We start from the raw sequence: 72,089 nt of genomic DNA on the forward strand, positions 1-72,089 counted from the left end.
TTCCACAAAAACAAATCGAATCCAGCTAGAGTCATCATGCTTCCAGAAAAATCCGACTGAAATAATGCCCTTGTTTGATTTATCACTGTTGTATGTTTACAGTTGGAGTTCTAGGCTTGAATCGTCTACTATAACAAGAGCGTATACTGATCTTGCAAATAGTTTTTCAAATAGCGAATATTTTACTCGTATTATTATTATTATTAGTATTAGTAGTAGTAGTAGTAGTAGTAGTAGTAGTAGTAGTAGTAGTAGTAATAGTAGTAGTGGTAGTAAGAATGTTACAATATCATTAACCAATTGCGGACATATTCCCATTGACTCCATGTGCAAACTGGTAGACAGGCTAAACCTGGAGAAATATATAAAAGAACATTTTTTATAATATGAAAGAGGACCAGTTTCATTTTGGGGTAGAACGTCAGCATAATGTTGATTTAAAGATTCAAAAATATACCTAAATACTATTGGAGGATTCGTGATAGTCTTTTTTATTAATTTTCTTTCAAGTAAATAATAAAATACAATCCACAATTTAGTCATTTTTTTCGTTCATTTTAACTTCATTGCACAAGTTGCTTTTAATATGTCTCATTATTTCCACTTCTTTTTAAATATAACTGTTTGATGTTTCCTTGTCCCCCTCCTCCTTTTTCTTATTCAGTTTGTTTGTTAGTTCTTTTGTAGCAGTTAACATAGATTAAAATATCATAACGGTTAAGATTTGGACATATACGTTTAAAGTTTCGATTTTGATTCATTCTATATCGAATTTTGAATTACATCTCTGTTACATACTATTTTACATGTGTCTGTCATTAATTCTTGTTGGTAATGATTAATTTTCTATTTAAAAAAATTGTTTGCAGAAGTTCAACAGGCTAATATGCCCAGATATTCTGTTAATTATATTTAACAAATTTTCATTCTTATGTCTTACCCTCGTGACTCAGGCAATCATCGCACAATAAGACCTACATTTCAACAATGTTGACTTATTATACGCATAGTAACTCTAGCTAACTGTCTTAAACCTGTTCACGGTACGTGTGTCACAATACCTCCATGCATGTATGCTAAGACCTGCAAATGAATACATTATATGTAACTTTAATTTATTAAGGGGTTCTGGTTCACAATTTTCATTCGACCCCTCTGGGTGGATAAATAACATCAACAAAAGTGATTTATTATTAACTGGGTCGATAAAAGTTCCATACGTGTACATGTCAAGAACAATCACATTTCTGCATTGAAAATGTTATCGCGATGTCACGGGCAATTTCATTCTGTCAATAACTAGACTAAAAGCAGGACATGATTTCGCAAAATAACACACTCTTTGTGAAACGGGAAGAAAGGTTATTGCCAGTTCAGTGCAAAATACATCACTCCTTATGCAAGGAAAAGAAAGGTTATTGCGAAGTTCAGCTCAAAATACCTCACTCCTTGTGGAAAGGGATGAAAGTTTATTGCAAAGTCCATTCAAATTACTAAATAAAATCTCAAGTAACGCACACAATCATACTAATAGTTCTCCATTCTATATTTTCTGCAATGTCACATTTAATCAAGTAAGCACATATGGTGCTTTTATATGCAACATGTGTATCACCTGTGAGGTCTTTCCATAAATAATTTTTTTTATGTTCTGTTCTGTTTATGACTTCCAATCTGAAGTTTGCATTATATCACAGACTGAGCTTTGTTGTCGTCATATTATTTCTTTTTTTATGTGGAATCGAATATACTAATACTCAAGACCTCACATAATTTATGCTATCACAAAGTCTGCATAGCTGAGAGTTCCACTTGTGTAGGATTCACTACATAGGCGCCATGTTATTATTTCCAAAATTTTCAAATCAGCCGTTCATTCTTTATCGTTGAAAGTTTCTTCCGTTGATTCATCTTGATTTTTAAAATTATTTTCCGGTGTTTCTTCTGGGTTCGTTGTCTCCCGAGTGGGATCATGCTCCTGATTACCTGCTTCCATAGCCATTAACATCTTTCGCTTCCTCACTTCCTCTGCCCGTCTTTCCCGCTCTCTTTGCTTTTCTTTCATTTCACGCAGACGTTTTTCACGGTTGTCGGCAACAGTGTTTTGTTTCTGTTGAGACTGCTCCTCCTTTTTCTTCTGGTATTCGGCGAAAGTCTCGAGCGATGTCGTCTGATCAACCCTTTCCATTTCCTTTATTCTTTCCAGTCGATCCTTTTCTTTTCTCTGAAAGTTACACTGATTGTTTTCATTAACCAGTTTGGTGATTCGTAAGCATTTAAAAAGATCAAAATCAATCACGCATATTATTATTACTTTTAATAACACATAATCTGACAAAAGCAGAAGAAACTGTGAGGCATATATTTCTAATAAAAACAAAAGATAACGTACAAAAAAATGTTACGGCAATCTACAAGAAATGGGATACATAGCTTATTAATTTTTCAGTGAAAAATGAAAATTATAAGAAAAACATGGTAGGCAGCTTTAAGATCCGAATTCTTGAAGAAGAGTTTACCCATTTATCAATATTTAAAATCTATTATAACTTAGATTACTGGACAATTTCAGATTTATTGAGAAATTGATAATATATTGTTTAAATTTTTTCATTAAACTTTCCAGGATTCCGCTATATAATGAATATAAATATTTTCTACCTTTCGCCTTCTTTCGGCTCTCTCCAATTTTTCTTGGATTTCTTCTTCTGTTAGTTGTTTCTTCTTTTTCCTCCGTTTCTCTAGTTTGGCAAGCCGTAGTGGGGGTCTGAGTACGGCAGGAATGGGGCGCCGTTCCTCCACAATCTCAAAGGACAGCCCCCCGGAGGCTTGAGCGCTAGGTCGGGATATGAGACCCTCCTCCCTTAATTTCTGAATAATCATAGCCTCTTCAAGTCGGGCCTTGTCTTTGGCGCTGGACCTAGTCTGGCAAGCGCTTCCGGCGATGAACAAGTCTACGAAACAAACACACAGAGAAATACATAACTACTGATAAAGATACAGGCTAGGACAGGCTGTTACATATTTATAATTAACAAAATGTGAAGGTTGGTGAAGAAACTAAACCAACAGGAGTGTGTGTGTGTGTGCGTGCGTGCGTGCGTGCGTGCGTGCGTGTGTGCGTGCGTGCGTGCGTGCGTGTGTGTGTGTGATTTGGATTTTTAACGTAGCTTTTTAAAAAAAATTCAGTCATATCGCTACGATGTCTGCAGACATGTAGCATGATCTCCGACACAGTCACATTATCCTGACACCAGGCCGACCAGTCCTAATACTAACCTCTTCATGCTGAGCGCCAAGCGAGGCAACTTTTAATACCATTTTTGTAAGTCTTTGGTATGACTCGGCCGGGGTTCGAACCCACGATCTCCCGCATGCGAGGCGGATAACAGGAAATGTTTGGGTAGAATGTTATCTCGGGACATGATCCCAAAATCTTAGCATAGCTATTTTAGCAAGAAAAGTAGATCAGTGTAACTACAATTTACATTTTATATGTGCTGAGATAAATGATGGAGAGGAATGCAAACATCCAATTCCATGACTCTACTTGCAACAGTGTCTACGAAACTGAGCCACATGGACATGGAAGGAATGATAATATTCCATGGCGTATGACGCTGAATAATTTCCGGACCAACGAACCGTTTAAAAATAATATTCTTCCTCTTTTTTTAAGAAAAATTTCAACAATATTTATTACATTTATTATTACCCCCACCCCGCCCACCCCTCGCGAAAAAAACTCACCTAAATGTAAAAGAAAAAAATAAGTATCCTGGATCGAAAGACACACGCCACCCCATCCCATTTTGATTGGTTTGTCCCTAATAATTGTATATTTTGTGGGTCAAGCAGTAAATTCTTTGTTGTACACGAGTCCGTTTTGGCATTTGCGGTAACAGAGGTACAGATCTAACACGGATTTGTTTAGCAGACGATGCATATGAGATCGTTTCAATTTTGAATAAATATCTTCTCAAAGTCTATTTTAAGTGCAACCGTGACTAAAAGCCAGGCCCGGCCCTAGGGCAAGGCGAGTAAGGCAACCCTTTGGGAGCCGCGCTTTCAGGAAATCAACTCTGCAATGCAATTTTTTTTGCTTGGGGACCTGCGCTCATCGCTTGCTGCCTTGGGCCCCTCGCATCCTAGGGCCGGGCCTGTTAAAAGCTGCTATGTTTTGTTTATTCTACCCACATGTGTGTCCATAACATTATCCAGCGTATGTTCCATTGAGATAGATTTCTCTCTACAACCCCTAACCCTACCCAACACCACAACTGGCTACAATCCCAAACCCTACCCCACACCACTGGCTACAACACCTCAACCCAACCAAACAAAACACTTTGGATTGTAAATATTTGATCACATATAATTCTAAAGGCGGTCTATAATGACTTCCCAATCCACTCAATGTCACCCACACCCACACCCGCCCACACAGTCACGCCCCCCCCCCCCACATACATATGTATCTATATATAGGTAATTGACTCTAAAATGCAAATGGATGAATAGGAAAGAATGGATTTCCTCAGGCCAATATTAACAATGATTCAGGAGTATCTGTATGTATCTTCAACTTGTTGTCTGAAATGAAAACATTTGGCCAGATATCAATTGTTCTCATTGCAGAAGTTTTAACAACGTATTGTAATAAACCCAGAGTATGTCGTATTTGACAAACGTATTGTAATAAACCCAGGGTATGTCGTATTTGACAAACGTATTGTAATAAACCCAGTTTATGTCGTATTTGAGAAACCTATTGTAATAAACCCAGTTTATGTCGTATTTGAGAAGCTTATTGTAATAAACCCAGTTTATGTCGTATTTGACAAACGTATTGTAATAAACCCAGGGTATGTCGTATTTGAGAAACTTATTGTAATAAACCCAGTTTATGTCGTATTTGAGAAGCTTATTGTAATAAACCCAGGGTATGTCGTATTTGACAAACGTATTGTAATAAACCCAGTTTATGTCGTATTTGAGAAACCTATTGTAATAAACCCAGTTTATGTCGTATTTGAGAAGCTTATTGTAATAAACCCAGGGTATGTCGTATTTGAGAAACGTATTGTAATAAACCCAGGGTATGTCGTATTTGAGAAACGTATTGTAATAAACCCAGTTTATGTCGTATTTGAGAAACCTATTGTAATAAACCCAGGGTATGTCGTATTTGAGAAACTTATTGTAATAAACCCAGGGTATGTCGTATTTGAGAAACTTATTGTAATAAACCCAGTTTATGTCGTATTTGAGAAACCTATTGTAATAAACCCAGTTTATGTCGTATTTGAGAAGCTTATTGTAATAAACCCAGGGTATGTCGTATTTGAGAAACGTATTGTAATAAACCCAGTTTATGTCGTATTTGAGAAACCTATTGTAATAAACCCAGGGTATGTCGTATTTGAGAAGCTTATTGTAATAAACCCAGTTTATGTCGTATTTGAGAAACTTATTGCAATAAACCCAGGGTATGTCGTATTTGAGAAATTTATTGTAATAAACCCAGGGTATGTCGTATTTGAGAAACTTATTGTAATAAACCCAGTTTATGTCGCATTTGAGAAGCTTATTGTAATAAACCCAGTTTATGTCGTATTTGACAAACGTATTGTAATAAAACCCAGGGTATGTCCTATTTGTATTTACTCCTACTTTTAAAGCTTTCTCGGATTTAGATAAATAAATAAAGGCTAAACTATTTATCATTTTTCTTATAAAACATTTCGGATTTAAATATTCACGGACTATACGCACGGACATTGGAAATGGAGTCTGTCCTAATTTGGTGATGTTGTTCTAACAGTGATTTTTTTTTCCAGATTACTTTGGAACTACCGCCCTTACTTTACTATCCATGCTACCATGCTTGACGGATGATTAAACTCATTCTTCTAGGCAAGGTAGGATTTTGTTTAAAAATTGAGTGGCATGGTAACAAATTACGAATTTGTGTTATGCACCCACCCACACACATAGAAAATCCGTTGCCTACCTTAACTTTATATATATACATATCAGGATTCTTTCCTTTTCCTCATATTTTCTCGGATTTTCTGACGTTGCTACCATAGCAATATAATTTCAAAGGCCTATGGAAAAAGGGACTGAACAGCTGTGTCGAACGCAGATCCATCATGTAAAATTCAATGGGTGTGTAATAAAACTGCATATGTCATTTTCACTTTCTTGAAACTGTATGATTTTATCTAATCTGGTTGTTAAAATATATTACACTGGTCAGAATCTTTCTTCGGCTGATTTGTATGTATGCCCAGTCGAAGCAGTTTAATGGGCACTGCACTGTAAAAGCATCATTACCACATACAAGACACATGCAGAAGGCTTGTTTTAGTTCTAAATCTGTTTTTGTTCGTTCCTTAGCACTACCGTCAAAATGTGACTTCTGCGTGTCTTGTGATTTCATTTTTGTCAGAGGGAATGAATGCAGCGTCGAAATCTGCCTTTCTTAATTTGACTCTACATAAAAATTCCTGACATAACTGGCCCATTTTAAAAAAATAAAAAAAAAATTTAAAAAAATCTTTTTTTTTTTCTAACAATCTGTTGGAGGGTGGGGTAGGTTATCAAGATCCGCACTTCCAATATCTTCAATGTGGTCAACGCAAGGTGCTACCGCATTGTTATACTTATCGTATTTCAAATGCCGTTAAAAACTCGTAAATAGGTCCAGTAAGATACTTGTCTAATGTAATGCACTGAATACGCTGAAAGCTTCAAACCTGATATAAGCGTCAGAAATTCAAGCCCTTACGGGACTGTGCAGTACATAAAATACAGATAATGTTCAATGACGCTAATCATGCGTTTAACAATTATGAATGAAGGTCCTAATCATATTTGTTGTTACCGTTAGGCAAGTGTTTGAATTTAGATTAACTACATGTATAATAATGCTACAGGGTAATAGTTTTTTGTTTTAACTGTTTTGTGTTAGTTTATATGTATAGGCACACTCTACACAGTGTTACAGTCTGCATTGAGTGAGACATTGCTACATCAAAGCAACTGAGGTCAAGAACATTTTCATTTTAATTCATTTTATGTTAAACAGATCAGTTACGGGTACAAGACAGACTCGAGTGTTTCGCACAAGCTTCAATTTGTATTCCTTTGTTGTAGAAAAAAGGATTTAAGCAAAGTAAACGTTACATCAATGTTGTATCTTAAAAGAACCATACTCCAATTATAGAGAAAATTAATGGACAGTTTAAAGTTTACAATCAGTTCTTACATGCATTAAAATGGTTGCAATAAATTATAATTGATACTGAAACCTTTTAGAGTTTTAGATTACTTTTTCTAAATTATTTTAGTTTTTGATTTTTATGTAAAACAATGCAAAATATATCACAGAGAGAGACAGAGAGAGAGACAGAGAGAGAGGATTTCTTTTATGGGAACTTTTGAATGGTTGAATAAATTGGGCTAAAGTCTTACGTCTTTATGAATGTGTGTGTGCGGGCGTGGGAGGTGTCCTTAAAGTGAATTGTTAACATCAAAATCACTATGGCGTCTTTCGAAGCTCGTAACGTCATATCTGGTGCCATGAGGATGTAAACCTCATATTCCAGGGTGAATATATTTTAGTCAGGTTTATGCAGACACGCAAAAGGCAGATACATTATGCAATAGAACCACCCAATCCTGCCACAAGAAGCCCTGGCCCAGCTCCAGGGAGCAGCGTATCTCTAGACACATTGTGCACAATTTGATATAAAATAATAACACAATAAATAAAGATATAGAATAAAAATAAAATAAAAAAATAAATTAATTAATTAATAAACGAGACTCACCGTCTATTTCCCTCTCTTCGAATCCCTCCTCTATCTTCTTGACCTTGTCTGCTTCTGAGTACTCCGTGATAACGTGTTTGTAGTCATCCCCGAGACCGGAGTCGTTGCTGTGCTTGGATGTCTTGGACCCTGCAGATCCACCCCGATCAGACTCCTGCGATTGGTCATCATCCACCAGGCTGCCACATGAACCTAAGGTTCTGTTGCTCTTATTGGACTTGCTTCTCTTTCCTTTCCTCCTTGTCTGGTCTTCGATGTCCTGTTCGATAGGGTCATGTTCACTCTCAGTCTTCCTCAGTTTCTTTCCTGATAAGTCAGGGTGAAGTTCAGTTTTTCCAGCCGGTTGGACTTTAACTTGTCTCGACTGCTTACAACCCATCCTAAAACCAACTATTTCTTGCTGTGTCAGATAACAATTAATCCTAAATAAAACTAGCGAATTTTCAAACTATACCAGAAGACTTGATGTAAATTACGATCTTGTAGATATCAGTCCACTAATTGTTCACGACCGAATCCTTCTTTAATGCTCTCTAATGTTCCTCAATGTCAGCTGCTGTCCTGTTCTCTTTGGCTACTTTCTTTGCTTGTTCAACGGTACAAGTCTTCGCGCCTACGTAATGAATGGAACCCTATTAGTGAGGTGTACAGTGTTTACTAGTGTTATATGTGAGCTATTCACCATTTCACCTGTATCTAAGGTATACATTGGCCGTAGTCAGGGCGCAGTAAACACGTATCTATAGACGCCGGGCACTGCTAAGACAAGTAATCGATAAACTTCAGGTAAAGCGCGGTTTTTTAAGGGACACCACTCCGGATAGAAAATATTAAGTAGTTGTCTTTTCGGTTCACTGTACCAATTAAATTCCCACAGTAAAAACCATTGGAAACACCATGCTAGAAAAAATGAAGTAACCTTATATTTCTAAATGCTCTCCGTGTGGAGAAAACTATATGAGCAGCTGCATTTTTCCTTCTTTGTTTTTTCTTTCTTACTTTTATACATATGTTTGAAACAAGTGTTTTCAATTCCGCACGTAAAGAAAGAGGTGATAATTTCAGTAATGGTTGTTCCAAAGATCAAGTCTGTAAAATGACTGAAATTGCATGGGTAGAACATTTTCTATAATTTTCTCAGTTACAATCGGGATATGGTTTCATTTTACTGAAACTGTACTTTTCATTATAAAACAATCATGGCGCTCCTAACCTGTATACACAGTACTCTGTTTTATGTACACCCATTTCTAGACTGGTTCCGATCGGTTATTAGTACCATGAGTCCCTTTACAGTCTTATATATACATGCAGGTATTACATATACGCATGGATCAAAGTAAGTCTATGTACATATATGACAGGTAGAAAATTTTAAGAATTAGTCTCAAAATTTCTTTGTGATTAGAAACATAAACAAATTAGCTTCAAACGGAAAAGTTCTACAATTAGAACGTATTTTGTTTCTTTCTCCAATGATTTCACAGCCCGATGCCACCATACACACTTTCGCAAAATTCACCATTAATGTTCAGTTTGTCATTTGATATGAGCCTTATCGTAATGAAGTAATTTAGAAGCCTGAAATAAAGTGCAAGAGTCACTAAGATGGATGATGATTTGCAAACTATTTTAGATCAGGATTACTTCCTGGTTCAATCCCTGGAACATTTAAAGCTTAACTTTCAAACAAAATATACTAACCCTTGCTTGTTTTAGTATCAGCGAAAAGTAGTGAAACAAACAAAGACAGTAGAGAAAATACAGAGAAAATTATTGGTAAAGGCGGGTCGCAGTATATATATATATATATATATATATATATATATATATATATATATATATATATATATATATATATATATATATATATATATATATATATATATATATTCACAAAATGTACCACAACGAAAATGTAACCGGTTACATTTTTAGTTTACCCAATATATTCACAAAATGTACCACAACGAAAATGTAACCGGCTACATTTTTAGTTTACCCAAGTTCCAATGAGATAAAATGGATGTATCCAAAATGTAAAATGTAATTCTTGACTAAAAGAAGTAGCAATTTTCTTCTAACGCTTTTGAAGATAAAGAGTGAATCAGGTCTTGTAAATCAATATTATAATAAAAGTATGTAAATTGTAAATTGTGGGATAGGAAGTTAGAGAGATTAATTCTTTCAAAATTTGTCATTCACGATACCAGTAATATAAAGAATAATGACGTACATTGAATTATTCCGTTTGGTCACGTCCCGGAAGCACATAATTGTGATCTCCGTGATAAGACTGCCCCTTGCACGAATAAACTCGTGATTCCAAGACGAATAAATCTATTTGCCGAACCCACTTGCCTATCCCTCGAAAAATTTATGTCTAAAATTTTGTAAAAATTTCAGTGTTTAATTGTTTCTGTTCTTTGTAAGATTACAGTTTGCGTGAGATTATATTACTTGTCGGTGTTGCAGTTTCAGTGCATCGTTTGAATTAATGCAGAATGTATGGCTATGCATAACGTTAAACTACATTTAGCAGAGGATTTTTTTCTCGATCATAAATGTAATCTGCGTATGTTCACATTATTGCGACCATAGTTGAAATCTGCGTTAACACAACAAAGTATTTACAAAGTGCGATAGGGTTCTATTCCTTTGAATCTCAGTGTGTGTGTGTGTGTGTGTGTGTGTGTGTGTGTGTGTGTGTGTGTGGTTTGAATTTTTAAGTAACTTTAACAATATTTCAGTCACATCTCTACGATGTCTGCAGTGTGGCAGTCGATAGTGATTTCTAGTACTGGGGCACCATGCCGCAGACATGTAGCATCAAGTCCCACGCGGTCACATTATCACATTATCCTGACACCAGGCCTACCAGTCCTAACACTAACCTCTTAATGCTGAGCACCAAGCAAGACCGCTGCTAGTGCCAGTTTTATAAGTCTTTGGTATGGCTCTGCCGGGGTTCGAACCTGCGACCTTCTGCATCCGAAGCGGAAGCTCTAACCACGTAGACCACCGGAGTGGTCCATCTCTGGTTTATAGAACATATTTAGGAAAACTCATACTTACACGTGATTGTCGAGTCATAAGATGAATCGAAATATTTAAGAGAATCTTCATTTGCTACATTGAGGAAGACAATCCTGTTAATTAGGAGGAAATGGAAAGTATTTCACCTAAACAATGGATGACGATAAAACCGACGGAATATTTGTCCTATAAATTAGATTTCGTGAATAACCTGAAATGACCGGAAAACTGGTGATATTATAAACATCCCTCTGCAGCCAACAGGACAATAGCAGCACAAAAAGAATAAAAACTTATTATCCAGCGGTAAAAACTAACGGCAAAAAGATGGCGCAATGGACTGTCATCAGAATTGTAGTTTTATCACTACTTAGAAAGGTTCCAAAAGTCCACTTTTCACAAATAACTTTTGACCAATTTGTTTCTAAACTCAGATTGCAGGACGCAACATATGAGGTAAAATATTGGCATCTCACTTTGCTTTCATGGTTTTCACAACAATTGCAATTTAACTCAGACTGACAGCAGTATTCCAAAGGAATACGGGAACGTTTAAACCTCAAAACAGGTTACGTTATCTTTATTCTGGATTCGGTCGTCTTCCACAGGACATGCCACTATTTTGTACAGTTGAAAATCTGAACTAATCGATATCGATCTTGCATATCCATAAGACATTTTCGGGGATGAATTATGACATGAACTTCGTACAAAAAGGGAATGCAGAGTTGTAAAGAATAGATGATAGCACATTTGGTTACAAGATGTCGGTAAAAAGATGTATATTAGATTGGGCAAAAACTGCTACACTTATTAAAGAAAGAATATAAGTCCATGGTGGTGATAAAATAGTTGCAAGGCTGTTGGTTTTCGCATTGATAAAATGTGAATATTTCTGTCTCTCCTTTATTAAATGTCAGATTTGTTTGTGAAATCTTTCTCGGACATGTATATTCTTGCAAGAATCACGTTAACAAGAAATGTCAGAAATTTCTAGCTAGAGTGAAAGTACCCAACAAGGGGAAAAAACACGCAAATATGAATATGTCATTATAGCGTTTAATATTGTCCACCAACCAAGAAAAGGCGGAGGGTAAAATCGAAATTTGGGGAAAAGGGGTAATACGTTTAGAACAGTCTCTATGAAGAAAGAATACGATGACATATAGTAAGGGCAAATATTTGCTTAAGTTCTTTGTCAGACTCCTTTGGATGAATATCAAACAAACCCTTGACCGGTCGGCAATTTTTAACTTGTTCATCAAGATTCAGACGAACTAATTGAGAAATTCTGAGCCATGGTCTTTTAAGCGGAAGAGGAATATATGGTTGTCTTTATTGATGTATCAAAATAGTAAAATTCCGCAAGACAAACATAAGAATACTTATCAAGCAGGTGTAGATATGATATGTACATTTCCTTCTCCAGCGATTACGATGTGTATCATTCCTATCAGTGCCCGCAGACACGTTTAAGACAAAAGAAATATAATATTGGTACTTTTTAAAAGTACCAAGAGAAGACGCATAGCTTAGCAAGAAATGAAGGTCATTGCAATATAATTTTGTTTTTATGCGTGCTAACGTAAGCAACGAAGGTAAATGAAACGTTAATAGTGCCAAGTAAAGTGTGCTGTATGCAAATGAAAAGTCAATAGTGCCAAGTAAAGTGTGCTGCATGCAAATGAAAAGTCAATAGTGCCAAGCAAAGTGTGCTGTATGCAAATGAAAAGTCAATAGTGCCAAGTAAAGTGTGCTGCATGCAAATGAAAAGTTAATAGTGCCAAGCAAAGTGTGCTGTATGCAAATGAAAAGTCAATGGTGCCAAGCAAAGTGTGCTGTATGCAAATGAAAAGTCAATAGTGCCAAGTAAAGTGTGCTGTATGCAAATGAAAAGTTAATAGTGCCAAGCAAAGTGTGCTGCATGCAAATGAAAAGTCAATGGTGCCAAGCAAAGTGTGCTGTATGCAAATGAAAAGTCAATAGTGCCAAGTAAAGTGTGCTGCATGCAAATGAAAAGTCAATAGTGCCAAGCAAAGTGTGCTGTATGCAAATGAAAAGTCAATAGTGCCAAGCAAAGTGTGCTGTATGCAAATGAAAAGTCAATAGTGCCAAGCAAAGTGTGCTGTATGCAAATGAAAAGTCAATAGTGCCAAGCAAAGTGTGCTACATGCAAATGAAAAGTCAATAGTGCCGAGCAAAGTGTGCAACATGAATGAAAAGTTAAGTGCCAAGCAAAGTGTGCTGCATGCAAATGAAAAGTCAATAGTGCCAAGCAAAGTATGCCGCATGCAAATGAAAAGAAAAATATCCAGGTAAAGTACTGGTCAGAGTTTTTCTTGAACCTCTTCCAAACCCGTTTTAGGTATTTGGACTGTTATGGTGTAAGATGAGAGTGCATACCCGATGGTAAATATGGAATTCGCCGAAATCACATGATAGGGTAGTCGCTTTAAAAAAAATCAGGATAGCAGGATTCAGCGACTTTTTTCTATTACTCTTGCCTTTGGGATATCGATATATTTATCTTCTTATTCGTTAGAATTAAAACACAAAGCACGAGCCCAGTCTGATTAAAAAAATTAAGATCTATTTATCAATAAAACGGTGTCGAAATGGCCAGATAAAACCTGGGCTAAAAGTACCAGATCCGTAAATGTAGGTCACTTCTACCTACCCATCCTTTCTTCCTGTTGTTATTTCATAAGTGGTCGCACCAATCAAATTTCATGACCGTATCTACAAAAGTGTCCGTGATCACTATGACGTACTTTTGCCGATAGTTAGTAGGACAACGTACAGACTACAATTCAGGGATAACTCGATATTATCAGCAGTCATTTGGAATTTCACACATGCGTTATAGGATATAATGCAGTCCGATTTATCTGTGCACACCTATTGCCCATAAATTTAGAAGCTAATATTTTTTAATGTACAAAAGTCAGTATTTGTGCGCTCATTTCCCTAGTCTAGACTAATTTAGACTGCGTTTTGTATTGCGTTTAAAGAATGTGCGCATGCGCCAACAAATCTTTTCATTTTCGACCATGCATTTTGTTTCAAACCTGCTGTTTTGTACAATTCGGTCGATCATACCTATCCCTTTAACCACCCGTGCAGAGAAGTGGCAAGGGAAGAATATATCCTTACTAAAAATGGATCATTGTTGGGTACATGGCCCAATTTACAGTGTTTGATTAATAAATTTTCTATTATAGTGAACCTTTCGCTTTAATAATCTAACGTATACAGTACCATGCAAATTTAACAGTAACGACGTTCTTCAGACATGTTTCGAATAGTTTGCAATTTAAACATTTTTATTTGTGAGATAGTTGCTTGATTACGAGCGATTTTCTGTCTTGATTTTTCAAAACTTCATTAAGTACTGGTGTTATTAAAACCTACGGTGCATTTTACGCATTGTGAAACCTTACTTCTACCAGTAACAAATGCCTCAGTGTATCTATCTATCTCTCTATCCATCCATATACCCACCAGTTCATAAAGTTGTATTTGATAACAGTCTATGCTATTGTACTTGATAACAATATATGATAGGATTTGATAACATTCTATGCTATTACACTTGATAACAGTCTATGATATTTTTTCATAACAGTCTATGATACTGCATTCGATAACAGTCTATGATATTGTACTTGAGAACAGCCAACGATATTGTACTTGAAAGCAGGCTATGTTATTGTATTTGATAACAGTGACGTCTTTGATATTATATTTGATAACAGTTTATGATATTGTAATTGATAACATGAAAAAATGAAATAAAGAATATTTCAAGCTGCCGAGTCCTGAATTATATAAAATCAAATTGTCTGACACAAGTTTCAATCAACCGCATTATGGCGGGTCAAATTTGGAACAATTATGTTTATATGTACATCTTTACCGTAGTAATGTTTTGAATAACAAGACATAATTTAATCTAAAAGTGGCTCCTGGAAAACACACATCATGCACTCGAACTATAAGCACAAGTAATTCGTCCCTAATATCCTGTTTACTTCAAGTCTAGTTTTTCTCCCATGATGTAATTGTCTCTATTCCATATTTTAGTCGTCTGGATGTAAACTATTCCTTATAATCCTTGTAAAATGGAACCGGGATGTTACAGAGTTGTCCTCCTTCTATTGGTAGTACCACCCCGTTCACCATTGAAGCGTGATCACTGAGAAGAAACATGATTGTCTCCACCACTTCCCTTACCTCCGCAAATCTTCCCATAGGGATCTGAACAAGCAACCCTTCGGACTTCTCGGGCTTGCCCCAGTGTTCTCGCCCCATGTCGGTCATTACTACCGTGGGATTGACCGAGTTGGTTCTGATGTTATACGGACCCAGTTCTAGCGCCATCTGTTTTGTTAGCATGTCTATGGCTGCCTTGGAAAGATTGTATCCAACACATCCCGGCATGGCGCGGACCCCATTGATGCTTGAGACGTTGACAATGGCGCCGCCTGTTCCTTTCTCAATCATTTTCTTCCCGAATACTTGACTTAGATTAACGGCTGCCATAACATTGACGTCCAGAACTCCCTGAATGTTTTCTCTCGGCGTATCCACGAAAGGGCACCACTCGGGAGAATATGCCGCATTATTAACCAGGAAATCAATATGGCCTACTGTCTCGACAGCAGTTCTGGTAGCTTTCCAGTCGTTTAGATCAACATGTATTACCTGTATGCTGGGTATTTCTTCCTTTAGGGAGTCAAGGTTAGCTTTAGTGGCGCTGAGGGCATAAACACTGGCCCCTGCCGCTGCTAGAGCCTTCGCTAGATCTCGGCCTATACCCCTTCCTGCTCCTGTAACAAGGGCCCGCTTACCGCTGAAGTCAAACGGCATCTTGATGTAGTTAGAATGAATGACAGATTATGGAAATGTCTGTATTGAGCACCTTGGGTTCTAGTCTGGTTCCCTGGCCTATCAGGATAACGAAGTGGAGAGAGGTCCGCGAACCAGACTACTTGGTTTATCATTGTACAGGCAGAGGTTATCAGGTCACCAGAGTTTCTGATAAAACCCTGTCTGTTCAAAACCGCACTTAAATTAATGGGAAAAGTTGAACCAGGTGTGCCACCCGATCCCTCCATTGTTAAAGCCTTCAAGGCTAAATTTGTTTACACTGTTAAGGCTCTCAGAGGCAGAGAAGATCGATGTGTCATCCGAATATCTCATTATTAGGATGGCCTATAGCAGCCGACAGAATACAACATCAAAGTCACATGTCGGCTGCTATCGGCCATCGTACAATTAAGGGTCTTGTGTTTTAATGAAAAACAGTTGACCGAAAACTGCATTAGATAAAGGAACACTTCAGAAGAGTCTGATAATGTATAATACAAACTAGTACGTTCATCGTTATCTTTGTTACATGTTCATGCTCATCCATGTATCTCTGTATCAAACAAAATTATCTGTATACCTGTCAGTTAATCCGTAGACATTGACTAACAGTAACATTATCTAAACTCCGAATAGTTCAAATAGTGGATAACAACATTTTTTTGTAATTATTTTAAAATATACCGATTTTATATAATAAAAATGTTGATCTTATTGCGATTGCTAGTAGCAGCAGCAGCAGTAATAGTAGTAGCAATATAATATGTCTCAGTCTGTTGCATCGTCAATATAATATGTGAGTAAATGTCAACATCTTCAATATAATATGTGTGTCAGTCTGTTGCATCTTCAATATAATATCTGAGTATCTGTTAGAATCTTCAATCCAATATGTATCTGTCAGCATCTTCAATATTGTCTCAGTCTGTTGCATCTTCAATATAATATGTGAGTATCTGTCAGCATCGTCAATATAATATGTCTCAGTCTGTCAGCATCTTCAATATAATATGTCAGTATCTGTCAGCATCTTCAGTACAATATGTGTCTCAGTCTGTCAGCATCTTCAATATAATATGTGAGTATCTGTCAGCATCTTCAATATAATATGTGAGCATCTGTCAGCATCTTCAATACAATATGTATCTGTCAGCATCTTCAATATAATATGTGAGTATTTGTCAATATCTTCAATATAATATGTCTCAGTCTGTCAGCATCTTCAATATAATATGTATCTGTTAGCAGCTTCAATATAATATGTGAGAATCTGTTACCATCTTCAATATAATATGCGAGTATCTGTCAGCATCTTCAATATAATATGCGAGTATCTGTCAGCATCTTCAATATAATATGTGTCTCAGTCTGTCAGCATCTTCAATATAATATGTGAGTATCTGTTAGCAGCTTCAATATAATATGTGAGCATCTGTTAGCAGCTTCAATATAATATGTGAGTTTATGTCAGCATCTTCAATATAATATGTGTCTCAGTTTGTCAGCATCTTCAATATAATATATGAGTATCTGTTAGCAGCTTCAATATAATATGTGAGCATCTGTCAGCATCTTCAATATAATATGTGAGCATCTGTTAGCAGCTTCAATATAATATGTGAGTTTATATCAGCATCTTCAATATAATATGTGTCTCAGTTTGTCAGCATCTTCAATATAATATATGAGTATCTGTTAGCAGCTTCAATATAATATGTGAGTATCTGTCAGCATCTTCAATATAATATGTGAGTTTATGTCAGGATCTCTAAAATAATATATGAGTATCTATTAGCATCTTCAATACAATATGTATCTGTCAGCATCTTCAATATAATATGTGAGTATCTGTCAGCATCTTCAATATAATATGTGAGTATCTGTCAGCATCTTCAATATAATATGTGAGTATCTGTCAGCATCTTCAATATAATATGTGAGTTTATGTCAGGATCTCCAAAATAATATATGAGTATCTATTAGCATCTTTAATACAATATGTATCTGTCAGCATCTTCAATATAATTTGTCTCAGTCTGTCGGCATCTTCAATATAATATGTGAGTATATGTCAGCATCTTCAATATAATGTGTCTCAGTCTGTCAGCATCTTCAATATAATATGTGAGCATCTGTCAGCATCTTCAATACAATATGTATCTGTCAACATCTTCGATATAATAGGTGAGAATATGTCAGCATCTTCAATATAATATGTGAGAATCTGTCAGCATCTTCAATATAAAATGTGAGTATCTTTCAACAATATATTGGAGGAATTCGACAACCAGTCTACTATGACCATCAGTTCCAGATCCCATGGAAAAATTGACATGTTTGCATTACAGGCAGCGTGTAAACCAAATTTCTTGAGCGAAAACCAAAGATTAAGGATCTTAATTAAAATCTGGTATATATTGACTAAACTCAGTATGTATGGTACATCTTTATTTAATCAGAGAAATTTTATCATTAGCATTGTGTTATCTATGTTTTAAGGTCAATGAGATAAAATTGTTTAAACTTAGGAACACACTACTTTGAAAAAATAGGAATTAATTTTTATTACATCTTTTAAAATTTTGATATTTATCTCAGTATTATCTGATAACCAGACTTCTACTACCTTGGTTCGTGGTCACCTACTACGTTGGGGTCATGGTCAACTAATACATTGAGGCATTGGTCAACTACTACTTTGAGTCATGGTCAACTACTACGTTGGGGTCATGGTCAACTACTGCATTGGGGTTATAGTCAACTACTATGTTGGAGTCATGGTCAACTACTAAATTGGGTCATGGTCAACTATAACCTTGGAGCCATGGTCAACTAATACATTAGGGTCAATGGTAACTATTACATTGGGGTCACGGTCAATAGTCACTATTTAAATTTGTGCACAAAGTTCGTTTGTACAACTAATAAATTTTGAGAAATACCGTTTGATCTTGACCAAACCTGGTACGCGTGTTTATCTCAGTTACAACTGTGATAAAAATTGTAATTAGCAGCGTTTGACTTTGATTTCAAAGTCCTTGACTTAGATTTGAGAACTATGATGGCTTGTAAACACGATAATACCTGAAAACCTGATGAAACAGGAATCTATTCTCATCAGACCTAGATCCTTTCTTTATCTTAGTACTATCTCAGACAAGTTCAACATCCAACCTCATTTGTATCCAACTGATAGCTTCTGGCAACAATTATTTGGATAAATACATATGGATCTTGACAATCTACTAACCAGGAAAATAAGATAAAATATGAATGCACGCAAACTTCTAATGGTCAAGTAAAATTAGAACATAGTAATTACACTTATAATGGGTATAAGGGCTTATGAGTTCTTTTGCAAAATAAAGTCTCGGACGTTTCCTTACAAAAAGAAATATGTTGGTTCCTTGTGTCGTTTAATATGAAAATTAAAGGAGATGCTCGTCATGCAATGGTAAACAATGTCGGCGGCATGCTTGTAAACCACATCGAAGTATCATAAGGGAGCAATAATTTTATCAAGTTGAATGACCACAGAATTTTCACGACTAGCACGAATTAGTGGTAACCTGTTTTTGATTGGGACAAACAAAAATAAACAAGGCATTATGAATGGCAAATTGTGAAAACTACGATCAGGGGTAGGTGATGCAAAAATTACTGATATTGAAATTACACAATTCGCGGAATATGGAAATAAGTTTAAAATATCACTTGACTTCCAAATAATAGCATAGCATTTTCCCTTGTATCCTTCCGCGTGGTTTCAGATTTAAAAAACAAAATACCTCAAAAAGTTCACTCGGATGTGATAAAGGGTGGTAATTGTAATACATTTGTTTACAGTAGGATCGAATCAGTTGTTCAATCAAATAATGCTAAATACAGAAATACAATTGCTTTCTTACAAGGCTATAAGGAATTATCAACATAGTAGAGAGTACAACTTTAACTAACACTATTCTCCTAGACCAGAATAAGTTTGATAGATGTTTTTATATAGTCCGACAAGAGTGGAGAAAATGTTTCATCCCAAGGATTTTCAGTTGAGATATCTGTTTTGCAGAAGCTTCAAAGTGTTTCTTTGGTGAACAATAAACACAAGCATCGCCTGGTTTTAAAAGTACACATAAAAAGAGTCTGGATAATTATTGCCTTAAAGTAGCCAACTTACAATAATGTATTCACTTTTTAATATGCAGAAGGGAAAATGTAGATCCTCACCAACATGTACATTTATTTCATGCTCGTGTAACTTTAGAAGACTCATTTTAAAAAATGTATATGCTATTCACGTAGACATCCGGCTATTTCGATTACAACATCATTATCGCAACAAAATCTGTATTATTTGCCAAGATAATGTAGCTGTAAAAATTATCGATTAACATTTTGTTATTTTATTTATTTACCCTTGCAGGAAGAAACAGCTTCCAAAAGTCTGTATAATTTGTTCCACTCATTCCCTTCTAATGATTTCCTTTCTCCATCTTCACATATCGTTTATAATGATTTTTCAAAAAGAACATTTTTATGCTAAAATAAATCTTATCAAATAACACACACACACACACACACACACACACTCTCACACACAGAGCAATAAATCAAGTCCCTTGATAGGGTCTGGCCAATACATAATCAAAATTGTCAATGTCAATGACCCCTGAGTAATGTCTGAAACAATCTGGATAGCTCGTAACTCGTGTATTAAAGTCACCAAGGATAAATATATTTCCTTAATCATCCAAAACAAAAATAAAATGGTTATCTCACATTTGTAAGGATCAGTGCTAAAATAGTTATAAAATACAACAAAACACCAGAATGAATAGCTAAAAATGCAAACAAAACACAAAAACACATCTTATTCAAAGGAAAATGGTAACCCAAACAAAATCACTAGGGCAGAACAAATTTTATAACATGAATGACATTGAAGAATATAGTCTTTAAGTAAAATGTCACTTAGGGCTCTTTTGTGCAGAAATGCCCATGGAAAATTAAAACTAATATAATTTTCTAATTTCATTTTTTATATTTTATTTGCAAATCCATGTTTGAAACAACATACGTTTCTAATTTCACTTAACGTTATATACTGATTCATGTTTCACGTAAACAAGTGATATTTTATTTTAAAAGTGCTGAAATTTCCTCATCTTGTTTTAGTATTCTCGGTCAGACGATTATAGTTTTCAAAACAAATATATTTAGCCAATCTTCTGCTCCTTCCTTCCCTGTAACAGTTGCTAAGTGGTTTCGCTGATTTCCATTAATATTAAATGTATTGCATACAGTAAAGGCTTAGTATTTCCTTCTTCACGGGCATACTTCCTGTTTGAATCCAGCATGCATCATTTTTTCTTTCACGGACAGACTTCCTGTTTGAATCCAACATGCATCATTTCTATTCACGGACAAATTTTCCTAATTGGATGAAAATGCATCATTCCTCTTAAATTTATTCTTTTGAACTGATCATTTGTGTATAATAAGAAGGAAATGAGTGAGACAGATCATGTTTCGATCAAACAGGAGCCTTTTCATCTGATATCAAAGTGTTGCGCACATGCGTTTAATTAGCTTTCTCATTATGGTCCTTTGTTTCTCTGTTTGATGTATAAAGCAAAAGACTAGTGCCGTACGAAACGTGCATAACATGGAGGGATAAACAAACTATGTATGTTTGTTCTGACGTGTCTGAGAAACGATAAAATAGTTTTAAAGTCCGAATATAAGATTTACAGGGTGTAAATGTACGGCTCTTAAATGAAGTGATACTATTCCTGATGTGGTTAAATATTAATGCATGAGAAATCTAAATACTACAAATGGAATGTTTTAACTTAGAATGTTAAATGTAATAATTTGTAATGGTTTGGCAGTGACTATTTATGCAAGAACAATAAAACCGAAACGTAAACAGAGCAGTATTATGTGAGAATTTTGTTTATAAATCAGTCATTATATTTAGGGGGAGAAAAAAATTTGATAGCGAGAAGATACGACGTAAAAGAACATCTTTTTCAAAAATAAAAACACACGAAATAACTCCGAATCTAAGGAGTTTGGGTAATTATTTTGCGCCAGGTTGGGTCGTCAGTTCAATAGCATAATGATTCGTGGCATTCTTTGAATATTTAAACCTTTGGTAAATAACTAAAAAAAATGGTTGAGGACAATATTGTAGTAAGTAATAATTTATTATTAATGAGAAACAGTTATAACAACAGAAAATATCAAATGCTTAACGAATAAAACATCGTGCAGAAAAGGTAATTTATTAAATAATTTTTCAAGTATTCCTATGACATCTTGGGTGATAGGTTGAATACAATATCTTAATTGCTTAATTTTCAACAGTCATAGGGGATTTTCATTCAGATCTTAAGCGATGGGAATTTAAACAATTAGATAATTAGAGAGGTATTAGTTGTTTATGTAAACTGTCTGGGAGAGCATTATCAAAACATTTGACAATTTGGGATAGTAAATGTAATACAATTTCGGATGCACAATTTCGACAGTTCAATCAGTTGCTGATGCACTTGCATCCACAAATATGGTGCAACAAGAACATATGTTTTTGTTATTTTTAGAAACCGAAATAAAGAAAAGCAAAACATGTATAAGTATACATCAGATAAATCAAGTGTAAAACAGTTCGACTTATTATCAGAATTTTGTTGAATGTACAATAGGCATTAGACAAGGCGAGATTATGACCCGTCCTTATTTCGATTTTCTCCAGGATCTTGAAACTACTTTACAGGAATATATGAACGATGAACTTATATATATATATATATATATATATATATATATATATATATATATATATATATATATATATATATATATATGGTTCAGTTTCTTAGCACGCCGTCTACACACCGTCCTGGTTTCGCATGCCTACAGTAGGGTGGCCACCAAAAAGGTTTTAAAGACTTAAAGTTGTTTTTGCAGACTGAAACCAATGCCCTTCCATATATTTACACACTTCTTTTTAGCAATTCCGACGTTGGTTTCATTATCGACGTGGACTACACGTCATAGTGTATTGTTGAGGTAGATGAACTAGTGGACTGCCTGGAGGGTTTAGACATTCACCTTCATGGTAGACGACACGTAAGGCCTTTAAAGTGCAATTTGGTTGATCACCTCTGTCTTTAGGCTACTGATTTTGAGACCAGATTTGTCAGATGCTGAAGTGATATGGTCTGTTGCGTGTCAGACTCAGATTTAGAAATCGGGAAACCAGTCTGCAGATTGGAGCTCACGAACAGTCACTTCCTGTAACTTCGTTTTCACCCCGTGGTCTCGTCATATTAAAGATCTCTCAGCTAGTCCGGTATCTGATATCGATCCCAATGTCATAGTCACGGAATGCATATGTAAGCATGGCAGAAAACAATTAACTCATGTTGATCATGGCCAACACACGAGGCGCCCCTAAGCATTTATCAGTGAAGTCACAATGAAGCGCTTATTACCCGCAATACACATTCTGGTTCTTTTCCACTTGTTTTTGATTGAATTTCATTTTGTGTATGACATGACGACCCATGGACAAAATTTACTTATGGCAACGATATATTTTTAAGAGTATGAGCTGTGATGAGCGTGACCTAACACAACGTACTTACCCAGAAATTTCCTGCGAGATGGCTTACAAATAATATTGTTTGATAGGCATGCTGCTTCGCGGCACTTCATCGTCAACATCATTGTCGCCCAACAACATAACGATTATATCAGATCAACTTCTTTCTACATATTCATGTGGTACTTCAGAACTTTAGTAATTGTAAGGACTGAATAAAAGCTTACCCGTGTTGCCTACCTTTGTTTAAGAAAATAGAGGCGGTGTTAATTAGCTGCACGTGACAGGGCAAACTGGTCAAATTCCTAGTTGGGTAATTCCGACCACTGATATTGTGTTGCTGATGATAGCTATTGCATTATAAGTACATGCAAAGTGACTTGTCCCCGTGTACAAGCTGCGAAGTTGACGTTATCCCATCATCACTTGTTTCTATGCCTAATATGCCTAATATGACGTATTTGCCTAGTAATAACGTCTTAGTTTGTGAACAATACGTGTAAAATACTGAAAATACACAAAAAGCCAATTATATTTCAAGAATTCAGTTGCGGTTGAATTTATCCTGATAATAATAACCAGTTGGATAATTCCGACTACCCAAGAACACTTAGTAGGAAAGCAGTGCAACCATCGATGAAAATAAGCTGTAGGGGGTTGGGGTTGTTGTACATATATTTAACAGTAGTTCCATAAAGACAAGCTAAATATTTTAACACCAAGCAATATCCAAGCCAGTAAATTGAGCGCTAGACACTAGTCGCACGTCTTTGAAAATTCTCAGAGCTGCATGAGTAGTATTGTGATATACTCACTGTTAAGCAGCAGTTCTAATGAGTCACAGACAACCCTAAGATTCATGTATATTTGACCAGTTATACATTTCAAGTTATAAGTAAACAGAATGTAAAAACTGTAATACTGCTTTACGTCAATTAACATCTCTCCTAATAGCCCTCAGCGCTTGATTAAATTAAAGAAGAAAATATCATTAAGTTCCAAAATGAGTAATGGTAAAGAAATTTTTTTTTTAAAATCTCTTAAGATTGTCAATATTAAACAACGACCAAGTAAACCTAGCATCTACCCAATGTCGGATTACCCATTAAGCATACCAAACAAGTGCTTAGGGCACAAAACCCAACAGTGGAACCAGAAAAAAATTCAAATTAATTGTTGATGATAAAATTGAATAAATTATGTTTGAGCATTTCAATCTGTGTGTACGAGTATTTTGATTAGAAATGATGGCAACACTGGTATTTTCCCACATTTTAAGTTTATTTGTGGGAGTGGGGTGAAATTCACATTTTGTTGGAGGAGAGGGGAGGCACGATAATAATTTCAGTGCTTTTGGCCCTGGAAGGCTATAATCTGGCATTACATCTACCTTTCATCAGACAATTTGTTTTACATTGATTATTTAATAGTTGCATAAATCTAATAATTTCTGTGTCAGTATATGCTGTACTAATATTAATATTTGATTTCGAGTAGCGGCTATCACATCGTAACTAGCATGATGGAGATGGCAAAACTGTAAAGCTCCAAGCACTGGATTGCATAAATAAGTATATCTTGTATTGCCAACCTAATCTTACCCACGCGACTCCTGTATCGGTTCCATTAATGCATTTTAAAACGCCTGTATGCAGTATGACAGGAAAGTCTGTATATTCGAAAATGTTGAAACGTAATGTAAAACAACGATAGGACACAAACACATTCGTGCAGTCTCTCACTATGCCCCTCCCCAACATAATTGCTGAAAATGACAATACTGTATAGTGACACTTTAAACTCAATACTTCTTTAACTGACATAGTTGTGATTCATAAAGCTAACAGCCGATGGGAGCACAGCTGGAAATACCTCATTTAATGTTATTTCCTTATTGCCAACGCATGCTAAGTTTTGTATTACTTTCACCATCTTGAATCTATCCATTGGTATCGGGCATTCAAGGGTGCGTGCCCGCCCACGTGTGAAAAGCATCACGGAAGACCAGGGTACCAAGCTATTATTATGTGTACTGATGTGGTCGAATTGGTGGTCAGAATTAACCAGTGGATAGTTCCTGTGTGAATTTATGGTCTAATTTCATTGCTTAAGATCTCTCTCATCCGCGTTTGTCCAGCATAAATAATAAAGTAGCGTGATTATGCCATTTTTGCCTTTTTACCTATTGAGCTCTGATACACGTAACAGCCTCTATCCCCCATGACTTTGGCAAGAATATAATACAATAATAATGATAATAATATAACACAACCTACGACTGATTAGCATTAATAATCCGTGACCAGTCATGGAGGAAAGAGGCTTATGACGTATATCAGAACCCAATAGATAACAAATACAAAACCCAGCCTGATTAGCAATACTCATGTTATGTACAACTCATGGAATGATTAGAACGCAGAGCAGACTGTGCACGGTATCTGCACACATCGATCAATTTGCTGGGCAGCTAATACTGAATCGATCAGTACTTGCCCAGATTATACAAAGTTTGCTGTGTGATTTACAACTGAAGCAGATTGTATCAAAACGGCTGATCTTCCTCAACTTTTATTATTTGTAAATCCGAAACCGCATGATTTTCTATTCGTTTGCGACTTTATATTACCGCTGCCACTATCTCTAACTCGACCATGCTAATTATTGTATCCTCGATAGCCACCGAATACAGTTTACTGTCAATAAACTGATCGTGCTGAGACTGCTGTGTGCCACTGCAAGCAGCTCTAATGATGTAGATAATACAACTGTGTAATATTTGCAATCGTTTTGGTTTGTGATGCGTGATATTGGTTGTTCAAAACTCAAACCAAGATGCCGCTTATCATTTATCAACATTACCATTCGACTCCTTCAACATTTACTTCCAGTTATGATAAATAAGTTTGATCCAGACTCGCGCGCTGTCTCCGATTCCTCCGACTTCGCTAATTACGGCAAAATTATTCGCGAAAACGCATTTGAGCTTGAAAATAATATCTTGAATGTCCACGTTCGACGTTTTAAGTTTCCCGTTTTAATATTCAAATATCACAAGTTCACCTGAATCAACGCCCACAACAACACGACTAGTAAACTCAAACTAATCCGCTTTGGTGGCAAATCTGCTCAGATATACATCAGCACCGTGTCCTCGAGCTGAATAACATAAGTAAATATTAATAGACACTTGTATAATATTCAACGTACTTTATTGTGAAATCAGTAAGTGACTGCGTGGTTGGTTAACGCTCCAATGCACGCAACACTTCAACGACAAGATGAACGCATATGGGACATCCAAATGTGTTTGTCCCGGTATAGCAGAATAAATCAGTTGTTCTCGTCCGTGCCTGGTTAAATAATTAACACCCTCGACTGGCGGTGCAAGTACATGTGAGACAAAATGCAAACCAAGATGAGGTGTCAACAGGTATGCAACCCAATGAGTGCCTAGTCAAGTTGACTTATTCCTGGTAATCAAAAGCCTCATCTTTTTTCATAGGACCGCCAACCACCTTTTCCAGCGTCATTCCAGATGCAGTTCCGACGGCCCCTAACGCCGCAACTTTTGCAACTGCTGACGCTGCTGCTGCTAGCAACGCATGAATCGCTGCAAGGAATGGAAATATCCCACAGGTCTTTTGTTTTTTTGTAACCTCAGACTTGGATAAATTTAATCTTACGGAGGTAATGTTTTGTTTGGCCGCATAAAGTTGAGCGAGTTGTGTTTGGGTCAACCACACAGGGATATCTCCAGTTTATTTTGCAGAAGAAACTTTTAGTGTGGCCACACAATTGTTCTTATTGCGTTTGTAATTTCCTCAAGTTGATTTTCTCAAACGTTGCTCTTCACTTCGTGATAGGATATTATTTAAATTCGTAATACGTTCAATTATATATTTTACACGGGAAAATCGATGACTCTCATTCGACCACAAGCACCCTCCAATAACAGAATCTTGTCCCAAAAAATTACAGCATAACATCTGTAATTAACATTGTCAGTAGGAAGTGCACTGACACGTGCTTGAAAATACGTATCATAAACGGATTACCTGGACAGCTCTAATGAAAAGTAATAAATCGGATACAATGTACGAAAGTCTTGGAAAATCTGTAGAACAGTGTGAATGTTTTGATGCCGGTCCATGTATTACCACAGACTGTGATATGCACGTGCAGTATGATTGGCATCTGTATAGTTAAGATGAGTTTCTTCAGAGGGTTCCTAATGACCGTTTAATCGCAAAAAACAGTCACTTGTAAGTGTTCAAACAATATTTTGTTATTGCTCTTGATCATTGTTTCGCTTTATACTATGAAACGCTGCGAAGACTTGCATTGGTCAGTAAGACCATGTTGGGTGCTTATTTGCCATTTAAACTTCCTTGTAATACCAGTTGGTGCGTGTGCATATGTGATTTGCATAAGAAACGACAGCGTTGAAGCGGTTCCAGATTGCATAAACGATAACAAACATGAATATGTAGTCAGTGAATGGGGCTACCACAGGCATCCACAAAGTCAGTGTTGACAATTCAACTTTACCAGAAGTAACTCCAGTGCGCCAAGTTGCATCGTTGGCGTTGTTTTTTTACGAAAAATATGGTGTGTTAATTCCAAATGTAACCTTGCGAAAATCTCAGCAAAACGCAAATATGTGACTAAGGGGTATTGCACACGCAAACCTCAATGAGGCTTTAATGGGTTGTGATCGAGAGTTCATGCGAATGTCCTAAACAAATCAACGATCCTAACATGCGTGGAATTGCTAATATTACCCACATAGCCCACGAGTAAAAATGAAGTTCATAGAGATTATCCAACTGTTAGAAGTGGAATAACGGTACAAAATAAAAATAAAAATGTATTTAACGTCGATAGTCTGCATAACGTAAAAGTACTAGCTCTGGAAGAACTATTTACAACATTTTTCAACGATAAAACTGTACATATAAGAAATAATACGATGCCAACAGCAGCAACAGCTTAAAAGACAAAACAGGAATATGCAAAATGCAGATATATATTTAAAAAATACAAAACTCACAAAACATAAGTCAATGATCAAACAAACAAACGTAACTAACACATTACAGAAGGCATACATTTGAAAATGTAGGTATGAAATATGACAAGTGTGTTTTTAAAATGCATGCACGAAGACCATATTTGTATATTAAGATATCAGGAAATGAGGGTGTTAATAGTTGATGCTTATACTAAACTACTCTCTTCATAAATTAAAGGAATTGAACTGTGTTGCAGAACTATGGATATTTGACTACAACATTTTTGCAAAACTCACGAATGGTAGAAAACGCAGAATTAGCGGAAATGACGATTTGTCGAAAACTTTGATCTGAGTTTATAAAACTTATCAATTTTTGGGCCTTTCCTTGTTCAAGATCTTTTGATTTAAACTGTACTGGCTTGTATGTAGTTTTCCTGCTTAACTAATCAAACAGAAATAGTCAATGGAAATGCATTATTTTGTAACTTCTTTACTTTTGCTTAAAACTAAATGCAATTAGAAGAGAATAGCATCTAGATGCAGTCGTCATAAGGGACGTTACAAAGTGGACTATGACCTAATTAACATCAGTCTGAATATTAAATTATTGGTATAAATATATTTGTTAAATACTAGTTAAAAATCAATCTCTCTCTCTCTCTCTTACTATATATATATATATATATATATATATATATATATATATATATATATATATATATATATATATATATATATATATATACATACATACATACATACATACATACATACATACATATAAAACTGTTCCACATGTACAGATTCCATATATATCCAGACTTTCAGAAAGTCCAAATTTGTCCAATGTCTTGTTCAGCAGTAAAAGCAATTTATGAAGACCCACCCCACCCCCCATAAAATAAGCCAAAAATCGATTAAATAATGTTCATGCGAAGTTATAAAGAGTCATCTCAGGTTCGCTATGAACTGATTTGCATTTTTTTCCTTGCCAAATTTTAACCACTAGCATGTTTACATGAATACAATTTATATGTGCAAAAAATAATATGGTTTCATTTATTTTGATGGGTATATATTTTAGTGGTTTTACAAACAAAACATTTATTTCGTGGGTACCTAATTTCGTATATTGATATCTGTGAAAGTTTGCGTATCTGTAGGTCTATAATTTCGTGGATTAATGTCTACAAATACGTAAAATAATGAACTAATATGAACAAAACTATACCGCCAGCAAAAGTCGATCTCTTTAACAGATATAACAGTATCCATACCTGTACAAATGTACAAATAAGACACCCGCCAAGATCATTACTTTGCACCTTGTTTTCCACAGATTGACTATCATCAAATGGACCCGACACAGCCAATGACAAGAAGCCAAGTGTTCAATGAAGCACATCATTTTGATGTTTAACTTAACCTACTTTCCATAAAGTTGTAACATCCGTACATTTCGACAATCGCCATGTTAAGAGTGATCAAACTGAAGTTAGATCCCTGCTGTGAAAATGTCGATAGTCAGTTGCTTTAGTTCTACAATTACTGCATTATGCGTGTGGCAAACTTGTTTAACACAATGTTTATTTAGGAATTTTGCCAGAAAATCAGTGGCGTGTGAGTAACTAGTATTTGTGGCAGTAGCTTCAGTACTGTATAGTCTTACTGCTTCTTTCTTAAACTCGTAAATCATACATAAATGTATCTAATCGACAAAAGACAGCACATCACGAAACTTTAATTTTCACACTTGCATGGGTTTTCTTTGATATTTCTATGATCCATCTGTGAGACTATATAAGAGAAAGATTGATATTGCACGTCATGTATCACGAAAATGGGATCCAAAGCCAAATGGAAAAAATTATTCCTGTCTCAAATTATAATAAATTGCTAAACACCTACATGTGAAATATCTCTAGATTTCTGGTGTTACGTAATTAGTGAGGGTCCATTTTTCAAAACTAATTTGTTACGACTCTATGGTCGTAAATTAAACAACAGAAAGAAGAAAAAAGAAACAAATTTTGTAATACTGAACAAATAATTAAATAATCAAAGTTTAAAATAAAAATATAAGATGAACTTATAGTAATATGAATTGAATTTTTTAAAAATCCTAATAAAGTTCTATTTAAGTCCAAAAGAATCGAATGATCCCAATGATTTTCAAGTCCTCGAATGTAGATATCTGCCATCAGGCCCGATTTATTAAAATGGTACTGTCCATAACTGCTTTGAATAATTCACAATAGTCCAAGAATACATTTAGTCCAATGAGCACTTTGTAAATCCTATGAATAATCCTAACACATATCTTCTCTCAAGTTATCTAAACACAACATCAAACACGTCATGCAGACTGATTTGAACATATGAAAGAAGAATCCGAAATAGGAATGAAGCCAAAACAGAAATAAATCGGATTGCTCAGTTTTCTCCTTATATATACCTTTAAGAGTATATTATGACCGTATGCCGCAATATACCGAGGTGGGAGAACTTACTACTCAGTCTAACATTTCATAACAATACTTATTCATGAGACCAAACCCATCCAATGGGAAATAACTTAATTCTTCTAAGAACCCACCTAACCTAAGCCCTCTAATGGGAAATAATCCCAACCTAGGAAACATGTCTTATTAATACTATTATTATTAATGGTCGTAAACACTTACGTCAACAACTATTTATAGATCCTACGCAATATACACTGTTAATATCTAAGAAAGCTTTTAGGGGCGTTGTTTTGTTTGTTTGTTTCGTCAGACATTTTGCTATTTGTTTACCATGATTTTTCCAGTCAGTTATAAGGTGTTCACAGATTTGTCAGGTAAGAGTCTACTCGGTATCAGGAAGTCGATTGTAAAGCGGCTTCGTAAATAAAATGCAATGGAATAAAAAGCCTTGGAATTTCATGAATGGCCATACTTGATGATAGAACTATCGACGTTTTAAACAGCTTCTTTAAAAACGTGATGTATGAAATTGGAAACTGATTTAAATTGTGATTATAGTATTTTTTGCTGTTGTTTCACTGGACATGTTGCTAGTTTCAATCGTACAAGTTAGACCAATGGAGAGAGATTTAAGATAATTTTAAAGCATTTCTGGTATTGACTTCGACAGACGAACGTTTTATCTTGTTGCAGTGGTTGGATCAATTGTTCATTGTTAATTTAAACATTATTTACCATTGTGTGCTGACGTGTTGAGGTAACTTTACATTTTGTCCAAATGAACAAGATACCTACAGCAGCTACACATCCTAATATAAATATATTGTTAGAGCTCATTTTTGTCATATAGTGATATTGTTATCTCAGCTACTGCTAATGTTTTGTTTCTTCTTTAAACGTTCCGCTTTGGCTCATTTAAATGTCGGCGAACGTTTCCCAAGTTGCTAGCCAAGTTCCTTTATAAGTCGATCCTTCGGCCTTCGCAAAGTAATCCTTGTCAGGTAATGGTTTAACCTTGATGGCATTATGCTTTGTGTGTGGATAATGAATGATTTCGAAGATAACGAAACACTAGTTCAGATGATTTCGAAGATAACGAAACACTAGTTCAGATGTGACTTAAAGGGTTACAATACGTACTAAAATGATCTGACGTGTGATTAAATGAAATTTAAACCAATCTGAATTCCAAAACATGTTTATCATGTGACTAAATGAATGGCATAGCTGTGCTTGTCCTAAAATAGAGTAAATGTAAACATTGCAAAAAACAGATAGGGAAAAGATGATATATGGCGAACAAACGGCGCTAAACAGAGTACATGACACAGATCACATATGACAACAGAGCGCTACAACATACACGAACGTCAAAATAGATGATTGTTTGTTTAAACTCCTCCACTGAAATGACTGACAACTGCGTTCTAAAATACGATTGTGTTCAGTGTGTTACACTGAGTTGCTGGACAACAGTAAGGTACTGATATAGTGATGTTTTGAACCTGAAGTCCATATATCTACCTAAAAGTGTTTAGCAAATGCCATTATAAAGTGAAACTGACAATTTCTGAGCAAACACATTGATCGCATATTTACTGGCTTCCCACACTTCAAGGCAATTTTTAAAAAAAATCCTGACATGTTCATCCCGCACCCCACACAGAATACAATATTAATCTAGTTTGTTTTACAGTCTTTACATCTCTGCTGGATGTTATTTAGTGTTTCCATTTCCTCCACCAGATTTACTTGCGACATTTGTGACTTTTTACAACTGTAGTTAGATCATCTGGGTGCTGTCCCGAAGAGACAAGCTTCATGAACCTTCAGTTCTAACATCTAATTGTGCTGTTAAATCGGTGGATATCTGTGAAAACTGCATCTAGAAAACCAGTCTATCTGCCTACCGTTAAAAGTATACTGGCCTTTACTTTACAAGAAGACAGACACATTCCTCCCAAACCAACTGATCTTGGTTAATTCTGTTGTAATATTTTGTGATCAGAGGGTTTCATGGATGCTTATAAGGTAGTTATTGTAAACATTTTGTTATTGAAAAATAAATTGCTGATTTAGCACTGTGTTAATCGCTGCTAATCTTGTCTGAATTCAGTTTGAGAGAAGTTTTAGTGCAATGATGACCGTTTCAACGTCTTTGCGAATTTCACTACACTATATTTTGTGTACTTTCCCTTCTGGCCTCGTGATGAGCAATAATTCACACGACGTGCATATTTATCTCAGAAATTTTCCAATACACCATTTTATGCATCCGTTCTATTGTCAGAAATTTTCCAATACACCATTTTATGCATCCGTTCTATTGTCAAAACCTGTTATCTTTAAAATAAAAATCAACGTTTTAATGCCGATTGATACTGCTTATCTGTGAATCTTTTATTTTCATGGAATAATATTTTCTGCTGGTTTCCGATTGTTAAAAGAATCATCATCTCTCTTTGTTGTCAATAGTACATATTTATTTTTATTATTTTAGTCTTAAAAATATTTTAAACTTAATATACGTAATGCACTTTTTGTCGTTTTGTGATAGCTCGTGCTCATATGAGATACCCTTTGGATCCTCTCCATTTAAGTCTCTCTAAGTATCCACTCCATTTAATTCTCGAAGTATCCTCTCCATTTAATTCTCGAAGTATCGTCTCCATTTAATTCTCGAAGTATCGTCTCCATTTAATTCTCGAAGTATCCTGTCCATTTAATTCTCGAAGTATCCTCTCCATTTAATTCTCGAAGTATCCTCTCCATTTAAGTCCTGAAGTATGTAATCTACAGGATCGCCTAATAGTTCTTGCCTGATTTTGAATATTTTCTCAGTGAAGTTATGAAGGTAATCCTTTGCAAATTGTGTTTTGCATTTTTAAATTCTAACAGTTTGATTCATTAGGAGTAATGGAGTTCCTTCCATATGTAACAGCTGTCAAAGAGATTGATCCATACTTTGGACCTGTTGTTTTCCTTGATGGCTTCAAATGGAAAGCGTCTTTCGTTAATCTATGTTTTTCACCATCCCTATATATAATTCAAACTAATATATGTAAATTGACCTGGTAAAGTTCATAAGTAGATTTAATTGAAAGCAAATTTTGTGTAATTATCCACATCAACTACCTAATTTAATCCCTCTTAGTGCTTATACAGATTTAACTATATTGCTTTTAAGGTTGATACGACTTATTTCAATATTTTGATCACTAAATGCAAATTGCAAATCGACATTTTTTTTTAAACATTGATATACATATTTTTTATGCTTGGAATAGCCAAATTGAATTTTGTTTTAATTTGAATGTTGTTTTGTATTGCAATTTATTTATTGAACTGTATGTATATATGTCTATAGCTAAAATTGCTGTTGAAAGAAATCATCTCTGTGTATCTTTCTTGCTTTCTAATCCACCTGCAATTAAAACTTCCTATTTATGTAATGCAATACATATATATTATAATCCGCTGTGTAGACAATAGCTTTTACAGTTTGTCTAGCTGTGTAGACAATAGTTTTACACAGTTTGTCTAGCTGTGTAGACAAGTCTTTACACAGTTTGTCTAGCTGTGTAGAAAATAGTTTTTACACAGTTTGTCTAGCTGTGTAGACAGTAGTTTTTATACAGTTTCTCTAGCTGTGTAGAAAATAGTTTTACACAGTTTGTCTAGCTGTGTAGACAATAGTTTTTACACAGTTTGTCTAGCTGTGTAGACAATAGTTTTTATACAGTTTGTCTAGCTTCCTTGAATATATCTAGCAATTTATTTTCCAACTCTGATAAAAGATTTCATATGATACAAGCATGTCCGGATCAAGTGGTTAGTCCTTGAATGGCTGTGTAGATATGCTGGTATCTCCAAAGCCCGTCTAAAAGCTAGTGTCTACAAATGCCCCTCTAAAAGTGCGTATCTCCAATATCCGCTCTAAAAGCAGGTATCTCTAAAAGTACCTCTAAACACTGGTATCTCGAAATGCACCTGTAAAACCTGGCATCTCCAAAAGCACCTCTAAAAGCTGGTATCTCCAAGTACCCGTCTAGAAGGAGGTATTTCCAAAAACCCTCTGAAAACTTATATTTCCAAAAGTCCACCTAAAAACTAGTATCTACAAATACCATTCTAAACGCTGATATCTCCACAAGCACATCTAAAAGCTGGTGTCTCCAAAAGCACATCGAAAACCTGGTATATCCAAAAGCCTCTCTAAATATTGATATCTCCAAAAGCCACTCTAACAAATCTGGCATCTACAAAAGCCAGTACAAAATCTGGTATCTATAAAAGACACTCTACAAAACCTGTATCTCCAAACGTACCTCTAAAAGGAGTCATCTCCAAAGGCCCCTCTAAAAGCTGGTATCTCTAAAAGTACCTGTAAAAGCTTGAGTCACCAAAATCCCCTCTATAATCTGGTATCTTCAAAAGCTCGCCTAAGAACTGGTAACGCTAAATGCACCTCTAAAAGCTGGCATCTCCGAAAACACATCTAAAAGCTTGTACCTCCAACTAGCACCTATACAAGCTGGCATCTCGAAACCCACCGGTAAAATCTGTTGTCTCCTAAAGCGAATCGGAAAGCTGGTATGTCGAAAAGCCACTCTAAAATGATATGGTAAATTCAAAAGCACCTCTAAAAGCTGGTATCTTGAAAAGCGTCTCTAAATGCTGGTATCTGTAAAAGGGCACCTTTACAGCTGCAATCCATCCCCATAAGCACCTCTAAAATCTGGCATCTCCAGAAGCCCCTCTAAAAGCTGGTATCTCAAAAAAATCCCCTTTCAAAGCTAATTTTTTCAAATACAAGCCTAAAGCTGATATTTCCAAAGGCCTCTCTAAAACATGGCATCTCCAAAAAGCCCCTGTAAAAGCTGGTATCTTTAAAAGCACATCGAAAAGAAGGTGTCTATAAAGGCAACGCTTAAATATGGCATCTCCAAAAGCCAATTTAAAAGTTGGTTTCTCCAAAATGCGCCCCTAAAAGCTGGCATCTGTAAAAGTACCTCTTAAGGCTGGTATCTTCAAAAGCCAGTCTAAAAGCTGTTATCTCCAAACGCACCTTCTACAAGCTGGCATCTCCAACAGCCACTCTGAAAAAATCTGGTATCTCCAAAAACACCTCGACGAGCTGGCATCGGAAAAATCGCGTCTAAATGATGTTATCTCCAAAAGGGCATCTCTGCAAGCTTTTATCCTCCAATAGCAATTATAAAAGATGGTGTCTAAGCACCTCTAAAAGCTGGTATCTCGAAAAGCGCCTCTAAATGCTATTATCTCCAACAGTGTACCTATACAATCTAGTATCCACCAAAAAAGTACCACTAAAAGGTGGCATCTCCAAAAGTCCCTCGAACAGCTGATATCTACAAAAGCGCCCATAAAAGCTGGTATCTCCTAAGTCCGCTCTACAAGCTTGTCACGGAATGGTGTAAAGGTTGTTAATTAAATACATGTACTCGGGTTTCGTTTCTTTTTCTCTGTACAACGATACCCGAGGGTGATTATAATATGGTCTATTGTATTTCGAAATCGTGAGTACGATTCGTCCTGTGCCACACGTGCAAGGTGCCTTCGATAAAGAATAACGAAAATTCTAAAGGTATAAATACGTTACTACATGTAAAGGACCTTTACAATACTAATGGTTTTGTCAGCAAGCGGCCTGCTTAAAGGATTCGCACAACTCCAGCTGTAGGGGTAGGTAATTTTTGGGTTTTAAGTGATAACTAGTGTAGTACCATATTTGCCTTTGCATGTTTGTTATAGTTTTCTTTACATACCATAATGCGTGCATTTTTTATTCTTGTTGCGACGTAGTGCAGGACTTATATTGGTAATGTAAAGCTACATTTTTTAAAAGAATTGTTTACTATTGTCTTATCAAGCAGGATTAGGTTTACTATTGAACCTCTGTTTTGTAATTGCCATTATAATATAATCTTTTTAACTTACCATGTATAACGTCCTTACGTTATGTCTGTATCAAGTTTAGTACACTGTATCGGGTATATTTTCAGCTGAGTGTTTTGATGGTAGGAATATCCGCGGTGTCCGGTGTTGTCAGAGTGTAGAAACGTCCGTGTGTCCGGAGCGTTAAGGTGCCGGAGCGTCTAATGTCTAGCGTCCGGAATGTCAAGAGTGACTAAGGTGACCCAGCTGTAGAGCCGTCAAAGGACCAGGGGGTCCGGAGGGTCTAATATTTCAAGTGTCCGGAGGGTCTAATGTTTCAAGTGATCATAGTATTCCGAGGGTCCGGAGTCTATATTGGTTGTGAAATTGATTCAGAGGAGCTGTGGAGCGGATAAGGTGCACGGGTGACGGAGTGCATCTCCACACATGTAGTTTTAGCTGTATGCTAATTTTGGGTTAGTAAGACCCAGTGTATTATTTAGGACTGGAAGGATAGATTGTATATCCGTTCTTATTTAGTGACATAATTTCGCTACCTGAGCGAATACATTTTTTTTTTACTATGTGTAAACACTTACATTGTTTACTATTTGAGTGAACTATATTCATCTTTCCATTATTGAATCATTTGTGAAATCATTTATCCTGTATTTTAGGGTTACTGAACTAAATTTATTTGTATATTTTTTCCATCTTTGAAACTGTGCGTTTTTTTTGTTAAATAGATCCAATATTTGGATTATAAATACGCACACATCTTCATAATCCATTATTCATATAAATCGCCACAATAAACCATATATGTGTCCTCAAAACGTGTTCTGTTGTTATTCCGAAATATCCCACCCGGTTATCTTGTTACAAAGCTGATATTTTCAAAACAAAAACTCTAAAACCTGGTATATCCAAATGCACATCTAAAAGCTGATATCTCCAAATGCCCATCTAAAAGCTGGTGTCTTCAAAATCACCTGTAAAAGCTGGTGTCTATTAAAGCCCTTCTAAGATCTGGTATCTCTAAAAACCTGTAAAAGCTGGTATCTCCAAAAGCCCACGCTAAAAGCTAATATCTCGAAAAGTCACTCTAAAAATTCTGTTATCTCTAAAAGCACCTCTAAAAACTGGTATCTCCAAACGCATCTCTACAAGCTAGCATCTCCAAAGAGCCACAGGAAAGCGATACGCCCTAAAACGTTGAAGCGCGTATGATCAAATTTTAGTCCAGTTTTGCTAGTGGAAAATTACTTTCCCAATAGTGTGTGAGCCACCTGTGCAATTTTCCATTTTTTTTCGTTGTATAATTTCCTTTACTATTCTGACAAAAAGTTAGAATTTTGTGTACATGGTGTACCTTCAATTTTCTAAATAGTACCAATCAGCTGGGTGTCAGGCACCCTATGTACTTTTTGTGTCATGTTATGTTTATCTTTGGTCTTGAATTTTGATGGTGGTAATCAAAGGATCAGATCAGGATTTTAGGGATAGAGCTTTTATCAAAAGAGGACTTCATAAGCCAAAGGAAGAACCTCATATAAGCAAGCTGTTTGAAAGGCGATGTCGGTCTTCTTTGTTTTCTTTTCTCCTCTTCTTTCTTCTTTCTGTTGGTCTGATGTTGGAGTAAGGTGCTTTGGTTCCGACTCGACTTTCAATGTTGTACGGCCGGCCATGATGTTTGCGACTAGTCTATGGGCTGTCATTTCTTGTTTACTTGTTGGATTTTTTGCGAGCACATTGTGCCTCTTAATTTTGTTATTTATAAATGTATTGGTCTGATGTGTAGTGTTGGGATTTGAGTGTTGTGTGTTTAATAATTTGGGGTATGTGTGTCTTATTTTATTTCCGCCTTGTGCAGTGGGCCTGATGACTGGGCTTTTGTCACCTTATAGTCTTACTTTTTATGGGGTCATGAGTCTTTGTGGTGTTTGTTGATACAGGACCAGTCTTTGTCGCCTTGTGCAACCAGGCCTGGTGGCAGGGTTAGCCACCTTATATACATTGCTGTTTCTTGGATGGGTGAGTTGTAGAGTTATTTGTGTAGTTCTTTCGGACCTGTATGGTTAATATTGTATTAATAGCCTGAACACATGCAGTGGAAGGGAGTGTTAATTAACAATTTTGGGGATTTTTTTAAAATAATATATACATATACTCATATATACACACATACCTACACATATATATACACATACATACAGATATACATAGATGTGTATATATATATATGTGTATATATATATATATATATATATATATATATATATATATATATATATATATATATATATATATATATATACAGTTTAATTTTTTAATTTCTTTTTTTTTTAAATTAAATTTTATTTCCCTTTTTTTCAATATGGACTTGCCCTTTGGCTAGCGGTCTTACCCTAATGTCTTAGTCCTGTCAGGTGATTGATGTTTTGATTTGATTATTTTCCTAGTTTGTGAATATAGTTATTTATTGACGTTATTTTCAGACTAGATCTATTTTTGTCCTGGTTTGATTATTTTCCTAGTTTGTTGATTGAGTTATTTATGTGACTTTTTCAGGCTAAATCTATTTTGATAAGACATATATCTTTGCCGAATACTCGAGTCGCTAGGACTTTTCAAAGACATCTGGTCTTTTTTATTCCCGAATTTTGAGTTTATTAGCCTGTCTACTAGTTATGATAGGTTTAGACTTATTTGTTTTGTTTATTTTCTTAGCTTGTGGATAGATTTATGTATGTGATGTTATTTATATGATATCTTACCCTACCGCTTTAGTCCTGTCTAGTGATTGATTAGTTTTGATGTTATGTTTTTATTTTCTAATGTTTGCTTATTTTTTATCATATTTGTTAATTTGTTTAAGGTACCATTGTATATTTTTGTATGTAGTTTCGATGTTTTTATTATATACCTTGTTTAATAATCTGGGTATGTTGTAGGGGTTCCGTATTTCATCTGCTGTTCTTCGTTGACTATGATATTTGGGACAGGTGTCGAAAACATGGTCCAATGTTTCTACTGTTGGCCAGTGGGGACAGTTTGTGGTTTGGTTTGTTTCTTTCTTCAGATGTTTTCCAAAACTGCTTCTTAGTAAAGGTTTTACTGTTTTTAACCTATTAATAATGTGGAAGTTGGTGGTTTCTGTGTCTTTAGGTGTCATGATGGTTCTGTTAACCTCTTTTTGCAGTTGGAATAGATGTCTGCCCTTGTGGGTATTTTCCCAGAGTTGCTGCCATTTCTTGTTTATTTTAATTCTTATTTGACTATATACCTCTTGTACACTGTAATAAAGGTGCGATAGTGTGATGTTCATGAGGTTAAGCTTTGCTTGTTGGTCAGCTTTGTCATTTCCTGTTAGATTAATATGCGAAGGTACCCATAAGAATTCAATGCTTTGTTGTTTTCCTTCAATCTCTCTAATGGAACGCATTGTTTCTTCTAAAATATTACCTATACCTATTGTTGTACCAGTCTCCAAGGATTTGAGTACGATTAGAGAGTCTGTTATAATAACATACTGACTGTACGTTTGGGTTTTAATCCATTTAAGTGCCTCATTTATTGCCCAGAATTATGCTGTATAGATGGAACAATCATCCGGGAGTCTCTCTCCGAGTACAACCCGGTGTTCGGTTATTATTATTGCAGCTGCTGTTCGTTTTAGTTCTTGGGATTTGGATCCGTCTGTATAGATTTTAAGATGTTCAGAGTATGTTTCCTCGATGGTCTTGCAAACTTCCGTTAGTGTTCCTATAGGGTTTTGTAGTTTGGATCTAAATGTCTGGGCAATAAGGTTGATTTGAGGGGTGTTATTTCTCCATGGAGTAGGATCGCACATTTTGTACTTTTCTGCTTGTATGCCTGGGAGTTCCGTTTCTTTGCAGAGGGTATGTATTTTTGGCATGCACGGGAGCGCGGGACAAGTTTTCTGCTGAATGGAGTGTTACATCTTTTGATCGTAAGTTTAGTTGGATTGGAACCTTTGTGAATTGAGTTTCGGGTGGCATAATAATATTTGTTCCGCTTGTCTCAGACGTAGTGCTAGATCCCCTGTTAATATTTGGAGTTCCTCGATTGAGGTATTAGGTAGAGCGCTTTGTATTGTATGTTGTTTAGTTTTTGGAGCAGAGTGTTGTTGGCCGATGCATACACCTGGCAGCCATAATAAAGTTTAGCCCTGATTGGTGATCTGTAGAGCATGAGCATTGTTTTTTGGTCTGCGCCCCACTTTGTCCCCTTAGTACTTTTTAGAAGGTTGAGGTCCTGTTGGCATCTTTTGATTAGGGTTGTTATGTACTTTTTTTCCAGTTGAGGGTCTCGTCAATTAACATTCCCAAGAAATATGTTTCTTTAACAAATTTGATTGGTGTATTTTATAGATGGAGTTTGGGATATGTTATATGTCTATTTGTTGTTGGTGAGAAAAGCATTCCAACAGTTTTGCTGCTTGATATTTTAAATACCATTTGTCTGCCCATTTGCCGATTTCATCTGGGCTCTGTTGTATTTGGTTGATGTTGGTTTGATTGTTTGGGTTGCCTGCTTTCCAGATTCCACTGTCGTCAGCAAATTGAGATAGTTTGATTAGTTTGTTAATAATATTGTCGTGGAGGTTGTTGACCATAAGGCTGAATAGTGTGGGGCTTATCACACTTCCTTGGGGAGTTCCGTTGTCCAGAGTGTATGTGTCAGAGAGAGCATGACCTACTCTAGTTATGGTTTGTCTCCCCGTAAGGAATTTTGAGATTCATTTGTGCATGCGCCCCTTTTTGCCAAACTGACTGAGTCTGGAGATGAGGCCTTTAGTCCAGACCAAATCAAATACCTTTTCAAGGTCTAGAAATAGTGTAATTAGATGCCTATCTCTCTTTCGTTTGGCATTGAAAGCAAGTTTAATCATTTCTTCCAATCTAATTAGTTGGTCAATGGTGGAACGTCTGTTTCTAAATCCACTTTGGTTTTCTTTGAACAAATTGTTTCTTTCCTGGTGGTGTCTTAGCCGGTTGTTAATCTTTGTTTCCATGATTTTACAGATGGTGTTTGTCAAGGAGATGGATCTGCATGATGTTGGAATTTGTAAATCTTAACCTGGTTTTGGTATGGCTATGACTATTGCTTGTTTCCACAATGTGGGTATATTTCCTGTTTTACAGATTAATTTGATCATATATATGACCTGTATATTTACTGGTAGATGCTTATAAATGTCATAGCCTAATTTGTCTTCTCCTGGGGATATCGACCTTTTATTAGCTAAATTTTCATTCTTCAATACTGAAATAGTCGTTGAGTGGTGACTGTTTGTTTTGATCCGTAAATAAGTGGGGGAATTCTTTTTCCAATGTTAATCTCTGTGTCATAATTGTTTGGGTATGATTGCGGTTATTGCTAGAGTTGGCAAATTGTTGTGCTAGTAGATCTGCTTTTGCTTGGTTGGTGTCAGCTTCTGTTAGTTTTGGTGTTGTTTTTGGTACTTTTCCTCTCCTGGCTTTAATTTTGTCCAGATCTCTTTAGAGTTGGTACGATGGTTGAGTGTGGAGCAGTATGCTTGCCATGAGTTAGTTTTTGTTTCCTTTATTATAGTTTTGGTGTTGACATCCTTTTGTTTGTAAATCAAGAAGTCTGAAGCCGGTTTTATGTGTTTAAATCGGTTGAGGGCTTTCTTTGTTTTGTTAATGGTTATTCTACATTTCTCAGTCCACCATGGTATACTGGTTTTTCTGGCTTTCCGGCTTGTTTTGGGCATGCTGTTGTGTGCTGCTCCATTTATTGTTTGAAGTATATTGTTGTAATATTGGTTGGTGTCATTATTATAAAGATCTTCTAGATGTATTTTGCTCAAGTGGTGTTGGAACATTTCCCAGTTAGCTTTCTCTGTTTTCCATCTTGGTGTGTTTTGTTGTTGATCTTTGAGGCTTTGTTAATATATTGTAATACACATTGGGAAGTGGTCACTGCCCAATGTGCTTTGCTGTAAGACTCCCCAGTCCGTAATCAGTGCAATATTTGGTGTTGCAAGTGTGCGGTCTATTGGAGCTAGTTTCCCACTGATAGGGTCAAGTCTGGTAGGTGTGCCTGTATGTAGAATTATAAACTGGTGCTCATTGGCATATTTCTCGATGTTTTTTCCTATTGTATCTACATGGTCCCCATCCCATTTCTGTGTTGTGTGCATAGAAGTCCCCACATATAATGCTATTATTCCCCTTATCTGTATATAGATTTATATAGCGTTGAGAGGGGTTAGCATTGTTTGCCCCTGGGTCATATAAATATATATATATATATATATATATATATATATATATATATATATATATATATATATATATATATATATATATATATATATTTACAGATGTTCGGTTTGTTTGCTCCTATGTTGACAGTGATTATTTAATATTATATAAGGCTCCCGTTTTAGTCAATGTTTGGGTTTATTTCTATCACTTCTGAGATGGTATTTTGTATGTAGATGGCTAGCCCTCCTCCTTTTTTCCATTGTTCCTGTGTTTGATGAATCCTCTGTCATAACCGGTTATTTTAGGTATGGTTTTACTTGTTTCAGTTAAGTGTGTTTCTTGGAGACACAGGATATGCGGCTTGTTGGTGGTGGTGTTTATGGCCACTATTAAGCCTCTGCAATTTCATTGCCATATGATTTGTATAGGTTTTATCATTATGTATATCCATTGTTATTGGTTGTTGTTTATTTTGTTAAATGTGTTGTTATGGACTTTGCAAGTGCTAGTTACCCTTTGGATTTTTTTTTTTTGTCTTCTAACATTCTGAATATAGTAGGAAGAAATCCTGGTTTTTAATTAGGTTATGTTGTGTGTTTTGTTGGATTCCTTCTCGTAGTTCATTGAAGTACTGTGCTATTTGGGCGGGGTTGCATTTTTGACCCCTTTTCCGACACTGTGGGTGTTATTATCCCTGTTTATGGGTTGATTATACCCCGATTGTTTAGGCTTGTTTTGTAGTGTGTTGCCCCCTTTATGTTTACTGTTTACCTTATTCGTTGATTGTTGTATATTGTGTTCGGTAGGAGTATTTGTTTGTGTCTTGTCGGTTACATTGTTTGTTCGGGGTGGGTTGCCGGTGGCTTGATTTCCTTCAGTAAATCAGAGTTGTTGCTGATTGAGTAGGTGCCTGTAGGTTCTTTTTGGTCGTTGTTTGTGTTGTGTTGGTACTTTGTTGAGTTTTTATGCGTTGTTTATATGAAATTTGTTGGTCTTCCATTATTTGGATGGTTTTTATATCTGCTGTAGTGTAGGGACACTCTTTAGAGCAAGGAGTGTGCTTTCCTCTGTAATTTGAGAGATTTAGCAGTACAATTCCCTTTGTGTTCGCCGCACATTTGGAACATCTGCGTGGTATCGGCAGCTGGAAGTAAAGTATCCCCATCGTTGACAGTTGTTACAAAAACTAGGCTTGTTTATATACTTTATTAATTTGAACGACTTTCCATGGGGATCTAGCTTGATTGTTTTTAGTGGTGGTTCTGCAAATTCTAGCAACATCGCTGGAGTTTCCCTTCCCTGATGATTTCTGAGCTTGGTTATTCGCCTGTATTTCGTGTGGTGATATGTGAGATCATATACAGGTTCCATTGAAATAAACCAGATATTTTGAAGATAGCTTTGAATGCACAGTTTGTGTTGTTCTCTTCTCTGCTTCATATTGTAGTAGGTGGTATGTTGGTGCCCGTTTTTGTGGTGTTCGTTGGAGGGGTTTTCAAGGGGCCTGCATCAGCTGCTTTGTGCCTTTTGACAGAGATCGCCATACCTGCTATACTTGTTATTTCGAGGCATTTCGCGAGTTGTCTTACACTATTGTACCAGATGATACTGTATTTAGCATCCGGTCGAATGATCATAAATATTCCTCGGTGATGCTGTACTTGTGTAGCTGCTAGACTTTTGCTACTATTATTTTGTTATGAATCTTTGGTTGTTGCTGCTGATATACAATGCTAATGCTGGTGGGTGGTATTGGTACATCACAGGTCTGGTTCTTTCCTTACGTTGGTGATCCCTAATATGTGTGTGTTCTCGTGTAGGATTGGATGGTTGTCTGTGTTTGTCATGTTTGTGTTGTGATTGTACTTTGTTGTCTTGTTTGTTAACCGATTGCGTTTCTGGATTTTTTTGGTTGGTTATTGTCGGTTATTGTTGCTCTTTTGATGTTTTGTTTAATTTTAATTGATTGTTTTCCTTTTTCTGGCCAGACTTCCTCTTCATATTATTTTTTGTTGTAACCATTATTTGTTGTTGCTTCTTGTTCTTCACGGTCTGCTTCTTGAAGGGCCTTTTTTATTTCCTCCATTTCCCTTAGTGTTATGTGCTCCGATGGCCGGCTTCTTGACTATTGTGTATGGTGTATTTAGTATTTTTAGTTGTTTATTGGCGTTGTATAGTTGTATGTGTTGTTATTGTTGTTGCTGTGGGCGTTGCAGTATTTTTCTTTGTTGTTAAATGTAATGGTGTAATTGTTGCCGTTCTGTTGTCTATCACATTTGGGATGGTGTCTATCACCACCGGGTTGGTGTGTACTTCAGCAGGCTCCTCCTTCTTGTTCTCTTTTGTATATTGTCGGTTTTGGAATTTCTTGATGTTGTTGGGTGCTACATGTTTTTGACGAACGCTCGACTTTATAAGTCTCGAGCACGGACGTAAAAGAAAACATCTCTTGCACTCAGTTCACATGTTATCTACTATCCACACGGGGAAGAGAAAAACACCCCATTATATACTATCCACACAAAAGGGATGGTAAACTCATTATATACTATCCACATATGTGCATGAACGCATACAAACCCAATATCTACTATCAACACAAACGTACGCGAACGGATACAAACACGCACACACACACACACACATGAGTAAAGGAGTCCGTGTTTATAATCACACTACTCCACATTCACACAAATTGGCAACGTGAATAGTCTATTTTCTAGAGATCTGGTTAGCTCTGAGAAGGGATGTACATTTATATCTCCAAATACACCTGGCTAATGGTGAAATTTCCCAGGCCTGGCACCACATACACATCGCTGACTCCAGTCCTGCTCACAATTTAAAGTTTTGGATGGTCGAGCAGAGGGGGCTTGGATGATGTGGCCTCATCTTCTGCGCACGCAACTGTACTGGTACTGGCTGTGGTGCTGACAGAAGCTGCGATACTGGTAATGGTTGTGGTTGGTGCTGGTACAGGTTGTGGTGCTAGTACTGACCGTGGAGTTGTCTTCATTCAGGCTTGACCTCACACAGATGCATTAACATGAGGTGAGGCAGGTTTCTCTCTTTCTTCTTTTTCTTCTCCTGCTCCTCTTCTATTCTTTCTGCCTTCGCCTCCAAGGCCAGTTCATCCAATAAACGTTTGGCATACTCCAGGTGCATTTAGAATTCCAATAATTTAGCAATTCTGTTACTCATGTTAACGAGTGAACGCTGGGTAGCAAGACTGACGAACGCTCTGCTTCATACGTCTGAAGTGCGGACGTGAATGAAAACATCCTCTTCCAAATCTAACAATACCCAAGTCATCACCCAAAAACATTGAACACGCGGGCCTAAAAGAAACACTTACGTTGACTTTTTTCCTTACACATTTGGAGTAGTGTGACTATAAACACACTCTCTGACACGACAGAGAAATGAAGTGTTAATAGGCACACTTCTAGCTTTTTTTAATACATAAAACAAAGAAACAAACTACAAACTACAAATTCAAATTTTGGCAGTTGGACTTGTATGTCTTTTCTAGAGGATTGGGGTAGCCCTGAAAAGAGCTATTGCGTTGGCGGGGAATTATTGCAAGTGTTTATTGTCTAAGATTGTGTCGGGTGTATGGCGGCAGGCTTTCCCACAGGATAGTGTCTGCTTCTTCGGAAAGAGAAGGAGAACTCTTTCGTATCTACACAGCTGTCCGTAAAACATAGGTCTGGCTGCTGTTGCTGTTCTTTCGTGATTTCCCCTCTGAAGACCTCTTCTATCAGGTCTTCGCTCATTTTCAACATCCTGACACGATGTAAATTGACGTAAGCTTCTTTGAAGAAGATACACACAATATTGTCCACACACCATTATTGAATGGTGTCGTCTGGGCATTTCTTTTCATAAAGTCAATGATGTTATCTTCCAAAGGTGGCAATCCATATGAATCGAAATACTCCACACATCCATCACAGGGAAAGTAGACGGCTACCCATTTGGTTCCTGGGAGATGACTGTCGTCCGTGTTGATGACATAAGCTTGATGGTCTTAAGGTTTGCGATGAGGTAGTTCATATTTTGCACCCACCACAGGATTCCAAGAAGCAGTGTATAAACTGCTGTTCAAAAGGTAATAAAGTTCCCACGTATCCATTGTTTTGTTTTGTTGTTTTTCTTGTTTTTTTTACTAGTAATAATAAGTCGTCAATTCAATCCAGACTTTTTGTTTGAAAATCTCCAACAAGTAACCGTTTCTTCGCTTCGTCTCCGCACCCTGAGCCAAGAGTGCTTCGATGTGATGGATCTCTAGAGTAATCACTGGAGGAGAGGAATGATAACACAAGTCTTTATACCACTGATGCAGCTCTGCTTCTCCCGAGATGATACCCCAAAAGTCCTCCACATACTCATCTAATTTTTCTTCTTGGCTCATCATTTGAAACAAGATGGCCGCTATCGCTTAACCGGCTTGAAGCAGCTGTTCCATTTTTAGTGCCGTTTTCATGATATTTGTGCTTGCTGCCTGTTTTCATCTTCGTTATTGTGATCATTATGTATTGGCTGTTAAATTTGTATGTGTTTCTTCATCTCCTTGTTTTGGAAACAAGAATAATTACACTTTTTCTCAGCTGTCTTGCTCCACTGTTTCTGAACAACCAGCCATCAAGTGATACAAGCCAGTCAACCCGTTTATGATACGATGGACCCTCATTAATTGCTTTAAATGATCACTCCTTGGCTCTCCACACTACATTGTGCTCTAGACTAAACGAACTGGGACTACATTCATCATTGCCTAAATGTAAACAGAAGCGTAAAAAAAAATGTTGTTTCAAAGCTGGCCGGCGAAGAACAGGAAGAAGAATCCCAGTTATCTCCCTTATTTCGGCAAAACCATTAAAAATAATTTCGACCGTCAATTTAGATAACCTAATTCAAATCCCTATTAATTCGTCAACCTTTGTGTCAACTATCCAAGAAATACCTCTGCGCATTGCATTATTCAATGCCCAGTCAGTAGGACAACCGTAAAAGCGTACAGAAATAGTTAATTTTATCAACGACCAGAATCTTGACATATTTTTCTTGACAGAAACATGGCTAAAAACATCAGGCGATGAACCCAAGTGTGCGGATCTAACACCCACTGGTTACTCCATCAAGTCGTTCCCCCGTCATTCTCGCGGAGGTGGAATTGCTGTCATCACAAAGAACTTCATGATAAAACGTCTTAACTACACCACAACATTCAATTTCGACCACATATCGTTTGAACTAGTCCAAACCACTCACACTGGAGCAAAGGTCAGTCCATTTTTTCTGCCTATACCGCCCTCCTCCTAGTAGAGAAAACAAGCTGGCTGACTCTCTTTTTGGAGCATTTTTCGAATCTCCTGGACTATGGAAATTCGATAGGTGGCAACCTGATTATTCTTGGAGATTTCAACTTTCACTTTGACTGTCCCGGAAACTCAAACACATCAAAACTCATAGATTCCATTAATGTTTTCAACCTCAAACAGTCAGTTCACCAACCCACCCAAAAACGTGGCCACATTTTAGACTGGATTCTTCATAGACCAGATAATAACATTCTACGGTCCTCCCTGGTATCCCATGACCTTGCATCAGATCACCTGTGCATTATATGCCATCTTGATGTATCAGTCCCTAACCCTCCAACTTTATCTGCTGCTAAGAGAAACCTCCGCATAATAAATAAAACCAAACTAATGCACGACATCCAAGCTAACCTAACAACTTGCTTACCTCCTACCGCAGAACAACTCGATAACTGTCTGGGTTCATAACTTGACAAACATACCCCAGCTACCAAGTGCAGAGTATCAGTTCAAAAGTGTTCTCCATGGTATAGCAGTGTTAGGGACCAGCTTTGCACTGCTAAAAGAGACCACCGTAAAGCTGAGAGGCTCTGGGTTTCTACCAGACTCACTATTCATAAGCAAATCTATGAAGTCGCTAAGAAGAATGTCACAAATATAGTCCATGCAGCGAAATCAGCCCAGTACACTACTAAGATCATGGAAAGTTCCATCTGCAAAGAGCTCTTCGAGATTACTAACAAGCTAATGTCAAGGAACAAATCAACACCACTTCCAACTACCTTCTCTCCAGTCAACCTTCCGGACATGTTTGCAAATTTCTTCCGTGACAAAGTACAAACCATTAGAGATAAGCTTGACACCACAATTTCAATTGACTAGTCGTCACCATACAGTTGGGATACAGAATTTGAGCGGCTACCATTAGTAGCATTTGAACCTGTCTCTATGGATTTTGTACGTACAATCGTGATGAAGAGTGCACCAAAGTCATGTGAACTTGATCCAATTCCAACATCACTGCTGCTTGAGTGCTTAGATCCAGTATTGCCTTCACTAACTGATGTTATTATTAGCTCTCTCTCTCTCATCCGGGGAATTCCCATCTTTTTCAAAACTGCCATTGTAAAGCATCTGCTGAAGAAACCAACACTAGACCATAACGATTTAAAGAACTACCGCCCAGTTTCTAATCTCCCATTCATATCAAAAATCTTAGAAAAGGTTGTTCTATCCCAGCTTGTATCTCATCTAAATTCAAAAAATCTTTTTAGTTAATGACATTCTCTCTGCGTTCGATAGCGGAAAGATTACAGTCCTCACCCTCCTTGATTTGTCTGCAGCATTTGACACAATAGACTATGAAATATTACTTCACCGTCTCCAGCATGTATCTGGCATTCATGATTCAACCTTACTGTGGTTCAAGTCCTACTTGGTCAACAGAACACAAATTGTATCTGCAAATGGAATACACTCCAAACCAGTTGATCTATGTTGTGGTGTTCCACAGGGGTCTGTTCTTGGACCTGTTCTCTTCATTCTGTGCACTCATTCGCTCTCAAGTGTCGTAGATAATCATCCAGTGTCTCACCAGTTGTACGCTGATGACACCCAAATATACAAATCTAGCCACCCAACTGAAGTTGATGCTACCATCCATGGTGTAGAGAGGTGCATTTCTGATGTGAAATCATGGATGACATGTAACAAGCTGCAGATGAATGATGATAAAAATGAGGCCATTCTGATCACAACACAAGACTTTCTCATTCACATCCTTTACCTCAAACAATAAATATCAGCAACGCCAACATTAAATTCACACAATCAGTAAGAAACCTAGGTGTTACTCTGGACAGTACTCTCACATTGCACCAACATGTCATGAACATATGCAAGGCTGAATATCTTGAGCTGAGACGCATGAGCTCAATTCGCAAATATCTTTCAGTTGATGCCACTAAAATACTTGTGTGTTCATTAGTACTTTCAAGACTGGACTATTGTAACTCAGTTCTGTCTGGTTCATCTCAATATCACTCCAGAAACTTCAAAAAGTTCAAAACACAGCTGCTCGAATCATACTTAGAGTACCACGATCAGAGCACACCTCCCCGCTGCTCTGTACCATACACTGGCTATCCATTCGATCCAGAATCAAACACAAAAGTTGTTCTCTGTGCTACGTTTCACTGTCCAACATACCTATCCGACCTCACCTATGTGTACACACCAGCAAGATACTTACGCTCCTCTTCTGACAATCCTACACTCATTATTCCCACTATGATAACAAAGTCATAAGGACAGCGTTCATTTGCATACCAGGGCCCAGCAACGTGGAATGAATTGCCCACTGAACATAGACACAAAGACACAGTGATCACATTCAAGAGGGCTCTCAAAACTCACTTATTTCGACTGCAAGAACAAACTTAAAGACCTAATAATGTTTCCTATCTGAAATATTCTCAGCATGTTTTTTTTATTTTTTTATTTTTTTTATTTTTATTTTTTAATGTTTTTTTCTAATTTCATGGTGTTTGTTTTTGTAATAATATTATTATATGTTTTGTTTTTTTTATCTTATAGGTGTTGTATAATGTTGTAAAGCGCTTAGAGCTTCTAAAGATTAGGCGCTATACAAAGTCATTATTATTATTATTATTATTATTATTATTATTATTATCATCATCATCATACATTATCGTGTTGAACTTGACTGGAATCATCATTCTGACATTCAAAGCAATCTTTCTTGGTCAATTCCGTATTTTGTTCTGCCACGATTTTAGCGAAACAGTGACTAAATATTGTCTTGTTGTGGCCTTCTGGACCTCGTCACTGTGATCTCTTCGTCTTTGTCTTTGGTTTATGTTGCTTCCCACTCCATTTCCAAAGATTCTCCACTATTCAAAGAGGAATATGAATCTTCCATAGCTTCTAATAGTCTAGAATGATTTCTCTCAAACTGTTGATTTATATCGTATTATCAAATTCGTCATACAGGATGACGTTCACCGTCTCGGTCAGAACTTCTGCAAACTAAAGTTCCACACGAATTTGGCTGGATTTTATAGTGTGGAAATGTCCCTCGTCGCTGCCTTGGTCTGGATCAAATCAAACGCCCATGTAGCATAGCCTCCTGAATAGTCGTCGTACGTAATGCCGTGGCTGGTGTTGGTCCCTAGCTGTCCGGTTGCTACGTAAAGGGACAAGTGGGATCCCGAATAAATCTTTTTATTAAGAGAAAAGTTATGTTGGAAGGGTCTGGTACACAAGGTCTTGCCATCGCGACTGACTTCCATCTTGGAAAAGTTGTAATGCTGAAACTCGAAAAGTTTGGCAATGACGGTACCGTTGAAGGCTGCATTGCTAGCGATACCAATGATTAAATGCGTGGGTAATTGTCCATGGAACAGATGATCTTCAATCTTGGATCGGAGTCCAGTGGCAATGGTGACAGTTTTCACTTCTATGCGTCGTACCGGATGCGTGGCGGTCATTCTGCTCAAACTATGACTGGTGTCGTTTCCCACTTTAGGTAACAATTCCACGCGTCGCACGTAGAGTCTGGCTTCTTCGATTTTGGTTTTGTATCTGGTAACATCATCAGCAATCTAATGGAAAACAGTACTGCTTCGATTCAGTCTCAGGAGGATAACCACCCCGTTCAACAAATAGTTGTCCTGCAACCGCGTCCAAATGAAAACGATCCATCAGTTCTAAACTGCTTTTGGGTGGTGTGATTTTGTTTCGGCGGTCTTTAAATCCAACATTGGGGCCAACTAAATTGTTTACATTGTCCTGCGTGTCAGGTTTCTATACCACGCAGACATCCAGATGAGTGTTCTTTGCCTCTTTTCCGTACGTCAAGAGATTTTCGAGGTAAGTATTCATGCTGCTGCTGACCAGTTTTTTTATTCAAGTACAAATCGACTTCACTTAACCAGGATTGCATGAAATTGGTGACGAAGGCTACTTTTCGTCTTCTTCTGGATTGGTATTGTCTGCCGTTTTGAACACTTTTACTTTCAAGTACAAGTAACATATTCAGATCGATGGAGTTTTCGGTCGGTCCTTTGATTTCAAACTCGATCGGAGCTGAATCCGTCAAAGAGTAGTGGGATGAAATTCTACCCATTGGGATTCTTGCATCGTCATCATGGTGGGTGGCATGGCAAACAGATCCAGTTCTGACTTGGAACAGACGCAAGACTCTCGGTGCATCATTTGTTTATCTCTTTATCTGTGATTTTTAATGATCAAAATCGTCTAAGCCTCGGACGGTTCTTCTTCCCTTAGTCTTTCGGGGGGAGGGGGGGGCGTGAAGTCGTCTGGAGGAATGTCTTCATGGTCACCTTCTGTCTTATCCTTGCTTTGGCGTCAGGGAAGCAGGGATGTCTGGCACAGCAGCGTCCATAGCATTTATAGGAGTTTCTCGTTGGCCTAAAATGTCTTTGCCCGTTTGAAGAAAGACATTTTTCCTGCCCTCAAGAAAGCATCTTTGGAGTTTTGTTTTTCGATGATAACATTTTGGAAAATATCTTTGCCTTGTGTCAAAGCGGCATCTTTCAAGGTGTGCAATCCTCACGTCATCATCGGTTTCAAGACGGGGGCCACCGAACGAAAGGCCGATTTCAGCATATCTCCTAAACCATGTCCTCGCTGTCGAGCAACTTCTCTGTACACTGGATACATGACATACAAGTCGCTAGAGAAGCATTTTCGAAAATTTATTTTCACTGTGACTTTCCCTCTGGTGAATGAAATATTTTGTCCCATATCTCCTTTAACAGCAATGTTGACAGTGTCGAAATACGACTTACTGACGGGGAAATAATAAGGATGTACAAATTCGCGGTGAACGCGATAGGTGTTTCCACCTTCCTCGTCAGTGGTCGTGGCAAAATCCACTTTGAAAGGAATTACTTGTAATAATGGTGCGGAGGTGTGTCCCATTACTTTGTGCTCTACCACATCAGAGTACACAAAGATAAAATTTAATCCTTGGTTAACTTCTACCGGGGAAAGAAATAACCTTAAAAATCGGCTGTTGCTAAAAAAAAAAAAAATGCTGATGCTAGGGGAAACCTTTCCATCAGATAAGGTGATCTTCTCTCTGCCTAATATCTCAAACAATTCAGGATTAAAAGTAATGGACAATGTTTGGGCATCCGTAAATTTCATCAGTTTATGGTAATCAATGGTGACAGGTTTGTTCTGTTTGGTCAGGGCTTTGCCAAACTGAGCGTTGAAAATAGTGGCACTAAATGTTGAGCATTAAAATAACAGGCAGCAGGAACCAACACAGATCGAACTTCTGATCAGAGCTTTGCGAGGTGTCATACGAAAATTTTCTACAGACAAGCCACAGACTACTCCCCCTCATTTTCGACATGAAAGTCAAGATACTTGCTATATATGTCAGAAGAAAGGGCATTGGGCTACAGAATATTCAGATCGTCAAAAAGCAAAACAGGTGTCAGAAGAGACAAAAGTCAAGATACCTGTTATCATTGTAAAGAGAAAGAACATTGTTCTTCAGACTGCCCCAAGAAACAACAAGAGCAAGGGGAAGAGAGGGGTTCCAAACATTAAGATGCAGAGGTACCCTCCAAAAAGGAAGAACCCAGACACGCCCAGAAACAGAACAAAGAGAAGAAATGAAGACGAGGAGAAAGTAAGGAAGAAGAGGAAAAACCTGTAAAAGTGAAGAAATTCAAACACAGAGAGAGTGAACAAAGATACAGAAGAAGTCTATGAACTTTTTAAATTGTTGTGTTGTGAATTGGGTTGTAAATTTTGTAGCAGAAAAGGCCAGGCAGAAAACGTATGTGTCTCTTGGTTTTGATTTTTTAGAATAAGGACCTACACTCAGGCACTCACACACGTACATCATGGGGCAAAAAATGGGGTTTTGAGTTTTTATTGATTTTGGCAAAATGAATGATCTTTACGAGGGAAGTGGGGAACCCTGAAAAGTACCGTTGAGTGTTTGATTTATATATATATATATATATATATATATATATATATATATATATATATATATATATATATATATATATAAAACAACTCATTAACGAGAAACAATCAGCTTTAGCTGCCTTAAGCCTTTGCCACGGCCAAGGCCTATACTTCTGGACTTGCTCTTGTCGATGATTTGGTAGAAATCACTAGGGCTGGTATCTCAGGTATAGTAACAAAATTGAGCTGTTTGGCTCGGGAAGGCCTTTTTCTCTTAGGTCGTATTAAAGAAGTCTGGTACATTTGTATCAAACTCCTTAACTCTGCCCAATTTCTAAGAGTACCGTCACTGTTTGACTTTCACTGTCCTCCTTCTCTCCTAGACATTTTTGCTTATCTGCTGTTTCTTCTTCCTGTCGTTTTCTTCTTATTGCCTCTTCTTTTGCTGTTGCTATTGAAGGAGTAAAGTTTGATTTGCTTTTTTCTGATGCTGTAAAATTTCGTCCAATTCTTCTTTCTGTCTTTGTTTAAAATCCTCGATATGTGGTAAGGAATGAGAAGGTGGCGAAGGTACTGGTACCGGAACAAATTCTTGCGAAGAAGAGACAAAAAATCCACTAAATCCCAATTAAAATTGATCTCTTTCGGAAGTAGGACTGTGTTGACCTTGGTAGCCGCTGCTATGCCATCGCTTCTGGTCTCCACGGCCTGTGCACCCCAATTCATCGTCTTCTTAGTTTCCGTCATGTTTGAAAACTCTGTCGCATTGATTCACTGCGCACAGACGCTAGCGCATGTATATAGGGAATTCGGATTGAAAGGCAGACTCCACACTGTGACTGAATTTTGCAACGCGTATTGGGATTTGTGGAAAACACTCGATCCGCTTTTATACGCATTTCCACTTTAAATACAGCGGTTCACTTCATTCCCTTCACCTGTTCTCGTCACAAGATGTGGACTAGCGTTGAATCATCTACTCTCGTATCGTCGATGCTGTTCCGTACGGACTTACCCATGTATGTCAAATCATCATGGAGAATCATCCGGATCACCGATACGAGCGTTTAGAAAAGAAGGGTCTATGTGGACAGACAAGGCTATCTGAAGAGAGTCCTCGTCTACAGTCAGACGTTTGAGGAAGAGAAAAAGACTTATGCGATGCCCTCTATATTAACGGATTGGTGTTAACAAAAAACTAACTGCCCTTTTCATGGCCACTCGACTGTCTTGAAAAGATTTGCTCTCTTGCCTAAAATTTTTTGTCGATTTTATATTTTATGTTTGCATCGAAAACATTTAAACTCTTGCCTACAATTTTTTAGTCCATTTTATATTTTAAGTGTGATATCTTGATGTTCATCAATGTATGTGTGTGTGTGTGTGTCTACTGTATTTGTCTACTATTTGTATTTGTATTTGACTCCTACTGTCCCTAGAAAAAAAAATCCTCAACCTATTTTCCACTTTCCCTTGACGCTATAGTGGTTCAAGATCAGTTTTGACGCTATAGTGTCGGGACACCTTTTTGACTGGATTTTCCATTGACGCTAAACAACCCCAATTCACAAGTTCCAAAAGTACCTTTTACTTAAGGAATCTCCAAAAACCTTCTAAAAGCTGATACTTCTAAATGCACGTCCAAAAACTGGTATCTCTAAACGCACCTCTACAAGCTGGCATCTCCAAAAGCGCCTGTAAAACCTGGTATCTCCAAACGCACCCCTAAAAGCTGTTTCCCAAAAAGCACCTCTAAGACCTCATCTTGTGTTTCTAACATGAGTGTTTAATAAAAAAAGAACAATTCTCAAGCAATATGTTTCGTTCATCATTTCCCCCATACCGAGCGATTAACAGCTTTGAAATAATTAATTTCCAAACCATAAGGAATTTAGTGTAAAGATACATTATATATGACCCCGACCTGTCTAAATCACCATAATTTTGAAATCTTGCCATCATCATCAACATAATATTCTTAATTTCTTTGGCTTATCTATGCGGTATAGTAGTAATTCCACCTCTCACTGTGATCAAAATCATCAAAACTATGTTGTTTTCTGTCAAAGTTTAGTGCGGTGGGTCGAGTTTGTAGGTTATTATACACCGGATGTGTTAAATTTTAAGTGTGACATTACATGTTGATAAGTATCATCTGATATGTCAGAGTCACTCAGACGATTGTTTTAAAGACATTCCCGTGTAGTATAGCTGCTTTGTTGAAGCCATCGGTGTATTCATATGAGTATACATCCCCTATCAAATATATCTCTTAAGTGTTAAAATCAACTCAGTGAACTTATCATCATTTAAATTTAAGCCAGTTTTTCCAGTGACTGTCCCATGAACCAAAGGCTATCTACAATGTATAATCGTTCTTTTAGCTGTTATTTCCTCGCCATCATTATTTACTATGAATCCTGGCTGCATGAAATGCATTTGTCTTTATTGATGGGCATTAGTTTTGCTTTTTGTTGTTAAATGCAAATGAAGGTGGTCCAACAATGATTAGACGGCCAAATTGTAATGAATTCATTATATTTTTGTGCTTTATTTATTTTACCCCAACCCGTATTACAGCTTAAATCTCTCTCACTCATCCCACCTCACCCCCGAGATTGTGTGCAATTTCATTCTTCATCTACAATGATTGACTGTACCTCAGTGATCTGCATTGATTTTATGCATTCTGCATTTGTCAAGTAAAGGACTTTGTTTGTTTTCTTATCCATGATGTAGAGATTCTTTATTTAAAATGAAATAGACGTAGAGTCAGCAAGTGTTTCATAAAAGAAGAATAGATCTTTGTATACGTGTACACCCGTATAAAGACTGTTGGTCGTACTGTGTAGTAGTAAACACGTGGATATATAGTCATAATTTGTAATTTAACAACTTTTCTATCTTTATGCAAGGGTAACTAACTCTTACAAGAAAGTTAAGCTTCTCTTCAAGTTAACGACCATGCTTCGCATGCCTGTGTAAGTCGAGAAACCTGATTTGTATTTTATGCATAATCCAGAAACTCAGTAAATAATAAAATAACGTTGAAGATACTGCCAATAATTAAATCTTGCATCGTTCCTTAACGCATATGTTATTTTTGTGAGCAACATATAATATTTGTAATTCTTTCATGTTCACAATATGATAAACTGGTATTCTATGTCTAAATTTAGAGGCTGCCTTCTCTTATGTCACGTGTTTAGGCTCGAATGAACAGTAACACAAGAAAGAGTGAAAACAACAAGCTATGAGAAAAACGCAATAATTTATTTCCCTGGAAAAATTCTGTTAAAATGAAAAAATATGAACTTACGGTTTTATAGAATCAAATCCAAAACTAATCCTAGAATAATCCACGAATAAAATTTTAGTAGTCCTAATAACTAATAGTCGAATCCCGACGAAGAATCCAAGATGGAAGACGATGAGGTATCCTTCAATATGTAGTGTTGAAGTCTACAGTTCCTTGCAGAAACAAGAATTCTCACTCCGGTTTCTGATAGCTGAATAAATTTGTAACTGTTCTTGTTCCACAATATTACACGAGCATACGTATTTTCCAGAAAAATAACAGAATTAATCCTTTTGACTCCAAGTAATTTGAAATAACTCCAAACCAAGTAATTTGAAAATAGAACTTGTTTAAGATGGTTGCTACAAATTTTGAAACAAGGTCAGGATTTAGATCAACACCTGGTGTTTATAAACTAACAGTCAAGGTCAAACTATTTTTTGAAAAAATTATCATCTCTAGTGAATAAATTTACATTACATTATCAGGTAATGAAAAATATTTTTTTTACAAGTGACAAACAATTAAATTGAAATAAATGTATATTAAATCAGATATAATTAAATCAAATATACATAACACTACTCTGATCACAATCCTCTCTGTAACACTAGTGCATCAGAGATGGAAGTGTAACTTGCACGGTAGCTCGTGAAAGTAATGAATTTGGTGCTTCCAAAATGTGGGTTTTTTTAATGTAAGAAGTGCAATCAGTTTAGAATTGTCGAACATCAAATCTGAAGCTCCCTTACTATAAACTGGATTTTACTTTTTTGCCTGATGTGAGTGTCCATGTGCTTTTATTGTAACTGCATTGCTTTATTGTTCTGTTCATATGTGACATTTCATATTTTTGTTTGTCTTGTCTATTAAATGCTTATTATTGCTTTCTCACAAATTAATTTCAAGTTTAGTTACGTTCGTGATTTAATGTGCACTCAAGTTCCGCAGATAATGTATAATTAAAAGCCTATGTTATATTGTTTCGATAATAAATCTTTATATTTGCCATTGTATGATTTACACTCGTTAGAGAGCTAATATGAAGTTTTATTTAGTAGCCCCTAGGGCCGGCCGGACTATTTTGTCGAACCTGGCTGTTGCTTATGGCGTCAGGCTTTAAGATTCGCCAAAGTAAACGAAAGTTAATTATTTTTCTAGCTGGGTGGGTGGGTGTTGGGCCAAAGCCATAGGTCGCCTATGGCACTAAAAATATTGTAGGACTCACGGTACTAATTCAGTTCTTATAGTAAGCCTATCCAAACACCATGATATAAAAAATTCAATAACTTCTGAGTGCTCATGATCAAACTTATATTTATCAGTATAGATGAAACCTGGATGTCAGCTTATGTGTGGAGGAAAGGATATGAGCCGCGGCATTTTCTGAACCTGCGTGTATTTGAAGCATGTGCTTTCAATTCCACACCAAAGAGTCTGGTGCTAATTTCAATAATGAGTGTTCCAAACTCAAGATTGTTAAAGGACTGAAATTCCATCAATAAAACAATGTCTCTATTATTATTTTTTTAGTTACAACTAGGCTAAGCTCAAAAGATTCTTTCTTAGAAAATGACTTTCATTATCAACCAATCCTGGCCAGCCAAACCCATATTTACTCTATTTTATCTTCACCAAATTCCAGATTGGTTCCCATTTTTCCATACAACTAGTACAGCCTATCCAAGACAGACCATGGCAGTCAAATCAATTTGTTCCCCTTCAATTACGTTACCTTTTTTTCAACAATAAATGTATGTTTTTATTCGATGTTGTAAGTCCTTATCGTCTTCTCTCATTATAGTATACCAAAGCCTTTTTCATTACTCTTCATATTTTAGTGTTTAAGCCCATACATATTTTGCAGGAAGATTTCTCAAAACTGAGCTTCGTTTTTAAATTTAATATTTTTTTATTTATTTTTTAACCCACGTGTTCCACGTGTGACTTTTTGATACAATTTGTCCTGAGTTAAGCCATCGTCATAGCATGATGACAGCTTTAGTGTTTTCTCTGTAAAATTATGACATGATAGTGTTTAGATTGTTTTCCATTAAACTCATGCCACCTCACCCTCCTAAAAGTCCAAAAAGTTAAGAAAGCTTTGGATCTTGCCCATCAGACAAAAGAGTAGCCGGTTAGTGTAAGTGGAACATTACAAACGGATATATGAGGATGCAGAGATTATTATTCAATCTAAAAGTTATGTAAGAGAAATTTCAACTTTGTCGGTGACATTAATTATTCTATATCGTCAGCCTGTTTTCAACACCAAGGACTGTAGGTGGCGGACCAACTTTCTGAAGATACCTAATGCAATTTAAACTTCCTCAGCGGTATCTGCTTAACAAATTACATAATCACCATGGGCCTACACCTGTAGTTTAATAAATACAAACATTAAAATATTTGACAGAAACTGTTTTAAATGACATGACCGCGTATTTTACCTTTTCATTTTAGATTTACATCAGTATGATATCGGATATCTATCGAAAAATATTCCGATTACATTTTAATAATTAAAGTATTTTAACTTAAGCTAAAGTAGTGTGTTATAACAGAAGCAAGTCTCCTGGAGAGCGGGTTACAAGTTTACATAAAATGAATTTTCAACGGTAGGTGTATGAGGCGGGGCGGGGGGGGGGGCATTCATAGGAATAGCTATGCCACTGTAGGTTAAGATACGGGAGACGCTATGGGGCATTAGGGGAATTAATATTATACCTTAGGTTAATATGCAGAAGTCACTTGGGGGTAATGGGGGTACAAGGGGAAATCCTTCCCAATGTTGAATTCCTGTTGTGACCTATACATTCTTCAGCTCTTGGGATCTAATGTGAACTAATATTACGCCACATGTTAACATGCTGGAGGTACTTGGGTTCATAACAGTTAGTGTAATGTTAACGGTTTTATATGCTATCCAACACACTGCATATACTACCCAGGAGACGCTTTTTGATTACAACTGAGCACACCACATATACTATCCAGCAACTGCTTTTTCATTACTACCCGAAACACAACCCACAATCCAGGGACTGATTTTTTTACAATACAAACATACACTAGACAATTCAGCGCCCGCTTTCCTATTACAATATAAACACATTCCAATATTATCAAATGAAAACGACAGGAGAGCTATTAAACACACGCTATACTACATAATACCAACACTCTATCACACTGGAGAATTATGGTGACAATACACTCTCACACAAACACACAAAATTACTAAACTATCACACACAAGGGAAGGAAGTGTTTATAGACCAACAACTATACCCTCAAGAACACAAGAGAAAGGATAAGCGGTTTTAAGTTTTAGTCGTAAACATGATTGTTCCGACTATGTGGTCTAAAACTAAGTAACGGAACGAAGCGAAACCAACAGGTTTGTAAAATTTAAAAAATAATGTATTTCTCTTACAGTATTGTGAATTAAATCCCAAATAATCCTAAATGTTATAAGTCCAAAAGTTCCAAATGAATTCCAATACTGGTTGTGCGTATTTAAAAACATGTTTGAGTATGCTGATTAACAAAGAGTCTTGATGTATCACGATGATATAATACTGAATGTCTTTGGATGAATTCACAATAATCCCAAAATAGTGTTTTAGTCCAAAACGTCAGTGTGTACTTTGTAACTCCAATGAATAATTTAACTAAATGATTTCTCTTAAATTATATCTGAATACAAAAGTAAATTATTCCGCAGACTGAACTGAACAACAGGAATGAATTATTGTTTACCAAATTGTTTATATATATATATATATATATATATATATATATATATATATATATATATATATATATATATATATATATATATATATATAATTTCATTTTACCTAAGACACAATAAAATGCCAAGATTATGGGCCATTTTAAATGGAGAATTCCGTCAAAGTGTAAGCGAGTTCGCTTCAAGAAAAGTTCTCAAAATATTTGGCATTGAACTCAAATGGAAGTAAACATCTTTTAAAAAGGACTAAAGTCATATAGACACAAACCTCAGCCAAGACAATGGTCATAAAGGTGAAAACTCTACCATCAATCCCGGACAAAGGTCAAGAGCATGTTATAAATTAAATATGCATAACAATGACAGACATTCACAAACATATGCAGACACAAAGCACAAAAAATAAAACTTTTTGGCAACTGATTATTATCTATCTTTTCTATATATCTGAGTGGCTCTGAAAAGGGTCGTTGGGGTTTGTTAACCAAAGTAGGTTCACACAGATGGCGTTGCTTCGCTGGGCTTCTCTGCAAACGTTGTATGAAAGCACACCCATACCACCAATGCAATTTTCAGACACCATTGTCTCTCCATATACACTCTTCTCTTCCATATCGCTGTGTCTGTGATTAGGTAGTCCGGTGCATCTTAGATAAGATAGTTTTACACACATCTTGTTTGAGCTGGCTTGAGAACAGGTGATATCACAGTAGAATGTTCTTGTGTATATAGTATTAAAAAAACGGATTAAAACGGACTGAAATGTTCCACCAATCAAAACTCGCGTTAAATAACACATAAGGAAAATGTGGTCTCTCTTTCAATCAGAAGAGATCGGACCATGTGACGACAATTTCAGTATATAGGCGCGCAAGCATTCCTGCGGTTTACCATTGCGGAACAGTTTGAGTACAATACCTATGGCTAAAAAACCGAATGAAATATATTGCGTGCACTAGCTGCGAATACCTAGTATACTCGAGGTGACAGTACCGTGACTACGACTATTCCTGTGGCTGTAACCAATATTCATCTTCCAGAAGATGATTTCAATTTACTTTGGCCGAATTTCTATTGTCTCAGCAAGAATTTTGCCTGCAGCGGTAGTACTTCCTAACGTCCTTATACATCAATACAACTGGCGGATGGTTTCAGCAAGAAACAGAAGGAAGAGTTGGAGAAATGTTTTGCAACGACAGGAATAATCAGGAGAGGTATTCTTCAACAACAGCAAGAAGAAAAAACAAGAGAAAAGTTTTGGCTTGTGAATGGCAAAAGGAAGGGAGCGACAGCTACACGGTGAATCTGTTATTGGACATTTTGAAGATGTTAAAGCACTTACGAGAAATATGCCGTCTTCTTTAGCTCAACCCAAGAGAAAGAGGCATTCACGTGCCAAGATTTCTAAAATTTCAGGCACTTCAGGCACTCTCACCGCCTCTGAGATATCAGTTCAGTTACTAACACTTCCAAAGCAGCAACAACAGCAGCATGAGGGGTATTACTTAGCCGTGGAAAAAATTAACACAGCTGAAGTTTATAATGTCAAATCCATAAATCGTTTTGCGATTCACAAGAAAACGTAAACGGTCCTTTTAAGGGCCACTCTTGTCTCTTAGAAAAGAGATAATACTCCGTAATTGCAAAATCAAGTACAACTTAAATCTGTTCACAAGATTCAATACAGAAATACGAAATGATTAGATAAACCCATTCCCTTCAGAGATTGTTACTACGTAATCAATGCGTCCTGTTAAAATGGCGAAATCATCAGAGAATATAGACATCATATATATCAAATTCTCTCTCACATTCCTGATAACATTTTAATTAAACACGTACCTGACCAAGATAAACATTCCAGTAAATTGTTATTGAAGTAGATGGTTCTGAACGCCTACATGACCTGCATGCGGTGTACTTAAAAAACGATTCACGTAGATGTCGCTCTGGCATATTCAGGACACGATTCTCTCAGACAGTGCCGCCACAGACATATATAGTATTATCATAGAAATGCAAAATTGCCTGCTAGAGCACGTCGAGTTGTCAGCATCAGAAAATCAGGGCTCATTACAAAACGTGAACTTTTGGGAACCTGATTTTCTGATGGTGACAACAAGTCGTGATCAGGATATCAAGATTAAACTAATATGATGATGTTGTTTTGTTATATATCTATCAATCAAAAAAATTGCATACGTCACTGAATAAAGGAAATTGCTAAATAGTTCAACCGTTTTTTATACGAACTTAATCTTATCTCGTAAACCGAATTTAATTTTGTGGACCTGGTGATATGCGAATTAGTGTCAATTTCATAAAAAGCGAGTATAACCAGGACACAGCTAAGATAAAGTAGTTCCAGTCTCGTTTGAGAGTGTCGCAGAATAGAAACCGAGTGGGTTTTTGGACTAAATGAATAAGACAAACACAATGTGAGAAGGGTGGAAATTTATGAAATGAATTAATAAAGAAAAATATATGATGTAAAAATACAATGATTCTCTCACGCTCTCAACATACGATTGACTCAAATCACTCTACACAACATTCACACGTTGAAAATAAACCAAAATAATAAATCAATATGAAGTACGGGTCCAAGAAACCTCATGGACTGCAGATACGCTTCAAACAGCATTTTACACTATAAGAGAGATTCACATAATCTCGAATATGAACTCTATTAAGATTCAAAATAATCTTATGAACACAACCAAGATTCAAAATAATCTTATGAACACAACTAAGACTCAAAATAATCTTATGAACATAACTAAAATTCAAAATAATCTTATGAATATAAAAATGCAATTGGAACAACAATTGATCCAAACGTATGCTTCTAGACCCCTTGTACAGTCGCACGATTCCTTAGGTTGACCCACACTCTTATCGGCCGCTCGCACCCTTTATGGATCCACCACGTGTACAGTCATACGTATACACACGTACAGACAGCATACAGCAACCTTTTGAATTTGCTACGTCTACGTCCGTGGCACAGACATACGTACATACATACTAACGTATCGACAGCACACAGCCTTAAATACTCTGGAAACTCCACACAGCTCTAAACAACTTTAGACAGCTTCAGACAGCTCTAGTCATATTCACAGTCACATTGACAATCACACTTCCCAGCGACAGACACAATCAGCTACAATAAAACCAAACTGGTCATAATAATAGTTTCTGTATAATCTCTAGATATATGATAATACTTTAACCTCTAATAGTGACTTGTAATTCAAAGTTCAAATCTGCGTTCTAATAAGTGCATTATTACGCGATAAGACATTACAAACCGAATAAGCTTCGCATATCAAATGAAAATGTAAATTTAACACTTACCCCTATGGCTGGAGAACAATGGAGAGCGTACACTCCTTGACGTGATCCAAAACGACCAGTGTCGATTTTAGAAATTGATCTTACTTAAATCCATAGGACAGTGAGCAGAAGTCAGGGTAGAATACCCGTGCATATCATGTTAGTAATGTTACTTCGTCACAAGTAATCTCTGGCGAGGTACATGTTAATACAGTCGCTTACCTGGAAAAACACGTATTCACCCTAGGTAACGTTGTACGCATGTACAACGAGAAATAGTCAAATAGTTCTAAGGCAAAACCAAGTTATTTCGTTGCCTAATTCTGTGACAGAGAGTATAGTAACACTGAATCAGAAAACGGTTTTCCCACTCTGGGGATTCGAAGGTAAACATCTTGCTCACTACTGGGTAGAATATTGATATGCTCATAATAAATACATATTATCACAGCAATACGATCTTGCTAGATCACGTCTAGCTTGTCAGCATCAGAAAATCCGGATCGTTACATAGCTGTCTGATCCAAGAATCCGTACTTAAACACACAAAAATTAAAAAAAAAATTAAAAAACAGATCATATAGTGGAATTGGCTCTTTAGTGGCGCCATTATTCGCTCCCTTTTAAATGGAATCTTACTGCTGAAGCCAAAACAAAACAAAAAACCAAAGTCCTCAAAAAGACAGCATATCAAAAAGAAGAGTGGTGGTGTATCATGTCCATACCATCACAAGAAAATGAAAGGACACTGCCTGTCAGAAAGATGCTGATTCTAGGACGCGCATGCATTCCAGAAATCAGTGACAGCGTATCCTCCCGCCATTTCTTCGACGTTCAAAATGCCTGCCAAACCTGCCTTAAGTCCAATATTTCTTACTTTGATGAAAGAAAGGAAACTCATTTCTTAAGGAAGTTTTACTTCTCCAACTATAGATGTCTTCTTCTATTGCTTTAGCGACTACTGCTGCATCTAAAAAGGTGATATCTTTTAGACAAACATGCAAGACAGGACAGATGTGTTAAAAGATTTACTGGCTCTATCTAAACAAGTTCTGTCACGATTTTGACGGTAGAAAATACATCATCGTCGAGTCGTGCTCATAATAAATTTGACAATAGTGCAGACGAATCCCATTATAAAAAAGTATAAGATAGATTTCGCTCCAGTGCCTTTGCCGCTGAAAAAAAAGATGTCGTCGCCGAGAAGTGTACACCACTATCTTCGTCATCCCAAGATATAACCTTCCTCCAAGAAAAGGAAAAGAAATGGTTATGCTTAGCATTTGTGACGTGATATAAGTACTCGCGAAATCCAATTCTCCAATGCGAACACCAATCAATCAAAAGTACCTAAAGAAATCATCAACAATGTGCATTGAATGTTCTTTGGAAATTAACTCTACCTTTGTCCAAGATACAACAAAACGATTAGGAAAACATCAGAACGTTCCTCGCAAAATGATGAAAAACAATTCCCATCACAGAAAGGGAAAAACATGATCGTTCAGCTAGGAGTATTTCTGCCATTGCTGATTGGACCCTTGTTATAAGTGTCCGCTTCATATGTTAGGATAAATTGCAGAATGGTCTTTAGCAGGATTCATAAAATGAGAATGAGGGAACTCCATCGCTGATACAAGTAGCAGATAACTCATTTACCAGAAAGTTTTGGACTAACAGCTACATCTACTCTGACAAGACTATCATGAAAAACAATCCCAAAATCCACCAAGCCAGACACAGCCACTGTAATGGAGTAGAAAAATACATTTTTCAAACTGCATCTGCTTCAATATCTAGTAAAAATTGCAGTTTCTTTATTGACGTTCTCCCCTCCACCAAGACGGGACGAAATGACAACCTGTGTCAACAAGATGACGTCAATACCTTCTTCAGCAGAGAAAAACGAAAGACGGAAAGACATTAATAATAAAAAATATAATCTCTAAATTAGTTATCCAACTACTGAACTACTGATACTAACTCCATTTAATGTTGCTTGTCGGGCAAGTTAACCCTCATTGCAATACTAAAACATATCACACGAACATCAACCTAAGATCAGTATCCAACAGTGGGTAACCATTTGAGGTGCAGCAACAAAATAAAAAGCCAACCTTCATCATGGAGACACATTTAGCCAGCATTTACCACAACCCCCGTCATGGAGACACATTTAGCCTGCATTTAATACAACCCCATCATGGTGACACATTTAGCCAGCATTTACTACAACCCGCGTCATGGAGACACATTTAACCAGCATTTACCACAATCCCCATCATACAGATACATTTAGCCAGTATTTACCACAACCCCAATCATGGAGACACATTTAGCCAGCATTTACCACAACCTCATAATTGGAACATATTTAGCCAGCAGTTACCACAACCCCATCATGGAGACACATTTAGCCAGCATTTACCACAACCCCATCATTGGGACATATTTAGCCAGCAGTTACCACAACCCCCATCATGGAGACACATTTAGCCAGCATGTACTACAACCCCCATCATGGAGACATATTTAGCCTGCATTTACCACAATCCCCATCATGGAGACACATTTAGCCAGCATTTACCACAACCCCCATCATGGAGACACATTTAGCCAGCATTTACCACAACCCCCCATGCAGACACATTTAGCCAGCATTTACCACAGACCTCTCTTCCTGGCCTTTATAGATCTCACCAAGGCATTCGATCTAGTCAGCAGAGACGGACTCTTCACAATCCTGGCAAAATACTTTTGCCCTCCAAAGCTGCTAAGCATGATCCAGTCCTTCCACGATGACACGAAAGCCACAGTGCAGTACGATGGCTCAACATCCGACCCCTTTGACATCCAGGGCTGTGTCCTTGCCCCCATGCTCTTCGGCATCTTCTTCGCAGTCCTGCTCAAGCACGCCTTTGGGACGTCCACAGAAGTTATTTACTTGCACACGCGATCAGACGGTAGACTGTTCAACCTGGCACGACTGAAGGCAAAGAGCAATGTGCGTGAAGTCACCATCAGGGGCATGCTCTTCGCAGACGATGCTGCTCTAATCACCCACACAGAAGCTGAGCTTTAGCGCCTGATGAACCGCTTTGCTAAAGCATGCCATGAGTTTGGGTTAACCATAAGCCTAAAGAAAGCAAAGGTGATGGATCAGGACGCGGACCCCCCAAGCATCATCATCAACAACTACGAATTTGAGGTGGTCAGTCAGTTCATGTACCTTGGCTCTACCATCACCAACAACCTCTCGCTCGATGATGAGCTCAACAAGCGGATCGAAAAGGCATCAACAACTCTCTCCAGGTTATCGCAGAGAGTGTGGAACAACAGCATGCTGACCCTGAACACTAAGATCACCGTGTACCGTGCATGCGTGCTAAGCACTTTCATGTACGCCAGTGAAACCTGGACTCTCTACGCCTCACAAGAGAAAAGACTGAGTGCCTTTCACATGCGATGCCTCCGACGCATACTCGGGATCACCTGGAGCGATCGAGTAACAAACAACGAGGTGCTCGAGCGTGCCAAGATTCCCAGTATGGTCACACTCCTCCGCCAACGTCGCATCAGATAGGTGGGCCATGTACGTCCGATGGATGACGGACGGATCCCCAAAGACATTATTTATTCGGAACTCGCCTCTGGTAAAAGGTCGATCGGACGGCCACAAGGATGTCTGCAAGCACGACACGAAAGCCCTTGACATCGATGTCAACACCTGGGAAGAGCTCGCTCTAGACAGATCAAGCTGGAGACATGCTCTGATCACTGGTCTGAAAGCCGGAGAGGACAAGCTACGCTTGCTAGCTGATGAAAGACCATCGCAGAGGAAGAAGAAGCAGCTCCAACCAACACCAGACGCAACCTTCAAGTGCAGCAAGGACTGCCACTCCCGCGTTGGACTACATAGCCACAGCAGACGCTGCACAAACACCATCTCTCATGGGCGCAGTTACAACAACCTCCAACTGTATCTACTTGATCCAATAATTTGAGATTACAATGTTCAGATTCCGTGGTGTGTCGACAATATTGTCTGTAATTTCTTCACCAATGCAGTCTTGGGTTTCATTAGAATATTGAGTGACGTTATGATCGTGATTACTCTAGAAACGTTGATAAAATAGAAAGCTGGTTTTGCGAACATTATGGCTATCTTTCTTATGGCAAAATGACAGTGCCTTAGATCATTGGAAGTCAATTTTGACTCCACAACGTTTCCATGCTTCATAAATACGTTTATGTTTAAATCTTTGTCAGGTTTAATCCCTGTTTTAAGTCAGATACGCTTCTTCTTTTTAATAAAATTGTCGATTCTGAAAAAAGGTGTTGTCTTGTTTTTTATTTGTAGAAAACATATTGCATTGCTCTTCACACTTATACGTATAAATCTTGGTCATGCTTTCTTTCATGTCCGCGTACCAAATCGGACGGATATACTTCGTTTACGTGTATTCTTCACCATAATGCGGTACGTGCATCAGTCTGGCCATCAATCGTTGACTTAACATGCATTAAAAAATTAGTAGAATGGCAAAATCAAGCGAAATCTTTGTGCACATATACAGAGTCAGACACCTCTCTTCAGACAAAAAGGCTACCATTTTCTTGAAAATTGTGCAAGCCATGATTGAAGACGTCATTAGAGAGGAACTCTTCAGGGAAATAGATGAATGGGAGAAGAAACAGACAAGGAGGAACATCAGAAATAGCAACCGTTTCTAAGATGGAAGATGGCCCAGGCGGAAGAAAATAGGGTAAGGAAACGCTATAGGTGGGGCATTGCAGCTGAATGACTCAACCAAAATTGGACAAGGATCCATGAAAAGCTGCGCCATTGCGGCTATAGACATTGGATCCCAGATGAAGAGGAGAAGGAAGATGTTGTGTTGAAGAAGGCCAATGAGCCTTATTGTAAGACTCATGGTCTCCACCAAGACATTTTGGAACGAAAATTAAAAGAACTGGGACCAACTATTTCTAACTGGGAGGGAAGAGTGGCATATTAAGGGCAATTCGGATCTCTAGGATAGTGAGATACTAGTCATATTTGCCATAGATGTGTGTTCGTGTAGGTTTGTGTGCGTGTGTTGTGTATGTCTTTGTCTTTTCCCAGAAAAACTAAAACTTGAAATGCCTTACTCCTCTTCTTGTGATAGTATGTGTGACTGTGTAGTAGTATGTCTATAAACACCTCCTACCTTTATGTGTGATAGCATTTTTCTGTTGTTTTTTTTTTCTGTGAGAGTGTGTGTCTATTTCATGCTGTTTCTTTTACATCATACTCAGTCTCATGTGATAATGTGTTTGTGTGAATGTAAGTATATCGCGTGTATGTAAATAATCCTAGCCTTTTCAGTGAATGGTAGATGTGTTTGATTCGATAGTAATCAAAAGGTGGGTGCTGGTATTGCAGAACTTCTGTTTAAGGTTTAATCAAAATGCAATTGCTAGTTTGTGGAGTGTCTTATAGCAAATGTGGTGTATTGTATTGCAATAAACAAGCGGCTACTGGATTATATATGTGGTTTGTTGGATTGTAACAAAAAAGCGGCTGCTGAATAGTATAGTTCGTGTGTTGCATTGTATCTGACCTTTTAACATTACCAAAAGCATTGTGTCCACAAGTACCAACTGCATGTTAACCCTATTGCTTAATTTTAATTTCGGTCAGACCCCTAAGATGCGAAAAATGTATAGGGCACAGCGGTAATTCAACGCTAGAGAAGGTTTTTTTCTTCTTCATTTTGCTTCCTTGTGACTACGGCATGTTAACCTACGGCGTAATGTTAATTCCCCTAATGCCCCACAGTCTCCCGTATGTTAACCTAAGGGCGTAATGCTATCCCTGAGGATGCCGCAAAAAGCCTCCTGCAACTACTGTCAACATATTCACACCGACTAAAAATGTTCCCTTTTCTCAGATGTGTTAAAGACGTTATGTCATAGTCAAACACGCATCCTAAATAGGCACTATAACACATCTATATCCATATGAATGTCATATCCAACTAACCAAATGTCTTATTTATGTCCATAATAATGTCATATCCATCTGGCCAAGTAAATAACCTATGTCCATTTAAATGTAATCCAACTGTCCATATTAATATCAAATCCAATTAGCGATCTATATCTATATGAAAACATTTCCAACTGGCCATATAATTAATCCATGTCCATATGAATGTCATATCTAAAAAGGCAAATAACGTATATGTAGTCATATGAGTCTCATATCCAACTGGCCATATAACTTGTCTATGTCCATATGAATGTCATTCAATTTACTCAAAATTATGAAATATGACTTTACTCTTGTCTTCATACTTAGTACAAAGGGAAAAGAAAATGGCTACGTCTGTATGTCAAGAGCAACAAATCAGGTGTGTTAAATTGTGTTTTTACACAGCGTAAAGTTGCCAATGTTTACTGACGCACGTCCGTTGTCACATCTTCGTTTTCGGAGGTACGTACTGCACGTTGTAAAGCTCTTCATTTTCGGAGGTAAGTAAATATTGCTTGTAGTTCTTAATACCTTAATTCCTACATAGCAGTGATCGTTTCCCACCAACACCCAAAAACGAAACTTGTGAAGTTTGGAGAGAGCCTCTGAAGCTTTTGTTAACTATTTCATTATTAATTGATTCACATCCTGGAGACAGATTGGATTTAAGAGACATACATGCAAATGAATACACGCCCACTAACGTTTCTCCATAATTTAGAAGTTATCTCTCTCCTTCGCTACTCTCTCTCTCTCTCTCTCTCTCTCTCTCTCATCATTAAGTAATGTATTTGGACCTAATATCCGCTGTGCTTCTGTCTCTCTGTCTCGCTCTCTCTATATGTCATACATACATACATACATACATACATACATACATACATACATACATACATACATACATACATGCATGCATGCATGCATGCATGCATGCATGCATACATACATACATACATACAGTATGATAATCAAGTACACTAGATTTGATGCTACTACTTCAAATATCGTCAATTTTAAAGTCTTGCTGGTTACACGAATCAATATTTTTTTCATTAGATAAGCGATACAAATGCTAGCTTCACCCCACGAGCCACCACGGAGCAATAATCCTCGACATCACCGTCCGGTTTCTGGATCATATATAGCATTTGCAAACGGCTTTGTCATTGTCCATCTTACGTAAAATATTCACTAATTTTTTGTTTTAATATATTCGTAAGTGTGAAATGTAGAAAATTATTAGTGAAATATTTTAATGTTACTATAATTCCTATATTTTCACGTGTGCACAACATATCGTGTTTTCATGGGGGGGGGGGTCCACTTTGTCACCCGACGCTTAATTGTTAGTTCCATTAAGTTGCAGCATAAAAATGAGTATTTTGTCAGCTTAAGC

General features: G+C 37.0%; 1 protein-coding gene and 1 pseudogene across 1 annotated transcript; both read right to left on the reverse strand.

Moving 5' to 3' along the window:
- Positions 1-1,094: 1,094 nt before the first annotated feature.
- On the reverse strand, positions 1,095-8,478 carry LOC149808089 (uncharacterized). Its single transcript, XM_089973435.1, has 3 exons — positions 7,839-8,478; positions 2,662-2,954; positions 1,095-2,224 (listed from the first exon to the last, which is right to left on the reverse strand). The coding sequence occupies exons 1-3, from the start codon at positions 8,215-8,217 to the stop codon at positions 1,874-1,876; spliced, it is 1,023 nt and encodes a 340-aa protein (XP_089829561.1). The 5' UTR covers positions 8,218-8,478; the 3' UTR covers positions 1,095-1,873.
- A 3,441-nt stretch (positions 8,479-11,919) lies between these two features.
- Positions 11,920-15,855, reverse strand: LOC149808090 (L-xylulose reductase pseudogene; annotated as a pseudogene).
- Positions 15,856-72,089: the final 56,234 nt, after the last annotated feature.

The sequence above is a fragment of the Sinohyriopsis cumingii genome, chromosome 1, assembly GCF_028554795.1.
Source record: "Sinohyriopsis cumingii isolate HCF-2022 chromosome 1, ASM2855479v2, whole genome shotgun sequence".
NCBI lineage: Eukaryota > Metazoa > Mollusca > Bivalvia > Unionida > Unionidae > Sinohyriopsis > Sinohyriopsis cumingii.

Bases quoted from the DNA above. Each gene is read 5' to 3' on its own strand.
- LOC149808089 (XM_089973435.1), bottom strand. From the start codon at position 8,217: ATGGGTTGTAAGCAGTCGAGACAAGTTAAAGTCCAACCGGCTGGAAAA. The intron at 2,955-7,838 runs GTGAGTCTCGTT...TTTGTTTCGTAG, and splicing joins CGAAGAGAGGGAAATAGACG to ACTTGTTCATCGCCGGAAGC. The intron at 2,225-2,661 runs GTAGAAAATATT...TGTAACTTTCAG, and splicing joins GAGCCGAAAGAAGGCGAAAG to AGAAAAGAAAAGGATCGACT.